Genomic DNA, 71,917 nt, shown 5'->3' with positions numbered 1-71,917 from the left:
AGTCTCATGCTCTTTATAATGCCTGCTCTCATCTCCACTAAATTCTGACCACTGAACATCTACACCTGGAAATCCATCAGTTTAGTCAGCAGCAAATAGACTTGCTTTGGCCTTTACCAAACCGTTTACAGACAAAGGTACCAGAATAGCTGTCTGCTCCACCTTCTGCTGTTTGAACAGTAAATAATACAGGTGTACAGCTATCCCCTAGGTACACGGGTGTTCTCTATGCATAAAAGTATAAAGCCTGGTTTTCTGCCTGCCTGGGCAGACTTCTAAGACAAGAGTGAGCCAATGAAGAATTATTTCATTGCCAAAGGAAACTTCTACCCTTCTGTGCTCACATTACATTCAGAGAGACAGTTCTCTACAGAAGGTTTATTAGAAGAACAGGAAAGCAATTTCTTTCTGAGTGCCCAAACACTTGGGTAAGCTAAACACATTAAGATGGGCTTCCGATTAAAACAGCTATTATGTAGCAATAAAAAACATATATATGGAAATAAATGTGTGGCTTGCAAGTCTCACTTCTTTTCCTTTTTAAACTGAAAGTGCACCAGGAGCAAGAGGCAAGTCACCATTTTTGTAAATGGCCACAATCCCCCATGCTCAAACTATATAGTCTTTTCATGGGATGGCTCTCTGCCAAGGTTATGGTCTACTCAGCTCATGGCAAGCATTAAAGCAGAAAGAGCAGAGCCCCTTAGATCAATTCGCTAGCCCTTGAAGTGCTGTTTAAAATAAGTGTCCTCAATCCTCAAGTATACAGCCAGCTAAGTCAAATCTGTGTCGTGAGCCAAAATTTTGTCCTGAAACCACTACTGTGACTAAGCTGAGGGTGGTATTAGAAGGTATTAAATATTTATTTGGGGATTCTGATGATGCTGAACGTTTTTTCCTGTTGAAGCTCCTATCCCAGTGACCGTAAATGAAGAACGGGACTTGGATGAAGCAGATGGTTCAGCAGATGGTGACTTGCTCCTTTTTTAACCAGGCTTTTGTGTAAATGGAGTGTGGCATGGATCTCTGTATGCTTTTTGACTTTGAGAGTGTGTATGTGTGCTTTTAGGTTTTGATAAGTGCTTAATTATGAAACCATGTGCCATGATGATAATATAGGTTTTACTGGCTTTTTAAAGATTTCAAAAGTTCTCAAAAATTTGGTTTGTCCACTGACTTCTGAAACCAACACTGTCTTTGTAAAAGGGGTGTTTTGACATTAATTTTTAATTAAATGGGAGCAGCTGCAATCCCTGAGTGTGGAACTGGAAAAAGCAAGATTTTATTACAGTCTTCAATTTTTTTGCTCTTTTCTGGATTTTTCTTTACACCTTCAGGCTTAACTTTCCTGACTGCCCAGGGCTTTAAGATTTCAATGAAATGGAGAGACAAAAGAGCCAAGAGGTGACTGCAGAAGGGTGAGATGTCAGGTTTACTTTGCAAACAGTTCTGTCGAGCTGCCGCAAGTTCAACAGTCCCCAACACCTACTAACCATTCCTGTGCTGAAGGTATCAGCCCCCTCAAACCTGCCAGTAGGACTGCCTATGCATGTGGTCCCTAACCCATTTTATTCAACATCAGATGGATTAGTGAAAACTGAACTATTGAACCAGCTCAAATAATGTGCCTGATTTAGACCAATACAGGTTAAGGAAAACTCACACGAGCAGATCTTGTGGCAGATCCGAGGCAGCATAATTTCTACCACATGAAATCTGATGATTTTCAGCAAGGATTGGATTGGGGGTGGCAGCACAGTACACCCGACAGCTGAAACCGGCAAAGAATGTCCTTTTACTGTCTAAGAGCAGTTAAACCAATACAGTGTCTTCTGTCTCCTTTAAGTTCATATTTCTGTAACTTGCCTCTGAATTTGCTTCTAATTTCACATTATTTCATTATTTTAAACTTACAGCTTTGTAAGTTGGAGTGTAATCAAAGATGGTCTTGTATCTCCTTTTATGTAAATTCTCCTATTGCCTAGCATCCAAGTGCCTTGTAACCTTTCACTGGTAAAGAGGGTTTTTTCTCTTCTGAAGTTTGCTTTTTCGCTCATTATTTTCCCAGGTAGGAGATTGTGTAGGCAGAGCAGTGTTTTGCTGGCAGAGTTCACAGGTTTAGCAGACTGTTTTAAATTACACTAAAATATATTTTGGTTTCTAAGCCTAAAGACAAGCTGCTTGCAGAATTGTCCAGCTTAACTTTGTCTCTTTCTTGAAGTGTTTCTAAACTGAGTATAATGAAGATCTATTCTAAGAATTCCTAAGGGATCTCTTCACACAGAATCTGGAACCGATCCATGGGTTTCCACACTTTAATCAATGCACCATCTAATATTGATTTCCTTCAGAAGTCAAAGCGATTTGTTTCCCTTCCCTGGAGACTTCTGGTTTTAACCTTTGGCTACAGTCCTTGAATTAATATGGAAATTGAGAACATCACTTCAGACTAGTCTAACGTGCAAGGAAAACGTGCAGTTGCATGGGGCCAGGTATCTTATGCATGCTCAGATGTTCAGACAATTGCTCTGTCTCCTATCTGGCAGCTGGACGACTCACACAACTCTTTGCTCATCTCTCTCTAAGCTACTTTGTCTGAGGAGCAGAATAGTAAGTGACTTATTACTGGTATCTTTTTTTCACCTTTTTTAATACCTCTCTCTCATGTCAGTCTGGAGTAAAGGTCAGCATGGCTCTCTCTGGAAATTTGCTTAGGCTGGTAAGGTAATAAGGAGCTGATTACAAGCCAGAAAGCAGCTACATGGAAAGCAGCCATCTCTCCCATCATTAATCCATAGTGCCCTATAGGTGACTGTCTATCAAGCAAAAAGTTTCAGATTGGCAGCTAAAGCCTAATACCTTTCTTCTAATCAGCATTTCTAAGCTGCCAATAAGAATCATAACATTGCCTGTGTGAGGTTTCCTTTCATCATTTGGCAGTGTCAAGGCAGAGCAGCTCTCACTTGCTTTATGCTACGTAAAGCTGGAAATTAAATACTGGGGAATCAGAAGTCAGCGTCAGGGTGTTCCATATTAGAATTACTCATGTAAGCCTCAGTATCACAGAGGACTGATGATCTTGTGCTCTCCTCTTCCTCATCACCGTCTCTGTGTGCACGCTGTGTGCTGTACACATGTAGATACAATTGAGCATAAAGAAATAGATAACATCACAAGAGCTAGGGCACTTGCAGCAGTGTAGAGGTCATCAAAGTCTTTCTTTTAACTGACATATGTGATCTGGTGAATTTGTCACAATGCCAAAGGGGTCAAAACAATTCCTCCAGGACACAAAGACATGAGTGCAGGCAATGATGTAATCATTTAGGGTCATATCCAGCCTCATTTGAAGTGTAAGGTTCTTGGTGGTGTTAAATGACAATCTGTCCTGAATTTGTCATGCCCATATGTCATCAGTAACAACCTACAAAATACACCTCTCATTTTAGATCCAAGTTTGCATCTGTTCCAAGCAAAACATGTGCCATCTCCCTGTATAATCCTAGCAAGTCTATATTAGACAACACACGAGTAAGATGAAAGTGAAACGGGAAGAAGTCCTTTCTATATTATAGGGAAATTAATCACAAATCACTGTCATTTTACCTGGCTTTAAATGAATATAAAATCTCAGTGGAGAAAACATCTCAGAATAGTTCACCATGTTTTTCATATTTTCATATGTTTCCCAGAATGTGATCGTAAACAACATATAATTTGTCCTGGGGGGAAATCAATCAAAAAGGCATAGAAATTTAGTAACCAGTGGCATCACAACTCATGCTTAAGTTGTGATTTGCCCATCTGTGTTTCATTGCTTTGTCATACAGGTAAAGGACATCTTTTAAAAAAAGATCCAAGCTGTGAGCAATCCATACCCGGATACTGAGATGCCAGATAGCTGATATGATTTATGAGAGGTTGTAGCTTCAAAGGAATTGATTTATAAATGTTTTCTATTTTTAAATATGCAGGTGGACATCTAGAATGATATACAGAAGCATCTGACTGGCTTATATGCTGAATTTTCATTGACTACCAACCATGTTTAGGTGCTTCTATGAATCTCTTTAGCCATTCTCTTCATCTTTAGACACCTAAATGCATTTTAAAGTTGAAACAAAAAATTCAGCAACTAATTTTCAAAATCTCAGATCTTATATGGCATCAATGGCCAGATTCCAAAAATGGTCCTTTCTCAGCATCCTGAACTCTTGCAAATTCACTGTCATTGTTTGAGATATACTTAGAAAGTTTGAACTTCTAGTCAGAAAAAAATTGAGCCATATGGCAGAGAAATCTGTAATCCCAGAGTTTAGTATTAGCAAATCCTAGTATTTACAGTGAATTGGGGTTTTGGTAATAGTGATACAGAACTAAAAACCTTTGAAGTATAATTGTGCTCTAAATAAATACTGTTGGTGCTTTGTTTGCTCTGTCCTGCTGATTAGTGACTCGGCTACTGGACGAGGGAAAGGCTGTGGATGTGGTCTTCCTGGACTTCAGTAAAGCCTTTGACACAGTTTCTCACAGCATTCTGCTTGAGAAACTGTCAGCCTCTGGCCTGGACAGGCGCACACTCTCCTGGGTGGAAAACTGGTTGGATGGCCGGGCCCAGAGAGTGGTGGTAAATGGTGTGAAATCCAGCTGGAGGCCAGTGACAAGTGGGGTTCCCCAGGGCTCAGTGCTGGGTCCAGCCCTGCTCAATGTCTTTATCAATGACCTGGATGAAGGCATTGAGCGCTCCTTTAGCAAGTTTGCGGATGACACTAAGCTGGGTGGAAGTGTTGATCTGCTGGAGAGCCGGGAGGCTCTGCAAAGGGATCTGAACAGGCTGGACCGCTGGGCAGAGACCAATGGCATGAGGTTTAACAAGACCAAATGCCGGGTCCTGCACTTGGGGCACAACAACCCTATGCAGTGCTACAGACTGGGAGAAGTCTGTCTGGAAAGCTGCCTGGAGGAGAGGGACCTGGGTGTGTTGGTTGACAGCCGACTGAACATGAGCCAGCAGTGTGCCCAGGTGGCCAAGAAGGCCAATGGCATCTTGGCTTGTATCAGAAACGGCATGACCAGCAGGTCCAGGGAGGTTATTCTCCTTCTGTACTCAGCACTGGTGAGACCGCTCCTTGAATCCTGTGTTCAGTTCTGGGCCCCTCACCACAAGAAGGATGTTGAGGCTCTGGAGTGAGTCCAGAGAAGAGCAATGAAGCTGGTGAAGGGGCTGGAGAACAGGCCTTATGAGGAACAGCTGAGAGAGCTGGGGGTGTTTAGCCTGGAGAAGAGGAGGCTGAGGGGAGACCTCATTGCTCTCTACAACTACCTGAAAGGAGGTTGTGGAGAGGAGGGTGCTGGCCTCTTCTCCCAAGTGACAGGGGACAGGACAAGAGGGAATGGCCTCAAGCTCCACCAGGGGAGATTTAGGCTGGACATTAGGAAAAAATTTTCACAGAAAGTGTCATTGGGCACTGGAACAGGCTGCCCAGGGAGGTGGTTGAGTCACCTTCCCTGGAGGTGTTTAAGGCACGGGTGGATGAGGTGCTAAGGGGCATGGTTTAGTGTTTGATAGGAATGGTTGGACTCGATGATCCAGTGGGTCTCTTCCAACCTGGTTACTCCATGATTCTATGATTCTATGATATTTCAAATACACTCATTTTACATTTTAAAATATCTTTTATGAAGTAGCAGGTCAGGAAAAAGAAGTAAAATATGTTTTCATGTGTTATTGCCAAGAACAAAATTTCTGAAGGTTAGATCCTTTAGAATTCTAGACCTATGCAACCACAGTGCCTTCTGGGAGACCATAAATAGGGAGGTAATGAAAAGTAGCAGTCCTACTGTTATACAGATTAGTAATAGAAACAAATCTTCATCCCCTCCAATGCATCTATTCCATGGGAGAGCAGAAGTTTACTTTCAGAATTTAAGTGAGCACCCATGTTATAGAGCAGCCTGGTTGAACAAGAAGGTGCCATGATAGTTTATCAGAACAAGACTGCTTTAAAGGGTTTAAATAACTGTGCTTTATTCAATATTCAGAACAGATTTGACTTTCCAGATATTTTCTAAGGGAATTTTCTGCTAAGCTGGCACCAAAATTCCAGGTTGCAGAATTAAGGGAGTATTTAAGATTCAATTACAATGAAAAAAGAAAGCAAATGATATCCTACAAAAATGCTGACACTAGCATAAACATAGTGACATTCCCAAGTGCTGCCTTTGTTATTAATGTTCCTGGTTTTCCTTATATTTACACTTTGTTGGTACAAGGTCACGCCACATGCTAGCATGTCTTTTGAAATTTTTTGCTGGCATCAATATCAATATCTTTTAGAGTTCCTTCTCTTTTCCACATCATCTCTGCTTCCTGTCAACACGTCAATATGAATTAAAATTAGGCCAAATTAGGATTTGAGGCTATAAAACCCGAGATGAGTTATAATAAAGTGATAGAGCTGTATTGCTGATGTCTGCCTTGCTTTGAAATATTCTGCCAGCTTACTGAAAGTGGATGAAATGCATTGTGCCAAGTTATTCTAAACTGCAAGTCTTCCTAATAGAAGAGATGTTACAGGTTTCTAGTTGTTTTACAAGGCTATAGTTAGTGCTGTAAATGCCTATTTTTGGATACTTTAGTGACTACTGTGAGAGTTTGTGTGATAAGTAAGACTGGGATAGCAAATTCACATCTTCCCAAATTAGCACCCTCTATGCACCCACTTTTCTACTTTGTCCTATTTTGGGCAAGACCAGCTGCCCTTGCATGGATATAAAAGAAGGTGCTATCCGTACGTATGCAGCGTTATATATTGTAGAATCTCTAAGCATCTAAATGGATTTCCTCAGCAAGCACTTCAGAACACAATTACAATAAGGTCTGAAACTTATTTTGTTCGTTTCCTTTCTAGAAGCTTACTGGTTTCCTGCCGTTTCTTGAAAACTAGCATGAATACTTCAAAAACAGGCAATATAATCAGAAAGATTTTTGGCTGAACTTCACAATTCAAGGCAAAGTAAGAAAACACTCAAAAAGTAGAAATATGCTGTCTTCATATATTCAAACCACAAGTTTAGATTTTAAATTCACAGCAATTCAATTTCATTTTAATAAGATTCAAGGATTTTTAAAAAATTATTAAGGACCTAGAATTGGCTTCTTATTGAGATGCCAAGCATGTATAAATCTGACCTGATCCAATGCAAGCTTTCCTAATTCAGAATAAGTCAAATGCAAGTTAAGTTCAATTATACATGAAAATAACTCAAAGAATGTACAGTTGAAAAAAATTCAATAAATTATGTATGAAATTGAGTCATTCCACCACATTGTTGTCACAAATGCAACGTCAAGGACACCACATTAAACAAAACAAATTGTTGGTGAATATAGAAAACGCAACAATATAATTAACTCTGACTACTCTTAGACTGCCATTTTTTCTGCCTGATTAAAATTTAACTCAAATAAATTAAAAATAATTGAAAAAATCTCCCAGCAACCTGAAACCTCTTCCTAAGCTGTGTACACTTGCTGATGTTTGCTTCCTGTACTTGTGTTGACTCCAAACAGATAATAGCTGTGAAGGTTCCAGCATGTAAAGGTTTCAGTAGAGAAATGTGAAGAATATAGTCCTATGACAGTAGAGCACAAAACACTCTGAGGGATCCCCAGGCTGAGATAACGGTCGGATGAAAGGAGTATTCATGATCCCGGCTCTTCTCACTCTGCCCATGCTCCTTTAGGCAGACGAAGTGTTCTCTTCAGATCAGCTTATAGATTTAAGTCCTTCTTCCCACCCAATCCCGACTCTTGGACTAATATTTATCTCTAGTTAATACAAAAGCAACAAGAGTGATACCACTTGCACCTCTTATGGAAAAGCCCAGTCACCTCTCCCTTCTTTTGCTGTCAAATGGGTGCGGTTTCAGTGGTTTATCAGTGCTACTCACTGTTACATGTGTGAGGAGAAGAGGTTTGTGGCAGAAACAAAACCACCTGCAGCTAGGATGAGCTATAGCCTAATTAAACTTAACTGTCCCCAAGTGCTTTCTTGAAAATAGTTGCTCAAAATTACCTAAACTAATCCACTTCCTTAAACCCCCTGAGGCTTTATTTTTCACTCATTCATTAGGATTTTACCTTTCTAATATCCATGATTGTGATAACGTTGGTTTTGATTTACACTGAGGAATCTGCAAGCAGAATTTGGCCACTAGGCATTATGAGAGCAGTACTCCTCTTCAGAGAGCTTGAGAAATGTTTTCATCCCTTGCCCACTAACATTAGTCCCAGTGCTCTCCACTTCCCAGAAAGCAGGTTGCAAGATAAACTGTTTATTAAAAGTTTTCAAGAAAGCTGGATGCTGAAAACAGAAGTTCACACTGACCTGAAGAGCAGATTCAAGGCCTTAAAAAGAAAATGAAAAAACATTCTTGTTAATGAGAAAATATAATCTTGTATTTATATAACTCCTTTTTATTCTAGAGAACCTCATCAGTTCAGGCTTGACCTTATCTTTCTCCCCGTTCGTTCACCACTTCTGTTTTTTCTATGTGGCATCTCACAATTAAGGGGACTGTAAAAGCAAAGTTGGACCCTTTAGAAGTGAATAGCTATCTAACTATAAATGAGCAATAATCTACCATTTAACAAAATCCTTCTAGAGGGCAAAAGAGCACTGCAATGTTGTATAATGACTGTCACAGCTGAGTTCAGGAGAGGAAGAGGAGGAGATCCCAAATGAAAAAGGACAAATTTTGCTGCACAGATAAAACAAAATTAGCAAAATGCAGTTTGGCTGTGCTGGCATTTCAATATGGGCAGATAATAAGAGGCCAATGAAAATTTTCCGGAGGAATATGTTTCCTTTATAAAATTATGATCATGTCAAAACGTCTTTGGCCAGACTGTGTAACATGGCAGAGCCTTCCCCAGAGATCTGTCAGGGCGGGGAAAAAGTCTCCCTGGTCTCGGGTACCCTGCTCAAGTGCAGTTGTTGGATCCCACATCCTGCATTGCCCTAGTCAGAGGTTATCCTTTGCCCAGCTCTTTTTCCCCTGAGTTTTAGACATGGTACTAATAACTGTTCTGCATTTCAGCATACAGGATTATCCATGCCTCCCCTTTTCAACCCAATTTAGGTATCACAGCACAGTGGTAGGACTGTAGCCTACAACTACACATCATCACCACATCTCAATGCATTAAGCATGCATCTGTTATGTAGCCCTAAGCAGGTAGGACACATCCTATGCTACATGCTGTGATGCTGGGCCCATCACAGACAATTTCTCACCGTGACCCATGTCCTCAAAAGACTTCTGTTTTCTTGGGACTAAACTGAATTGGCCTGATGCTGAGTAACTCCTGAAGAACTGCTGGCCTGGAGAGTCTCAATAAGATAGGCTAGACAGCTGCTCCTCAGTCAATAAAATGTTGAGGGGAATTTTCCCCATTTTTCTAAAATTGGAAAAAAAACCCCAATCAGTCTTCATAGGAAATGCTGAAATTTCTATTTTCATTCTATAACTGGAATGATAATTTTTTCAAAGAAAAAAATATTTTCTGCAAGAATTATTGCTTTGATCTAATACTGTGAAATTGGACTTCTCTCTGGTTTTCTAGTAACAAATTCTTCAGGCTTTTAGTTTTTACAATGTCAGGGACCTTGAAAATGTGTTTGTTTTCTTTAACTTTAGGACTAGATTAAGATTTTTATAAAGTCTGATGGATGTAAATACTTTGCACTTGTCCGTGTGTTTCACTTAACTGCTCTTCTCGCTTAAAGTACAGGATATGCAAAAACTTTTGTGTTGATGTAATTACACTAGTAGAGGATCTGGTTTATCTTATATGAATGCTACTTTGTCGTATAATGCTATGTGAAACAAAAAATTTAAAGATATCTATAGATTTCTTTGCGTCTGTTGAAGGATCTGTTTGCAAACATTTGGCATTTGAAAGTAACATTGCCTGTAAAAGGCTATTTTATCAGCTTGGCAGTCGATTTTCTGTTTAGGTGAATCTGAGTAGTCACATAAAAGCTGTCTTTTTCCATTTTAAACATATGACAATGGCCTTCTGGACCCTTTCCTAAGCAACACAAGACACGTCTAAGCATCATATCCTGCCCTCAAAGTGTAGATTTATGCATAGAGGTAATATTTCTGTTTACAAAAGCAAGGCCTGGGGGCATCTACATTAACAATTACCCCTCAGTATTTGCTAAGGACCATTGATGCAACTCATCATTTGTGCTGTTGCAGCCCTGCTTCGGTGCCTACAAAGTCTGGCAATTGAGAACATAATGCAAAAAGCAAAGTGAAAGCAGCTGTGGCCCTAATCAGTTTATAGGCTAGATTTGACTCTTAAACACCCCTGAACCCATTCAGTTTGCACACACATAATGAATGCTTTGTAGGAAAATATGGAGATGAGAGACAGAGAGAAGATAAACACAGACTTATGTATCCAATAAACTAGAGATTGTTTTTCTATTTGTCAGCTGAATATAGTTGCATCCCACAAAATTTGGTCTCTGCTTAATGTAATTCTCTGCACACTTTGATCAAAACCGCAGAAATATACCAAAGAGAACACAATTCCTTCCCTGCACTCTTATTTTGATCAGCTTTGATCTCTGAGGCAGCTGATACATGAAAACTTTAAGAAATAGATCTGTAGTTAATAGCAAGGGAGCCAAAGAAGTGAAACTCTCAAGATGCAAGAAGGAACTTTCTATAACAAAAAGGACTATAACTTTATCTCTTCAAGGCAAACACGAATATTTAGTAATTTTATATAATATAGCACATTAGGTTGCTCTACCTAATTAAGGAGGAAAACTTTCAGTGGCAGCACCAGATGCTTGCTTTGAGTGTTTGGATATTTCAAGAACCTGAATCTGTTTTTCAGGTTATGAATGCACCTGTATATCTGTAAGTTCTCTTTCAAACTATGACACATCAAGCTGTTGGAATGTCTTTGAAATTTGCTCTTTTTCTCTGAGATTTCTGACCCACTGGAGTATTTTAGGCAAGTGATTTCACCTCTGTGTACCTTAATTTCCCCAAACTGAAATTGAAGATAATCGTATTTCTGTATATCACTTTGATACCTACTGATTGCAAGTGCTGTATGAGAACAGTACTATTTTTATAAGAATTTGTTTTGTCCAATGCCCCCACCTTGATAATCAGAACAGTCTGGTTTTAACTCAAAGTGATAAGAAAAGACTGAAATGAAACAGGGCAGTTTGTGGATATATGACACTAATTTTTTTTATATTTAATTATTTTCCATATAAATTTATAAATTTCTTTCAGGATTTATTGTATACAGAGTCTTCCTGAAAAGTTCAGAACTGTCACCTCCCTTAACAGTAAGATATTGCTCTGTGCAACAGGTCAGGCTGTGTGCTGCCCTGAGAAGCATCTAATAATATTCTTGGAAGCCTCTTCTTATCATTTCAGAACATTGATAATATTTTTAATATTTTTAAAGATGCAGACTACCAAAAAAAAAAAAATAGAAATCAAAGTACCTAAAGAAAAATTGTATTCTGTCTCCAGGAGTAAAAATGTTAGGCAAATTCTAGCTCTGAGTCAGGTAAGGTTTACTCTATCCCTTTTCAGTCAGTGGAGAGGGAATTTTTGACTATAGTTAGATCTGAGGAGTTTGGTTCCCATTAAGAATTTGCTCACGAGCAAGAGAGAGGTGAGATTGTGTCATTCACACGTTTGCCTGCTTTTCAAAGCTGGGAAGCCAGTATTAACAAGGCTGTTGTGGAGATAAATAGCGCCCTGGTGACACTAGACAGAACAAGAACAGCAGCAGTAGCATTGCAGGTAACCCTTCTCAGCCTTAGGTTTCGCTGATCAATCAGTAGAGCCTTGGAGAGCCAGCAGCCAGGAGACTGTCTGGCTCTTTATCCCTATATGATGATTTCTCAGCAGCAGCATCTTTGACATGTTTTAGTTAGACAGCATTATGCACTAGAGTCCAGGCACAGAAGCATGCACAATTAGTAGAGTTATAAATGTCACTGGCTGGTATATCATTGTTGAGGCACACAAAAGGTTGTTTTGAACTCTGGACTCCTTAAGGCACAAAATCAATGAGTAAAATTGTTTAAAAAATACACATCTGTAGAGCTTTAGGTCCTTGTACTTCTCTCTGGAGTAAAATCCATTAGTTCCCTGGGGAACTGTAGAAAATTACAACTGCTGCTCTAATTTTCTCAATAAAAGAAATTTAAAAGCCCTCAGCAAGCACTCAGGCAATGGCACTTCGCATTTGATAGTTGATCAAGATAAAAATATTTATTCAGTGGAAGAATAATTATAAGAGAACATTTTAAGAGCTTTTATAGAGATTTTTTTTCCACCCAAACTTATGTCAGACGTAGGCCTGTCAATCACCTCAAATGCACATTCCAAAAAGTACAATGAAACTACTCTGTGAGAAACATGAAACTTCTGAGTTGGTTTTTGTTGTTTTTTTTTTCTTTTAAATTGTAGCCATTTCCATTGTGACATTTGAAAGTTCAGATGTGACACTAATGGTTTGTGAAGACGAACTGGTCAGTGACTCACAAATGGCTCTTGAATTTGCTGTTCCAGGAAACAGCAGGCAAAGAAAAGCTGCAGAGTCTGTCAAGAGTTCAGCTGTTTGATCTGCTGCGTGGTAAAATCTGCAGGCGCTATGCCCTGCCCTAACCTGTCTCTTATTATTTGTCGTTGAAGCTATTTTTGAGTCAGTCAGCAATTATATATTGTGCTTTCTCTTTGCTACAAATCTAATTAAAATATACTAGTACAGGATCTATAGTTACTTATTTGTTTTTCTTGGAAAATTCTTTGCCTCAGCTGAAATAGAGGTGACATGGAGGCCACAGTGTGATAAATTTCAGTCCTACTTTGCCATCTGAAATTGCACTTCGGAGGTTATTTTTTCTCAAATGTTTCTTTTGCTGTAAGCCACAGGCCTCAAATTCAGAGATGAGCTGAAATAACTGCTGGCAGAAAAAGTTATAGATAGTACAGATATCCACTGGAACTGAATTTTAGAGAGAGCATTCAGGTTAAACAGAAAGGAACACCAAATTATATGTCATTAGGCATGGGTACAGTTTCCTCTACATATTTTGAAAAAATATAGCTGAGGACTAATGCATTTGGGCTAATTTCACTGCTGCCCTAAGTGTTGTGAGATCAGTAGTGTTTGCTACCATGACAGTCACACCTTCCTGCGTCAATATTATCAGAAAACTCATGGAGGGTGATGTAACTTTCAGAACTCTCAGAGATTTCAGCATGTTTTGAGGAGGTCCCTGTACACTGCAAATCCATTCAGCGGATGGTCACAGGAGAATTCAAATGCCATTCCTTAATACATCTCTGTTCAACATATCACTCAAACATATGCCTGGTCCAGAGGCTTACAGATTACGTTGCTAGATAGCCTGGTCTCTCCTGATTTCTTTTGTCTTGTATGTGATGAAGCCAGTAGGTTCTGTTATTAATTTGGCAAAAGAAGTACAAGAGCAGAAGAGGGTGTCAGGCAGGAAAGAACTTCCCATGCTCAGACGTTGTGAAGGGCACATCTACACCACACAATGAAATTGAGAGCTGTGTAACTTCTCTAATGCCGTGTTCCTGAACTAATGAGTCTGTGTGTGAAGCTGGTGCTATTACTTCAGCTTTGGCACCACCCCAAAGCAGCTGTGTTGCTGTCAAGGCCTCAGTGCTGTCTGCACTGTCTGAGTGTCCTCATGCTGGTCAGCAGTAGTGATGGGCTCCTGCCTTAGGAAGCTGCCTGCACATTTTTTCCTGTAAAGGGCATGACAAAGTTGAAAGATATATCATAGATCAGACTGTAAATTCATGTGTAGATCCTAAATTATGTCATAGTCCAGAGAGCTCATCAAACTTAAGTTTAATCCCCTATCAACCCATAAACAAAGGCAGATGTTCCCAAAGGGGTTGGGTGAGATGAACCAATCACAGGTACTGCCCAATGTGGTCAGATACTGGGAGCAGCTGCAGAGTTCACCAGCATCATTGCAGCTGCCTTCAGCTCTGTGTAAGCAATAAGGGCTGGGATTTCTGTGCTGCATCGGTTGGAGGCACAGCACATGAGATCACCGTTCATTTTCCTGCCCTGTGGTTTGGCACAAACAAATAATAGCTGGAACTAAAATGGTTAGCATAGGTTTATTATCTTTGAGGGAGACAAATCATGAAAGGATAAATTGAAATTAACTGGGTTGAACACAGGGTAAATCGATAGGATTATACAAGGGTCACAAAAAGAGAGGACTCACTTCTGTGACCTTTTGTGAGGACAAGCTTGAGAAAACACATGAGACAAAAAAAGAAAAGATTCTGAGCTGTAGCTAAATAGCAATAACCAGATGTTTTTAGCAGGTGCTGTAAGCCCTGAACAGTGGGATTTTGCTACATGATGTCTTATTTGTATAAATCCAAAAACGGACTCAGACTAAGGCCAGAAAGATGCAGGTGGCTACAGGCTCTGCTTCCAAAAGCTCAATGGCATCTCATTTGCTCTGGCTGGAATGCAGAAGGAAAATTTCTTCTCAACAGTCAACTGATCTAAGAATAACTCCCTCAAACAGATTTTCAGGCTTCTTTCATACATAGATATTAAAAAGAAGCATTTCTATGCCTACCGAGACACATTTTGTTATTAGAAATTCACAGAAAGTTCTTGACAATTCCAATTCACCATCCAGGGCTGTTTATGCTATAGTTGCATAGTGCATTGTAATAAAGTCTAAGGTTGCAAGCTTGTGTGAGCAATTGCTGCAGGCAGCAGAGGTTACAGTGCCTACTGTATTGCCAGAAACTGATGGAAATAACTCTGAGTATGAAATATAAAATTCTAATCTGTGCAGTGAATCATACTTATTTTCATAAATACATTTATCTGAGGATATATACACCAAAATTGCTATTGTCTCCATACCTAGAAAATTATTCAATTGATATGACACCTTTTAGCCTAAGCCAAACAGTTGTTTACTTCCTGAAGCTAATGGCGAGCCAAGAGTAACATCAAGATCTAGTTTGATAAATGGGTGAACGCTGGGTTAAAATGAGGTGGCTAATTGTACAGTGCAGATCACTAGTAGTTTCTGGGAAAATATAGTCCCTGGTAACATAAACAGAGAAGTAATTCACTAATCAAACCTCCTGACTATGCTTTGGGTGTGCTCTGGGTCAGTTATGAAAAACATGTTAGAAGGCAATTGGTAAATAACGTGTTTCTTGGAAGCCTTAAAAACTTGAAATGCTACAAAAATTGGATTCAGCCTGGAAAAATGCCAGCTAATCTATCTCAAGAAAAATAATTCAAGTTGTACATATTTATTGTGAGGGACAAATCTGGAAAGCGCTAATGTAGACTGAGGAATTGTTGGATGGCTGCACAACAACATGACTAAGGAGGTAATTGTTCATTTCCATACAACTCTGACAGAACACATGCTTTTCTAGGTAGCTCATTACAACAAGCAAATTGAAGGTCATTCAGTGTACAGCAGAAATAACTACTGAGGGATTTTTGAATAGACATAAGAGGGTAGACTGTAATGGATCAATGAAGATTGGTGAAAAGAAGGTTAAGTGGTTGAGAATCAAAGAACTTGCCAACAATTTACAAATGGGATAAGCAGCAAGAAGGAAGAATTATTTACGCTATTCAGAGGCAGAAGGAAAAAAGAAATTAAAATTTAGTCTGGATAATAAGATAAAAACTCTGATCAGTGTAAAATTCTCTCAAGGAACTATTTCAATCTCATTGCTTGAAGACTTGGACAAAGTCTTGACTAAATATATCTTAGCGAATAATTTATTTCTATTAGCATCAGGACATGACCTTCTCACAAACTCCCATTAACTTCAGTGCATTTTCTATCTGCCTTAGGAAGCAGCAGCTAGGACTGGGCTGTTTGTTAGTGCTCAGCTAGGGTACAGCAAACTCTGAACAAATGCAGTTCAGACCCATAACAGGACCTGGGACCAGTCTGACCTCCAAGATGGATCTGTACAGATCCACACTGAGGAAATGCTCCCAAAAGACTTTTAAACTTGTAAGATGGGTTTTATTAGAGTATAAAATACAGCAATTAACTGCTTTTTCTATAACCAGTGCCAAAGTGAACACAAATTTTAAAATTTATGTCTGTCTTTACTGCATGTGAGTTTACAGATTATGTCTTTCCTTCTAGATTTAAATTTTGATAACTCAGTGACTTTCTGCTCTGGTCCTCAGGTATTATCTTCATGGGATCAATAACTGTCTTACTGTCTTTGCTTGGGCTACAGGCAAAGCTCCTTATTGTGACTTTCTCATTCACTTTTTGCCATATTGTGCCACTGGGACCGTCTATATCAAACAGGCTTAGTTGCTTCCATGGAAAGGGGCAGTCTCCCCATGGGCTAGTCTCCCCATCAAACTCAGACACACTTTTAAGGAATATCCACAGACTGAGAACACACAAATCAAACACATTGTCCATTGCAAACTCCCATAGCACTCATATCCCACCAGTAGTTCAGACAAAATTAGAAGCCTCTGGATTGTTTGGCAGCATATGTGAAAGTAGTTGCAACCTCAAATCATGGATGACTCAAAAAATACTAAAACCTACTGCTGCACCCAGCACTGATAGCTCTGTTGGAAGTCACAGTGTGTCACCTGTAGGTGAATCAAAGACAGATTTCCCACAGGAACCTTTGCAACCCAATAAGATACTGGCATGGAATAAGTTTTTGCTGATGCTACCACAGTGTGTTCATAGAATCATAGAATCACTAGGTTGGAAAAGACCCACTGGATCATAGAGTCCAACCAAATATGATGGCCAAATACGTTCATATGATGCCAAGACTAAGTTATATCTTTACATTCATATTTTTATTAAATTTAGTAAATAAAAGTCTGTGCAATTATATCCCAAATCATCTGGGATAACTAGCATGAGCTAGCAAAAAAGTATACCACCTCTCTATTGGCTTTGTGTTCTAAGACAAATGAAGAGTCCTTTTTCACCAATAAGATCCTTTTAGTTTTCAAGTGCGTTTTGCCCTGTAGAAATGTCCTCTGGTGCGCTTGTTAGGGTTTTTTAATGTCAATATGGGAGTACAGTGTGTGCCTGGGAGTGAATAATGACTCTAAGATGATTAACATGTTATTATTAAACCACGGGATAATCGCTATCCTGTCAAAGTGTCAGTGCGTGCATTTCATCAGCCCCCATGTGACGGTGGCTCCTGCACCGAACTGCCAGTAGCTTTCTTTGATCTAAGGAGACTATTTTTCATGGTCAGCTGTTGAATGTGACCCCTTCAGAACTGCAAACAGCATAAAGGCAGCAAAGGTGGATAAACACTATTGAATCATCCCCTAGAAATTACTTGTTTGTACTATTAGACTAAGCTGACTTTTCAGATGGCAACATACTGGTGGGGCCAGTAATAGTGAACAAGGTGAGGGATAAGAAAGTGCAAACTTCTCAAAAATGCAGTTAATTCTGCTTTTCAGACTGGCTGATGAGTGACATAGAAAGCACTTGCATGATGAAATGGACCAGTACCATATGCCAGAACTGCTTTTATATTGGTCAAAGTGCAAAGCCTGAGTCGGTGCCGGGACCTTGAGCACTTGCCCTCCTGGAGTTTAGTTGGCTAAGTCAAGGCTTTTAGTGGGCTGAACTCAAGACTAGCTCCTTCACTGACAAGAACTACTGTGAAGAAAACCACAAGTGAAGGCCTGCCCCTGCTTTCCCCTGGGAGTTACTTTTAAGCTGTGGGTTTACTGTAGCTTTCCCCATGTTTCTTTGCAGCCACATTGCAACTGTGTCTGTGTCAGGCTCTGACCTCCAAACTTGGACCTGGAGCCAGACCCACTGCTTGGGCTTCCTGGCTTGAAGCTGCCTTATCACTGAGGACTCAGTGGGTAATCACTGGGCTGTGTCTGATCCTGATCACTGTTCCCAGCCCCAATCCTGACGCTAACTTGCTGCTTGACAACCCAGCTCCTTGGTGGGGTCACTGCTCCCCACCATCCTCCTTGTGCTCACAGCCCAGTTCAGCTTCCTTCCACATGCAGGTGGCCTTCACTGCACTCTGACAGCTTGTAACCTTACTGATATCATGTACCTGAGTAACTGAATTATCTCTGCTTGTTTTGGGGTTTCAAAATAAAATATGTTACATTTCCATAATCACTGCTTTCCAAGGTCCAGCATGTTGCATAGTCAACAACTGAAGTCTAATTTCTAAGTGATGATGTGTTTTGCCCAAATGGATAAGTAAAACTGAAGATAGATAGAGACACTCTGTGAAGAGGGATGTTCAAACTACAGTTCACCTGCTGATAGACTTTAATTTGTACCACCCTGCTGCTGTGTTTTTTCAGCTGTGAGAGCCACCATACAAGATAAGAGAACAGTGGTTTTCTCCACTAAAAATTCATTTGTTTTGGGTTTTGAGTTTTGCTGGGGAGCCAGCATTTAATCACTAAGATGTGTCATGCTGCTAAGCTGCATGACAGCTTGATGCACCAAAGGATGCTCCCCACTGAAAATGTAAACTATTTATGCTGTACATTTTTCTATCTGAGGAATCTACAGATTTTCACTAGTAATGGCTTTGCTTTTTTTTCCAGCTAAATTACAAAAAAGCGTCTGCATTTCCACTCTGCTATCAGTGAAACTAAATAGCTCTTGTACTCTTATCTTACTTCACAATACATTCTTCTTCTCTATGATAATTATTTTAAAGCATCAAGTCAATAATATGTTTTCTCTGTGAAAAAAAAAGATTTGTATATCACACTAGCCAAGCTGCTGTTTCTTCCTGCTCTTTCTGGCTTCTAACACAGCTCCTAAAGAGACCAAATGACTGTTTCATATCCCAGATGTACAAGTTGCAATTTCTAAAGTAGAATACAGAGGATTATGGACCATTTTAGGTACCAACAGGAACTTATTACTGCTAGGAGTCTGTAAATACAATATCTTATACTTCTCATTATAGCCCTTCTTATAGTTTGATACCTTCATTTGATGATACTAGAAACTGTTGTCTGCTGCCCACCCCTTACAAGAAGGCACTGTTAGCTCTGGTCAGAGATGACTTTTCCTTTTATCTTGGCACTCCATGTCAAAACCAACCTAGCAGTTTAGGGAGAAACACTTCTCACATTTTGAAATTTCCAGCCCTCTTCTGGATTGCAGACACTGTTTGGATGCTGATTTTAAAGAAAACCTTCTTTGTATTTTCCAGATGTACTTTGTGATCACTCCTACTACAAGGCAGATGTTTTTTCAGTTTTAGGAAAGCAAAGCACTAAATTTGCATTCTGAGATTGAAAACCAAGTTAGAGAAGTGAAAGATAAAAAATAAGGGAACACTGCATTACAATAATCTATTTTCTTAGCCGTCACTTGAATTTCTCAGAGGCGCTATCTGGCAGTGGGAACTGACGAGACAGTTCAACCACATCTGCCTGAAGTTTTACTTTTCAGGACCAAACTTCTCCTGAGCTGTTAACCTTTTGTTTAAACTTTTGATTGTATGTATGCTATCTAGCATTAACCAAGCCTTATAGCATTGTTATATTTTAGAATTTTTATATATTTTTAATAGCTTTGTATATTTTTCATGTATTTTTATATTTTATTATAGTGCTACATAATTTCCTTCCAACTTCTTAACTTAAGGAATCATTGCGAAGATACAGATTCAGACTTGACCAGACTGAATTGTGCTTATCAGGATTTTGTTGACAGCTTTTTATACAGTCTGTTGACATTTTGTATGGATGGACTTCTTTCTCCCACTTACTATTCTCCTACCCATGTACACACAGTCCCTCATGTACACATTTGCCAGTTTTAGGAGGATCAGAACACTGCAATTACAAGAGGAGGTTTCAAACACCAGTGTTTTAAATCTGTATGTTTATTCTTCCCTCACAATCAACGCAGCACTGTTTCATCTGTAATTAGTTACAACAGCAAACAATTCCATTTTCATATGCAAGAACTTCATTTAAGGTACTAATCATCATCCTTTCATAGGGCAGAATTTACAATGGTATTTACATGCCTAACCTACTTCTATGTTTTCTGAAACCTCTTTAAGCACCATTCTGTGACTTTATTGGCCAATACTTTTAAAAACAGAATTTGGTATCGCTGTCATAGAATATGCTACAAAAGAGAGATGGATGGAGTGAATTACTTTCGTTTCAGTTCATCTCCACATTTGATTTGGAGCACAGTATTAGAGGTTGTATTTTTTTTATATAAGAGAGAAATTTTGTCTCTTGCTATGCTTTTGACACGTGTTCCTTACATGCATATGCATCTTTTTTTCAGAGCTTTTTTCCACATTTCAAGCTACCTGCTATTTTCTGCTTTAGATTTTCATTATGTTTCAGATCTTCTGTTCCCTGTGATTATGTATTTAAGTTCAACTGCCTTAATAAGACAAGAATCTAGTGAAAATCAACAGACGCATGTTACTTACATTTCAGCAGCCCCAACCAAACAGTGCCTGGACTGTGACACTTGATTGTGGTGACGTGTTGTGATTAACGCTTTCCTAATTGTAGACAGCAGTGCAAGCACAGGAAGTTTAATGATTGATTTCTGACTTTCATGCTTGACCTGAAACCTGCTGAAGTCAATGGGAATCCTCAAAGTCTTCATCCAAAATCCACCAGAGGCACTGGATTTCGCATTATAAACAGTGGCAGTTCCTTCTCCCTCAGCCTTTATAACTTGTTCATTGAGCCAAAAGGCAAACTGGAACACCAGGGAACAGATTTTAGAAGTTTTACAATAGAAGTTAGAAAACTCTAATAATACTTTATTAACCTAAGAATAATTACGAAGTTCAGAGCAGGGTTTTTTTCATGGCTTGTAATTTACTTGCAAATCCACAAGCTTTGTGGATTTAACACTGTGAGGATTTCACCAAATGTTTAAATAAACAAGTATCATGTGTATATATACATATACATGTAATTATTCCATTAGGTCTCTGCTCTGGGTTGTTCATTGGAAAAACAAATCTGATCTGGTGAAAGACTAATGAATATCTACACATGAGGGTTGCTACTTATGGCTGTTAGTTACTAAGATGATACCATCAAGATAATACTGGAATTAAATACTCTTTCTATTTGCAGACAGTTCTTGTATTTCCAGACAATTCTTATTGAGATAAAAATTAATTGGAAATCATATCGTATGAATTCAGCTTACCAACTTTAATGAGAGCTCCACCTGCTTAGGACAAAACTCACTTTTTTATACATTTTTTTGTTTTAAATAAAGGTATGCTCATGCATTAAATGGGAGCCAATGTGGAGATAGTTAATCTGTATTGTGAAGTTGCCAACTGTTTAACTCTTCATGAGTTAATTAAAACAATTTAAACATTTTAATCTTAGTGTAGTTTCAATAGTAACAAATTTTAAAGAAGAGAGTTTTAAACAGTTTATGCCAATGGTTACATGCCTGATTCATTGTAAGCAATTAAGAAAACAACTTCTGATGTTTGTTAATTGCTCTTTAGCCAGGATTTATTACACATGTTGAACGACTGGAATGTTAGAACAACTGGCCATGAAATACAAAAAGAAAGAAATTGTTTTACTAGGAATAGAAGAACTTCAAAAGGTTTAGATCTTCAGAACACTTTAGAGGCTTCTTTGAATGTAATGATCTACTCTGCTAACTAGAAGGTTGACATTGCTGACTGGGGTTTGTAATGATTTACTCTAAAACTCAGAAACGATGACGACTCTCCCTTGCCATAAAGCAGTAGATGCTATCAGTCTACAGAGTGTGAGAAGCTGGAAAATTAATTTAAAAAACATAACAACCTGTCTGCTCGGCATACCTTCTGCTGAGTCCCTCATGTACCACAGGCATTTGCTCTGCAGGCAGTATTTCTAGATATCTTGCAAGCTGTACAGGTGGGTGTATACATATTGTCTGTGTCATGATCACCACTAAGTTGCCAGATTGGTGTTCCTGTCAAACAAGCAAAACTTTATTCATATTTTTTCATATGTGGGTAAAAAATGTCAATGATAGCATTCTTCTCAGTAACATTTTTAGTCTCACCTGAAACCTTCAAACACTTGCCACTAACCTGCAGGCACAAAATGCTGCACTCTGTGCACAAGCAGTAATCCTTACAACCTTACAAAGGCTCAGCAGTGCTACCGCCTGCAGTCTGACAGAAATCGCCAGAAGTCAGAGGGGTTTCTCATTTGACATTTCTCAACTATTATTTCTGTTGTATTCCAACAGGGTCTAATTGTTGATTCACCGCCCTGGCAGTTTCTGCAGTCTTGGCATATTTATTACATGCAACCAACTATTCTTTGCTGATGCATTTCCAGAAAACAGAGAAATACAAAGGTCCATGTCACCATAAGCAGATGCTCAGCGTATCTCCAGGTGAGTCTAAATATCACCAAAATTGAACTCTGCCAGAGACTATGACAAAGTTGAACTTAACAATGAACATGTTAAAAAAGGAAATGCTTGAATGGGCATGGCTTGGGTGGTTCCATCACTGAGCTTGGTGTTGATTTCACATCTCCTCCATCATATTTGGTGATTATGCCTGCAGAGATAATGTATTCCTCAAAGCAGAGCTACTGACTGACTAGCTATTATTTTGTGCCAAACTCCCTTTCATCACTCTCGAGCTAAAATAATATCTTGGATATTTTTTCATCTTAGAACAATCCCTTTGTTGCTTCATAAATTAACAGAAAGTCTGGGCAGCAGGACTGCTTTTGGCAGAAATCTGATAACACAGCTGGAAGTATAGCTCTATGTGTTAATTTTCATTAGTACTATTAGTTTAATCTTACTTTGCCCAAAGAACACATTTAGTTGAACATTTCACTTCCATTAGCAATAGGCTAAAATTTACCTCAAACCTGCCCAAACTTAGCAGAAAATAATACTTTGGCAAGTGTGATCCTGGAGGATCTAATATTTTTTTCAGTAATAAAATGTGGCTCTTGACACAAAATCCTTTCCTCTGTGTAATTTTCTTGTAAGCTTTACCACTGATATTGGATACTTGGAACATTTGAAAAGCAGCTTGACCTCGTTGCATTCAAACTGTGCTTACTGGAGTTTGATGAAAATCTGCTTAGTATTTCATACATCCACTTTGAAATTCTATCACACTTATCAGATTTGGGGTTGTTCAGGGGCTCTGAATAACTCTCTGAGTTTGACCCTGGGTTCAAAGCTAGCTTGGTGTAAATTCCTAAGCTTTGTATTGTGGGAGCTACAGACTACATGATGGATTTTGGTAGCTGCCTTTTACCATGCATTGACCTAAACTGTCAGAAAATGTACATCAAACTCATTCATACATGTCTGTTTTCAAAATATCTAGAATGCTCCTCTTCCAGTAGGACAATGTGTTGATTTGTATTGCTTTCTCCTGCAGAATCAGGACACTTCCTGCCCGCCCTCTTTGTTTACTTAGCATATGGGATGAAGAACTATTCATCCAGGCAATTCCTAAGTCCATAGAACAGAGAATTAATGACATCACAGCATATGGACCATGCCCCCTCCTTCAGCCTGGGTCTCTTAAACTGTATATAAGCCCTCTGGTTTATTCCATACTGTTCCAATTAGCATTATCCCTGCCTGAACTGTGGTGGCTGTTATATCCCTTTATCGGAAGTATTTTCTATTGGGTAACTGGGGTAAATCAAGCAAAAACTGAAAAGAAAAAAAATCCAACTCTGAAAACTTAAGGATATTTTTAAAAGCACAGTGGATATCCAGGCAGTATCCCATGAAAAAAAAAAGCTTGTTTCTGCCCTGAGTGAGGTGGAATAATGCACAATAAATTGCAGTCCTGCTTTGCTTCTGAGTTAATTACTGTAACATCAAAAACTGGGAAAAAAATTACAAGTTTACGCTCTCACACCCTGCTCTTACAAAACTATTCCTGAAAATGGAATTATTTGGAGTATTTTAGTTTGTTTGATTAAAATAATGTCAGAATCTTTTGGGCCAAGTTAAAGAAAGGATCACTTTTAATGTGAAGTTAATCTTCATGTTCAGGAGTAATCTATTGGCTTCCTGTGTGTTAATATGATATAAATTACTGAGTTTCTTAAAATGCAACTGGTTTCTATTCAGAGAAGAAAATGCCTGTAAGAAGAGCCCATAATTATTGGTGGTTCAGCTTTCACCGTGACTTTTTGCTGGTATGTTAACTTCAGAAGCCATAACACATTTAAAGTATTTATTCATGATGTCTTACTTCTTGTACAATGTGTGTGTGTGTATATATGTATATTAGAGTGGATAAATGCTTACACAAACAGAGTTTGTGCTTCAAATAACTTTTTTTATTGCTCTCTTTGTGTTTGCTAAGCAACACAAACTAACACTTCCCCAAAATACCATTCCTTCAACTACAACAGACATTATCTGCAATTGTGCAACACAGTTCAGGACACTGCATTTATAGCATCATTCATTCAGGAAAGGCTCCCCTTCAGCACTGGATCTTTGCAGGTGCATTAACCTTTCCATGTCAATCTATCTCTAATCAGTCTTACTGTCTAGAAATTTCCACCTAGCATTTGAGGTTTTTTTTCTAGCATGGTAACCAGAAATCTAAACACACACCTGGTCCTATACAGATGAGGAATTTAAAACAAAATCGAGACATCTGTTCAGTACATAATAAGTGTGATGCCTCCTTCATCTTTCATTATATTGAAAAATGGGGACATGAAATGAAAATAAAATATAAGATTGCCCTTCTAGTGTCTTCCTCAAGCCTGCTATACCAGTGATATCCTAGCTAGCTTTGAACTGAGCTTCTGAGACCAGCGTCTTTGATATGATCCTTGCCCTCTCAAGTCATGCTGCTTCCTGGAGGAGTTTGTGTCACCGATCTGCTGACAGTCAGATTGCTAATTTTTCTTCCACACTGTACGGAGAGTAGTAGTGATATTATGCCATTTGCAGTGGGGTTTTCTTTCCCTCCTCCATCCCTCCACTCCCTTTTAAAATTAATTATTAAATGTGATGCCAGGGACAAATTATTCCTGGGGACTGAAGAACTGTGATCTTTCTAATAGGCATGGATTAATTCCAGCTGGTTTTAAGCACCTTTCTCCATTAGCTGGAAGAGGTGATTAGCATGAAAAGCCTCCCGAGTTAAGTGTCTTCTCAGCATCCAAAGAAGCGCTGCTAACCCGACCCTCTAAATCCTGCATCGAGCCAGTTTTAAGGGCTCAGCGATCATCCCGGCGCGTTATCTTTCCCCGAGACAGGTGCCCGTTTTCCCCCTGTGCCTCACAACCACCCCACAACTTCGTCCCTTCGCTTCGGGGCGAGGGCGCAGCGCCCTCTCCCGGCTCCGCGGGCGCCCCCCTCACTTTACCTTTTCGGTTTTATCTTTTATCGTCGCAGTTCTTTTTATCCGCGGCACACGAAGGACTGGAGGGCTACGGAGGTGATCCGAGGGCTGGAGCACCTCCCATACGAGGACAGGCTGAGAGAGTTGGGGTTGTTCAGCCTGGAGAAGAAAATGCTCTGAGGGGACCTTCTAGCGACCTTCCAGTACCTGAAGGGGCTGCAGGAAAGCTGAGGAGGGACTTTCTACAAGGGCACATAGTGACAGTCATACAAGAAGTGGTTACTATTACAGAAAGTGGACGATTTTTTATTTAAGCTAAAGTAGAGTTAATTTTCATCTAAGTAATTGTGTTCTTTGAAAGTTGGACATAATGTCCCTCTAACAGCATGTTTTCTTTAAAATGGTGGTTTTGCAGACACTGTTCATTCTTTGATGATGATGAAGTCTTCTGTTGTGTAGCCTGTGCTGAACAGATGTGTTTTCTCCTGTAATCACCTCTGTTTGCAGCCTTTCCCTATCTCAAATGCAAGGCCATTCAGCTCCAAATGACCAGGAGTTTTAAATGTTGCAAAGTTCATAATAACAGTAAAATTAGACTTTGGGAAGTCATACAATATGCATAAGATTTCTGGGAAGATTTATCCACACGCATCTAAGTGGGAAATACATTCTGTCCCAGCTCTTGTCTCATTGCACACAATTGATGGGAGATGACCCCTTCCCGTTGCCCAGGCTGATGAAGGGTGCTCACTTTGTAAAAGTCAAACAAGACCTAGAGAGTTTTATCTGCCAGCTCTTTGGGAATCAATATGAGAGGGAGAATGGCTTTAAAGGGTGAAGATTTAGACTAGACATGAGGAAGAAATTCTTCATGCTGAGGGTGGTGAGGCACTGGCACAAGTTGCCCGGGGAAGCTGTGGATGCTCCATCCCTGGAGGTGTTTAAGGCTGGCTAGAGCCAGAGTCCTTGCCTGTGGAAGGGGGCTAGAATTAGATGATTTTTAAGGTCCCTTCCACCCCAAACCAATCTGATATTGAGGCTCTGGAGCGAGTCCAGAGAAGAGCAATGAAGCTGGTGAAGGGGCTGGAGAACAGGCCTTATGAGGAACGGCTGAGAGAGCTGGGGTTGTTTAGCCTGGAGGAGGCTGAGGGGAGACCTCATTGCTCTCTACAACTACCTGAAAGGAGGTTGTGGAGAGGAGGGAGCTGGCCTCTTCTCCCAGGTGACAGGGGACAGGACAAGAGGGAATGGCCTCAAGCTCCACCAGGGGAGGTTCAGGCTGGACATTAGGGAAAAAAATTTTCACAGAAAGGGTCATTGGGCACTGGCGGATGCTGCCCAGGGAGGTGGTTGATTCACCGTCCCTGGAGGTGTTTAAGGGACGGGTGGACGAGGTGCTGAGGGGCATGGTTTAGTGATTGATGGGAATGGTTGGACTCGATGATCCGATGGGTCTTTTCCAACCCGGTGATTCTATAACTCCGTCATTCTCTTCAAAGACAGGCACTGGGGAGCCCGCGGTCCGCCCGTCCCCCAGGGGGCGCCTGGCCCCGCCCCGCCCCTGGCCCCGCCCCTCGGCCCGGGCGCTGCTTCCGGTTCCGGTCTGGGCGGTGGCGGCGGAGAGATGGATCGGGAGCTGCTGCGTCAGGCGCTGAGCTACCACGGCCCTGAGCTGTTGTCGCTGCTCCGCGCCGAGCAGCACGATAACCCCGACTTCCGCGGGCTGCTGCCGCCGCCGGGGACGAGCTTCGAGCCGCCCCGCGGGGCCCCGGCGGCCGCCGGGTGAGGGACAGGGGCTGTGAGGGGAGCGGGGCGAGAGGCAGGGGCCGTGAGGGGCCGCGGGGCGTTCCTCACCGGGTTCTCCTTCTCTCAGGAAAGAGACGGCGAGCATTGACACCGAAATAAAGCGCTTCATTGCCAAAAAAGCAGACCTCCTGTTTGCTCACTCGTGGAAACCCAATGGGCCCTTCTCGGACACGATTGAAGAAAATGAAGGTGAGTGCGCTGACTCGCCACGGCGTCTTGGGAGAGGACTCGGCCTGTAGTGCCCGTGGGTCCTGTGAGGACACTGCACTTCAGTTAACAGTGTTTTTAAAAACAGGCTGAAGACCTTCGCTTTGGCTGCGTGTAAGCTTGCTGTCAGTACAAATAAATCAGATCCTAACGTGTTTTGCTGTCGTGGAGTATTTTGTGTTTTCAGGCTGTAGCTTGGTCATTTCATGAATGTCTCGTCTGTTTCAGAGTATTATGCTGTTATGCCTCCCCTGGAGCGGTTCATGGAGGTTTCTGTGGAAGAGAGGAGAGAATTGTTTTTTCGGGACATTGAACGTGGTGATATCGTGATTGGCAGGATTACTTCTATTCGTGAATTTGGCTTTTTCATGGTGTTAATATGTCTGGGAAGTGGCGTGATACGGGAGATTTCAGATATAGAAATTAATGTAAGATAAAGTTTTGATCAATATTCTCTTAATTCTCTTTAATTGTAGAATCATAGATTGGTTTGGGGTTGAATGGACTTAAAAGATCATCTAGGGCCAACTCTCAAAGAGCATGAGGTCCCACGAAGGTGTATTAGTTGCCTCTTGCATCTCCTAATGGAGTAGTATGTTAAAGATGAAACTGAACTTTGAGATGGTGGGTGGTGTCTGAATTTGTGGGCAATTTATGATACTTTGGTGAGCCTGTAAATGCTTCATTTTGTGACCCGTACTCTTATTACTTTGGGGTTGAAAAGTTCAGCTTTTGTGGCTGTATAAATTTTTGTTTGAATTAAGCCATGCTTTAAATATTGTGGCTATGATACACTTTCATACTAAACTAATCTTCTGGCTTAATCTTGGGGAGAAAAAAAAAACCAAACCACTTTTAGCTTTGTTCACGGTGTTCCTACTTTCTTCTGTTCCAGGCTCTTTGTCCTTTGAGAGATGTCCCTTCTCAAAGCAACCATGGAGATCCTTTATCTTATTACCAAACTGGAGACCTTATTCGAGGCAAGTAGCTACAAAGGTTGTCAGGAATAGTTTGTTTGTTTTGGTTGTGGGATACTTCTGTAATTTTATCTTGACTTTTATTGTTTCTGTAGCTGCGATCAAGGACATTGATCGTTACCATGAGAAGCTCACGGTGTCGCTTTACAGCTCAGCTCTTCCACCCAGTCTTTCCAGTACAAAACTAGGCGTAATTACTTCTGATGACTTCCCATTACATTATAAGTAAGAATGTGCTACTCAACTGTACTTGCTAAGTGTATGCAGTATAACTGAAAAGCGGCTTTGACAGACTGTTTTTTAAACTTGTCTGTGGTGTTTCTGATTTGATTGGATGACTACATACTTCTTGCTGTTCACCTCTTCAGTAGATTTGTTCGTGGGTCTGTCAGGTGTGGTTGGTCTTTTATTATCTTTCACAAAATGTAAGGAAAGGAAAAATTAGAGTCACTGTGGGACTGTGTTAAAAAAAAAACAACAAACAATCAAAAAACAAACACAAACCTAAAGTCAAAGAAAACAAAAAGCCCAAGGAACAAACAAAAACCTTGGGAGACTGAAATGTGAAATGCTTAAAATTTTTAATTACCCTTTGAGGACAGAAGGACACAGCTATCTGCAATTTTTGTAATTTTTTAATGTCTGGGATGGGTGCCGAAATAGATTTCAAAAACTTACTTAGGCTAAAGGATATTAGAGCTGCCCAATAGTAGGAAAATAAATACCTGTAAAAGAGAACACCTTGTCAGTAGTAATCAATATCAATATAGGCATTTTTGTCTTAAACATCATAAAATTTGGTATAGTGTTCGTGGGGTAGTGTTTAATACGCTTTGGTCCTTTTGTTTTTTAAGGCGAAGCATGGAAGTTGCTAATACAGGAGAGACATTTGAAGAGTTTTTGCATCGTTCCCCGGGATTTGCTAATCCATCGTTAGTTGAATATCTAGCAGAAAAATTAGGAATAAGTGAATCAAATCCACCGTCTTTGATGAGAAGTCTTCAAATGTAAGTGATTTTTACGTTGTCCCTATCCTATGGCTTTGTGGAGATTATACTAATCCACTGAAATAGACTCATGAATGGAAGTCCTAGACCACTTAAACGTTTTTCATTTTGATTTGCATGACTGCAGCTTATGTGTCCTTAAATATTTAAAAGCAAACTTCTCTAGAGTAATAAATTTACATCTGAAATTTTGTTGCTCTGGACAGGCAAGGACACCTTAACATACACAATGTTTGATGCCAAATTCTTTAGGAATTTATTGCTTAGATGTTCCAAACATCTTTTGATTGAAGTGCAGGATTTTTAAATCTTAATGTTTTCTGTCAGAGATGTCACAATCATTGTTTTGGTAATAGATCTGAGCTCTTTATTAAATTAAGGTTAAACCTATGTCCTGGTTTATCTTGTGAGCTATTGTTGAAATTGGAAGTGAGCGAACGGAGGGAGCTTTAGACCACACTAAGGATGAGTGATCAAAAGTTCAGTTTATTGATTTACGGTTGCTTCTTTTATACAGTGTTTAATTAGCTTATACATATTGCAAAAGCGTAGCTCATAATTGGTTACATTTAATTAGTTCATACATATTGCAAAAGCTTAGCTCGTGATTGGTTACATCCACCTGTAAAAGTTGCAGTTTACTACGCTAGCACAGCTAGGCTCTAGTTTGATTTCCTCCCCAAAATGTTCTTGCTTTTGATACTAATGTTTCTGTTTAACCAGCATGGCCCATATTTTACAAGGACGACACGTCCTTGATACCTCTTTCTAAAAGCCATTGTTGTAAATATATCTCTACATCTCCCCCGTTTTCTTTAGGTATTGCTAGTGCAATTTGGTTAATACGCTTTGTTACACACTCAATAGCAACTTGCATGCCTATCAATATTAAAATAATGATGCCTAACCAACGTAAACCTTCTTTCAACAACTCTTGGAGCCAAGGTCCTTCAAAGACAGTGTCCATTTGTTTGTGTCCTTCAACCTGCAAGAATTTCTCTACAAGCTATATATATATATGAGGCCCCAAAGCAGGTGTGAATGTGGTATATTTTTGTTAAGTGTACTGCAGCTGTACTGGTTCATTTCAGCACTTTTAGACTGGATTGGGGAATACTGATTTCAAAAATATGAATGAACATTACAGACTGAGGAAGAGCAGCAGAGCATTGTATAAATGATACTTCAGCTTATTTCACCTGTGTTACATACTGTAAGTTTAATTCTGTATGCTCAGAAGGCCAGCTTGATGGCTTTGTTTGTTTCTGACTTAAAGGAAAAACTTCAATGAAGAAGATTTTGCCCCTGCATTGAGGAAAAAGCAGTCTGAATCTTGGGCCTTGAAATGGTATGCAAAACTTTCTTGTTAGTTCATTGTTAGGTTAAATTAGGTTACAAGTGATATGTTTTGAAAGCAAGTACACCTTAAACCAATTTTTCAACTGTAGTGTTGTAACCAGGATGATCTTGAAAGTAACCTTAACTGCCAAGTGTGTATATGATAGATAAGGTCTCAAGATTCGGTTCCGAAACAGGTCAGAATTAAGGGAGAACTTCTTAGAATATTTATAACATGCTGGCCTGTTAAGGAGATAAGAGCAAGATTTGTGGCAATGCTAAGTACAGTTTTCTATTTTATAATTGAGTATTGAATGACCTAATACAGCTTGTCATGCCACTTGATAATCAAATGATAGATTTAACAAGCGCACTTGCTGTCTTTGAAAGGTTAAATGTGTCTCCCTCACTGCATTTGGAACAGTAGCTATGGATAGATGCTGTTGTGTTTACACAACGCAGTGTATTTGGGTGTGCAGCAAAGTGGAGGAGGCAGAAGAAAGAACTTTCTCCTAAAAATGCAAATTTTCTGTGGAAAAGCTTAAAGAAAAAAAATCTGAGTGAAGCACGACAATTTAGGGTTTCTGTGCTAACGAAGTAGTGTTTTTCTTAAAACAACAGTGTTTTGTAACTTTGATTAATTGCAGAAAGTGTTGCTTATAACATTAAATATAAATTTAATTTTTTTAAAAAGTCTGTAATGTACAGTTCTGAAATTCAACTCGTATCAGTTCTGCTCCAATAAGCTAATCTCTTGGAAAATGTAGAAGAAATGTCCAGGTAATATGAAATATAAAACTTCAAAATATTCAAGTTTGAGATGAATTGGTTTCAGTCTTTACCATCCACCCATGTCACCTCTTGTTGGTCTAATGGTGATTATTAGCTTTGGAAATAATTAGGCATATTCCACTTTAACGGTGGTAGGTCACACATAGTTTTGTGCAGAAAAGTGCTCAAATATTCACTCCATAAATTAAGAGCAGTGTAATGTAGCAGTGCCATCTGCTCTGTGGTGCCCTAAGATTTTGGATTAAAGACAATTTATTGTTGTGGAATTACATCAATATCACATTAGTTTGAAATTCCATTGTTAAGTACGTGATAACAAGATCGAGTTTTATTACCTGTCACTTTTTGGAACCATAATATACGAGTAATGTAAGATCTTCTAAATATTCTTTTCCAGTGTGAAGGCTGGTGTTGATTATTTTAAGGTTGGGCGCCATGTAGAAGCCATGAATGAGTACAACAAGGCTTTGGAAATTGATCCACAAAATGTTGAAGCTTTGGTAGCACGTGGAGCTCTGTAAGTCTGCTTGTTTCATTGTTTTGTCTACGTTGTGAAGGTAGACACTAAAAATGTAGTGATACTAAAAATGTGACTACTTTGTGAAAGTAGTCACTAAAATCCATGAAACTTTTCTGTTGTTCTAGGTATGCAACAAAAGGAAGTCTGAACAAAGCCATAGGTGATTTTGAAATTGCTTTAGAAAACTGTCCTACCCATAGAAATGCAAGAAAATACCTCTGTCAGACGCTTGTGGAAAGAGGCGGGCAGTAAGTCTTTGGGTTGTGGTTTTGGCTGGTTAATTTTTCTCATACTATTTCTGATGCCATTCTGGCTAGGACATAGAATGGCATCTTTTCCTCCTGGCTATGTGTTGTTTGTTTGTTTGTTTGTTTTTTAAAAAAAAAGTCTTTGTTGGAAGTATACCTGCTTGTGCAGTTGGTTTATATGTTTTCTGTCCCGGTTAAAATCCGCTTGAATATTCAGGTAATGTATTTCTTTTAAACCCTCTGTTAGAAAGAGAGAGGTAGTATTTTTGAAATAGAAATGTCAAGGAATAGTGTTACTGATGATGATTAGGAGATAACATGTCAGAAATACTATTTTACCTCTTTACTGAGGTGGGCTAAGATGATAGGAAGGATCTTGGACGGGTGCAGTGGTAGTGTCATAGCACAGGTAACAAAGGTAGACCTAAAAGTAAGGAAAAATTGTCAAAATCTGCGGCTTAACTGTATATGATTTATCACTTGAATTTTAGGTTGGAAGAGGAAGAAAAACTACTAAATGCTGAGAGTTACTATAAAAAAGCTTTACATTTGGATGAGAGTTTTCAGGAAGCAGAAGAGGCCTTAACAAAACTCCGTAAGCATATGCAGGTGATTCTTTACTTTCTCTTCATATAGTGCTGTCGATGACAATAACCAGACATCAAAAATCATACTTAAAGCTTTTGAACAGGGAGAGTTCAAGTTGATAGTTTGTCTTATTCTCTGCTTCCCTTCTCCCCAGTAAATCTTCTATAGTGAGCATTATGGCTGTACCTACCAGAAGAAAGGTACCTCTTGATGACTGCATTGTTTGGAACAGGATAGGAAAGAAATGCTAAAGAGTGGAGACGGGGAAAGAGCAAAGCCTGTTAACCGTGCCTGCTAATACAAGGATAAGAGTATTCTACCACACAAGCATGATTACTAACATGAAACTAAAACATTCTGTGAATACAGGCATGTAAGGGTAAAACACTTAGGCAAGCCATGTAAGCGTTGCACACCATTGTACCAGCCAGACTCTGGAGCAGTTATGAAAAGAGAGAATAACACCAGGAAGATCACATGAGAGAGGATATTAAGAGGTGATTTAAAGGAAAACAGCAGGAAGTGAAGGGTGAGTGGGCAGGCAGTTTTGAATATGTTAGCTTTCTTTTCTGCTGTCTCTTTTTTTCCTCTTCTCTTGCATGCAGCATGTTTCTCTGGTGAGCCCTGGTGGGTCTCTGAGCTCATCTGAGTTGCCATCTTTTTTCTTTTATTTACCTCCTTTACTTGTATTGTCTTCCAGAAAAATCAAAGTAAAACAGACCACTGAGGAACAGGCTTGTCTTGTTGTATGCTTCTTCATGTAAGGAAATACATAGTTTGGGGTAGATGGCTGTAATTGACACTTCTTCAGTTGGTGGAGCCATAATGCTGACAGGTTGTGTTGAAAGAAGGGGGAAGATGAGATATGACAATCTTAATAAAGCTGACTATGTAGTAGATAAACTGACGTATCGTATTTGAGCACTAGCCACATTTGGCTGCTTTAGAAATAGGTGTCCAGTCTCAGTTTAAAATGATGAAGAATATTCTCAGCAAGTAGTAGATAATTTTTGCTCTCCTTTAGCATTTTCTTGATTGTTTGATGCAGGGGGTAAAAACCACGATGCTACCTATTGTTTGTTGGTGTGCGTAGCCTTAGCTGCAGTTAAGGGTTTCCTTCATTGTATCTGTTAAGGTAGTTGCTAAGTTTTGAAAACCATAATCAGACTTCCTGCTCACTTTGAATATGAATAGAGCTACTCGTCAGGGCTGTAGATGGCAGAGGTCTGATCTCTGATAGAGTGGAGTAGTTTAAGGGTTATTTGTCTGATGAGATGCTTTTCTGCATTTGCGTGTATTTCAATGTGTAAGTCTGATACTATCCATCACTGTTGTGCTAGAATGGCTGAAATAACACCAAAGTTTATTTTCCTGTAATACTGATTATGTGTTTTTCTCCAATGCATTTTCTTCTGAATTGGACCGTTGTTGCTGTATCTGACATCTGGTGCTGCTCATCACCAACAAACCCTTGGAAAATGATTTCTTACGTAAACTATGCATCAAACTGGTCTGTGAAATTGTTACGAAACGGTTTGTATTCAAATGTGGCCAACTTGAAAACATTTTAAAATGGGTTTTGCCATGTTTTACTTGTAAACTACAATAATGGTACCTTCACTCAAATCTTTTTCCACCCCCCCTTCTACATATTGCTAATACTGGTTTTCCTTGCATATTCTATCTATACCTTCTGGGCTCCATGCTTCATGGTGTGCTGGATCATGGGTACTACTGCAATGACTGTCAAATATCTTTTTTAATTGAATAAAAACTGCAATATGGTCCTTAATGTAAACCTGATTATTGTAATGGCCAATGTCAAACTCCTGAACAATATTAATTCTTGATCTGGGAATCCTGGTAAAACATCCCTGGTGTAATTACACATTTGAATGGGGTGGGGACGTGGAAAAATACTCATGTTAATGCTTACTTTTAATGTAATTTTTTTATGATGCTTGGGTTCAAAAAAGAAATCTTTGGAAATGAGGGAGAAACAAGCTGCCGAAGAAGAGAGACAGAAAGAAAAGAAAGTAGAAACAAGTGCAGAAAAATTGCGTAAGCTCTTAAAAGAAGAAAAAAGGTAACTGTAATATTCAGTATTCTGATTATGGGGCAATAAGTGCAGATAAGACTATGAACAATCAATTTCCAAACAGATTGTCCAACAGTAAGCTAAGTAGAACTCCTACCTAGGTAAGCTGCTCTTCTTCTGGAATTTTTTTGTGAGTAGTGTTCTTTAATGATTATAGCCTTTAAAAGAGATAAATGTGGAAGCGAAGTTGTTTTAAGTATGCTTTGCAAAGTGAAGTATTTGCAAAATGTAATGCCCTATTAAACTGGGAAAGATGCCTTTTATAACAAACCGTTTAGTAGATTTAATCTTAATTTTCTGGTTAAGTAATGACATTTGAAATTGCCTTGCCAGGTCATGCTGTGTTTCCATTCGTGCCTTACAGTCTAATCTTAGCAGAACTCTGGGGAATACAGATTTGCTTTCTACATACCATTTTTGCCTGATAGTCAAGATTTATCTCACATGTTGATTACGTTTTTTAGGTTGAAGAAGAAAAGGAAAATATCAACTTCCTCCTCTTCCTCCTCCTCCTCCTCCTCCTCATCAAGTGATTCTTCATCAGATGCATCAATTTCTTCTTCTTCTTCTTCTTCCACTGACCACAAGAAACGTAGGAAAAAGCGTCGGAATAGATCTGAGTCTACCCGCAGCTCAAAAAAAAGCTCATCTAGAGCTTCTTCCCATTATAAAGATCAGATTAGGAAAGAGGAGTGGTATACGCCTCCTGCTGATACCACTGCTTCCTTTCTTAACCAAAGCTTTGAAGTAGCAAATCTGCTGGAAAAGCGGGAGAGTTTAGTGCGTCCAAAAACAGAGGTAAAAGAGAAAGAAAGACACAATTCTTTTTCAAGGACTTCAGGTGATGATGAAGACACTTTTGGAGGTAGGTCTGAAGATTCAAGAGATTCTTACAGTAGCTCCAGAACTCTGCCGAGTAGTAGCAAAATTGAAAAATATGGTAAAACTGATAGATTTTTCTCCAGTTGGAGAGGTTCTTCAAGTTCGTATCATAAGTCAGATGAAAAAAACAGGCTGCATTATTATAGGAAATTAGAAAGGGACGTGGAGGGGAGAAGAGAGCAGTACAGAAAACATGGCTCAGGTCAAGACAGGTATTATCCATCTCCAGCAGGGTCTGACTATTCTGGCAAGTCAGTGGGAAAGTACAGATTGTATTCTAGCAGCTGCTTACGTGAAGGTGATAGAAGTTACGATAGTGATAGGCATGTGTTAAGTCGGCATAAAAATGAAAGCGAGTATAAGAACAGGAAAAGAAATTATGAAGAGACTGATAAAAAAAAGGAACCAGATGAGGAAGTGTCTTCAAATGATACAGCACAAACTGAAAATGGCAATAAAAAAAACCTGCCCCAGAACTTAGTTAACATATTTAAACAGATAGCTGAATTTGAGAGGGAAAAAGCAAGTAAGAAAAAACAATCAAGTACCTAAAAAATGGTATTCTGATGAGTGTAGTTAAATTAACTTTTATATGAGTATCTCTTGAGGAAATGCAGCTGAAGAGTGATAGAAAGGCAAAATTTTTTCTGTCTTGCAGAGTCTCAGAGAATTCTTAAGGTGAAGGTTGTATGGTGGAAAGAGATGGAGGGATATCTTGCATAAAATAAGTTATTTAAAATCTGAGTTTACTGTGCTCTTAACTTGGGGTGTTCCTGTACAGTGATCTCTGTCTGAAAGGCTGAACTCCCTTGATACCCCTGGACTATAGTTAACTGTAAATTGCATCAATATGCACTTTAACAACAATTAGTTTTTGTTTGGTTTTTTTCCTTCCCCTGGGGTAGTATTGACTGTTGATAGTTTCAAATTTAACTTCCAGCTATAGAAACAGGATACCTGAATGAAAGTCATGTGCCATCAATGTATAGAGGTCATTTGATCATTAAATTTTCTTAGTTTTTCTTAATTTTGTGTCTTGACTTTTGTTAACTTCACTGGAATATTTCATGCTGGTGTGCTGGTTGTATTTGCTGCTTACATGAATGGAGCCCTCCAGTGTTTGTGAGAAGGCAAGTGTATTATGTTCATTAAATACATCAAACATTCTCCAAATAATGTAAAAACCAAAACAAACAACCCCCTTCAACCAAACAAAAAACCATTAAACCACATCTGAAGTAGAGGAGGAGGAGAGTTATGAAACAGTGTTCATCATCTAGGTAAGTTTAAGTGTGGACCTTTTGGGTTTTGTTTGGGGTTTCTGTTGTTAGATATTTGCTTTACAAGTATCTGGAAGACAGTGGTTGCACTGCTGTGGAATAAGTTATGCTCTATTTACAGTAAGTTGTCCAAGTATGGTTGGTAGAACACAGTAAGGAGCTAATATCTGGTACCATAGCACTTTGACTGCAAGTTTTCCAAGTACGTCCGTAGATGTAGGTCAGCTGCAAAAAAAGGTACTGTGTCTTTTTTAATAGAAGTAATACAGTTTTACTGACTTTAATCATAAACTGTCATCTTTCAGTTAGGATAGGATCTGAGATGACTGATTGATAGTCAAGGTAGATCTTGAAATGAAGCATACTTTTTCTTGCCTGGGTTGTTGCAATGTAATCTGAAACTTTTGACAGCAGTGAGATATCAGTTTATTAAAATAATGACTTCAAGATAACTCTCCTTTTTATTATAAGAAAAGTGAATTAATGGCTTAGTTCTCCAGCAGTAAAATGAGGAAGTATTTAAAAGGTAATTTATTTTATTATGTAAAACATATGCTCTAACATTCCTCCTAGATAATGTATTGCATGCTTTAGAAGAAAGTTAAAACATACATTGCTGATAGAAATTAATGCTAAGATTGCCTCTAGACCGATAAATAAGGCGTTTTAATTGATTAGTCTAACTACTGTGAAGCCTTTACTGTGGCCTTCAAAAGATTACTTAAGACTTTTTTTGTGTTTATAAATATCAGAGTTGCTAGCTTTGCTGCATGGTGGTGAACCAGTGGCAGCTCCTTCTGCAGGACTGTTGATAGGCAAGCTCAGATCTATGACTTTGAGTGATAACGACTGACTGGAGCCAGAACTTCTGGAGGACCTGAAAGACAGAAGTTTACTCATCAGTGTACAGAAATCCCTGTATACAAAACAGAGCTCCTAATGGTGACTTGCAATACAGCCACCCACCAGCAGTGTTTAATCTTGGTAAGCTCCCCTACATAGGTCTTTGTAGATGTTGGCACTAATCCCTTAAGTAACCCATGGGAATGTTAGATCAGAACAGATTCGAAGTGTTACGTACACTATTAGTTGAATATATGTTGAACAGGGGGAAAAAAGTATTAAAAGCATACATGTCCATCTGCCCAATTTAATTAGGAAAGGGAGCTCACAATACCAAGAGCAGAATGTAGCTGGAGCTCAAACCTGTGCTTCTAGAATGTGAAAGCACCTTAATTATAGCACAGTTAGCAAAAATGAACAATTATTTTGTGATTACAGTTTTAAACTGTGATGGATGCTGAAATAAACTTAATTGTGTGGTAGAAAAATCTAGTGAACTTTAAAGGTGGAACTGTGTAAGGAGCAAGTTTTTATAGAGCGTTCAGCAAATAGAGACAAGATTGAGAAGACCTTCAGGAGTGAGGAGCTGGGTCATTTAGGGACTAATTTTGCTGGTTTAAGCTTTAACATTTTTTAAACCCACAAACACTAAACCCCAAAAAACACTGGTAATGCTTACCTGCTAGAAGCTAGTGAGCTTTGTGAGGATGGTGATCGAGAACTTTGACTACCAGCAGCAGAAGCAGTTGTAGGAAGCTTTAAATTGGACTAGAAAATTTGGAGAGGAAAAAAAAAAAGTTGACCAAATGATTGCATGCTAGGACTGAGACTATCAGAGGATTTATAATCCTTTGTATTTGAAGTGTTAAAAGCAGATGAATGCTTTTTCTGGTTTTACCATAAATGTTTTTTAATTTAGGAGTTGCCCTTGAAAGACTGCCTGTAGTCTAGAGCTATCCATCAAGGCTGTGATAGCAGTTAACTGGAAAGCTCACCTGGTGAAAGTACATTTGAAAGGGTGTATTTAAATCAGGATTTGCTTCTAGAACATCAGCCAACAATTTGTCGATGGTCCTGTTGATGCTTCTCAAATCATGAAGATCAATGTCTCTTTCTTCCTGTGTTTCTGTATTATTTTTCTTCAGAGACTGAATTCCTCTGGATAGTCTGGAACACTTTGAACACAAATATTTTTAAAGCATTGCTATAATGAAAATGCAGTACTTTCAGAAACCTGCTAAGTTTAAATCCAGTGGTTTTAACCACACAGTCTATCACTTCAAAGTTAGAAGTTGTCATTAAGGAACATACAAACCTGGCTTATAACCCTTTGTAGTTTGGGCTTCTGTTCTTCTATGTCTTTGTTCAGCTGCACATTAAGAGCTTGTTTTTCCTTCTTTTGGTCTTGGAAGAGGGCTTCCTGCTTCAAGACTGTATCAAAATTATTTTCCATGCTCTGCAAATTCATTTGAACAGAAGTTTGTATTTATAATATCCTCTCACTTGCTACACTTGTGGAAGGGCGTGTTATTGCCACTACTAGTTTCTAAATGTAGCTTAAGCAATTAGCACTAATGATAACAACTCAAAGCTTGTTGCCTGTCAGATAGTTTAGTGGATAAATACCTGGATAAAGAAAGAGACAACTAGGTGATTTACGTATCTTAAAGATTACTGTAGAGGTACTACTTAAAAGTATGTAGATTTAGATCTGCCGGTGAGCAGTGTCTACCAAGGATTTACTTGGCAGTGTACCAAGTGTTGCAGTGCCTCTTACCAGGGCAAGCTATGCTAAGAAAAATAACATTGTTTCCCATGAGGAAGAGATGGGTAACTTTGGAATGACTGAAATGCATAAGGGGGGCTTTGCGTTTGTGTTTTTTTTTTTTTTAAAACAAGCACAAAAACTAAAACCCAAACCAAAATGAACCACACGGGAAAGGGAATGCCTTAACAATTATATCCTAGGACTTACTCCCTGGTGAAGATTTGTGTCCCTCTTCTTTAATTTCAGAGGTGTTATTTCTTAAGTAAGGTGTATGTCCTGTGGTATTAGAATAAGCAATTGGCATGTTTGATCTATATCCAGTAGCTCAGGGCTTAGAACAATCATGTGGGATGTAACAAGGTGCCTTTTATTTCTTCTGCCTAAGAAAATTTTAACTAAAATGTCAAACATCAGACTTAAGTGTTGTTTTTAAGGGCCAGTGGGGCTTTTTATAACAAGTAGAACCAAGTCCTTGCTGTGATGCCTGAACACAAGCTATCCTTTACCAGCATTTAGTGCTCACCCTACCAAGTTAAGAGTCAGCTGGCTTTCTTGAGCTTAATTAATACTGTTCAAACAGAAGCATCCTTCATGTGAATAAAACAGAATATATTCTCCTAGAAGAATCCTGGAACCTAGGACACAAGATGTGTGGAGTTTAATCGCTGCAGTACTGGACAGGATGAAATAATATTACAGTGTATGCTACACAAAAATACAATTGCTTTCTTGGATGCCAGAACATAGCATCTCTCAATGTGTAGCTGGGATGTTGCAGCTTCTAGTTGCGTGTGATTAGAAAGCCTGGTTTCACTGTGATTCGAGAAAATTCATAAGCATTCAAGGTTTGGAAGGAGAGGCACAGCATTCTAGAAAATCCTACCAATTCACACAAAACAAAGGATATAAAAGAGAATATTTGTCTAGAATATCCTATTCTTACAATAAGATGGTTTGCTTGCATTTAGCTACATGCTGCAGCCTTGCATGTTTGACCGGAACATTTGCTTGTATTTTACCTGGAGATTTTCCTCAAGTTCCTTGATCTGTCTTCGTTTGTATCTGTATTGTTGATCAGCAGCCCTTTTCTCTTCCTCTAGTTTCAATTTTTCCTCATACTCCTCACCTGTGATCCCAAACAATGATGGAGCATTAATGCTGGACAAGCAGCTTATACAACTAAATTTTCACTTCAAATTAAGTTGCACTTTAGTGTCATGGAGTATTACTATATTAGCGTTGGCAGTATTACAGAGACTTCAAGGTTTAAGGGCTTTATTAGATACTCTACTACTAATTCTAAATCACTGTGAAAAAGTAACTGGCTTCATAAGACTGTTTTAAGAGCTACTGTTTCCAGAGCCAGCAGAGGGCACTAACATTAAATAATAAAATATTTTCTCATATTTAGTTTGTTTAATTTCTCATGGTGATGCTTTTTACACACTAAACAAAATTCCACTGAAGGAGAGCAAATTTATGCAGTTGAAGTGGCAACAGAAATGACAATATTTTGCAGAATTCTGAGAAATTTCCAATATCCAAAAATATGTATTTAGGTAGTCCATATTTTAAAATCTGCTGGCACTACACTCAAGTAGTGCAGTTGAAGTTTTACTCTTCCTAATCATTTTCCCAGATGACAGGTTACTATTTCCTGCCCCCCTTCCATGTAAAAATCAGATAATGATGTAGCTAAGCAATTGATTGGCCTGTGTAGTTGCTCTGGGTTCAGTGTTGTACCCAACCTGGCTCAGTCTACCTCAAGAAGGCCAGGACTGGCACAGCCTGTTCTGCTTCTGTAATTTGAATTAATAGCTGTGATGCAGCACTATGGAGAAAGTAGTGCTTTTTGTACTCTGCAAAGTTTTATCCAATAGACCAATGTACCTTCCCCCAATGATAACATTTTTTTCCCAGTAATCATCTTTATGCTTTGTCTCTTCTGACTGCTCCTACTTAAGACTATTCGCAAAATTTCTAGTCTTAAGAGATTTTCACATAAATTGGGTAACAGAATGTAAATACTAATTAATTGCACCTTCTTGGACTTCCTTCTGTGCTTATTCTGCTAAATTCATGGCAGTATGTGAATTACACTACCTTTTGCTACTACCAGGTTAGTCTCTCTCTGTGATTTGTTCTTTTATGCTATGGAATTTCCTTACTACATTACTGAGTTAAACCGTCATCCGTAACTCTCACAGCAAATAGCAATTTCTATTTTACATACTTGTCTCCGTGACTTCTTTGAAGGAGTTTTGGTAATTGTTGTTGCAGTTATTAAGTATACACACAGTATTTTCCAGAGCTACAATTTCTTTTTCAGCTTTGCAGATCTTTGCATCTAAATTATCACTTTCATGATGAAGTTCTTCCTTTTCCTGTGCAGCCTGGGAGTAAAGCCAATATGAAGGCACACATACTGAAAATATTACACAGAAAAAAATAACTTGCAATATTTATGGGTTAAAATCTTCGGTAGATATGGGGCTTATCTGTGGTGTGAAGCTTGAACTGAGGTTTGAGTTACTAGATAATGGAAAGGGGTGGTTTATTTACAGTATTGGATGTTCTTTGAGGCATTTCATCCACGTGCATTTCACTATAGGTATTTCCCTCTCCGTCTAAGCTCATGGTCCTGATGAGCAGTATCCACATGGTATAAAGCAGTTTCCATGCTTTGCACTGCTGACATTAACTGTAACACATGCTGCACATCTGTTTCCTTTACCCACAAAATCCAAGTATGAGTTAAGATTGTATGCTATATAAAAACACTGAGAGAGTGTTAAAAGTCACCCAGCTTGTCTGGGAACTACTGGCTTCAAAATTTTCATCCGATCAGTGAGACTTAAGAAACAGCCAGCTGATGAAAGAAAGTATTTTGTATAGCCTCAGAAAATCTGATCTGTTGAAAAATCTCCATAGTTGTAGAGGATATAGACCCAACAGCAACCATAAGAGTTTTACTGAGGGTCTTCTGCTGCGCTAGACCTCGCAGGAGCAGAAATACCATCATTAAGAAATTTAACCCTTAAGAATGAGAAGAAGATGGACTTCAGAGCCAGGATCACAGAATCAGGGTATTGCACTACAGTTAAAGACTCATTTATTTCCCACCCCCTGCCAAATGAAAAGCTGTAGTATGCATAGGTGCTTGCTAAGTAAAAGGGGAAAGATGACATTCTTCAAGGTTTAAACACCATATAGTGAAGTAAATACCTAAAAATAACTGAAAGATAGAAGAATTTAAGATCATGTGAGACTACGATAAATAGTTTTCAGTTTGTAATGGATTACCATGACTCCTAGTGTCTTTGTAAATTAATGAGCACTGAAGTGAAAACTTTCAAACTGCAGAATTAAAGCCCCACTGACATTAGGACTGACCACAGAGATTCATTTGAAATTGCTGTATCATTTAAATAACCAATGGTGGCTTATCATGTAAAACAGATTGAAAGCAAGCAGTGGGCAAGAAGGTTGTCTTAAGTTGCTTCAATAGAGACCAGGGGAATCTGTAGTTTAAATACTTGAATTATAATGAATTATGTTACCTTAATTACATAGTAGGTAAGAGTTTTCTCCTCTTCTCCTTCAGGTGGCATCATGGCAATGGTAAGAATTTCATATCTGCATGTCAGTTTATCAATCTTACTTAGGCGTTCTTGAATTTCGATACTTATTTATTTGGAAAGAAAAGAAATGGGTTGAGAAAGTGTTTGTCTGGTAGTGCTTTGTGGACAGTTCCTGTTATAACAGATTAAATAACTGGTGTTATTCCAGCAGCCTGTCTTAAGTAGCAGGAGGCAGGCAGGGCAGCAGTTGTGCTCCTACTGGTTTTTGTTGCTTTCTGTGTTCTCCCAGCCACAGTTGTCCCTTTTTCTGGTTACCTATACTTCTCTTGCAGTTATAAATTGAATTGAATTCATATTCCAGACTGCTGCATGCTGGGAGGCTGTGCCACAGTCCTCCTCAAAAATTTCTAAAGGTTTGGCATTTAAATGCTACAGCTGCACAAGCTGCCCCCTGCTGATATTATCTTAATATTGCCACTGCTAGAGGAGTGTAAGCAACAGTAGGCAACAACCCCAAATCAAATTACACGGAAGTATCAATTAGCTGTGTAATTATCAAAGGAAAAATGCTACACAGTCTGCACTCTTGGTGAGCGGTTAAGCTTTAGTCACACTAAATCACTCTAATTTCCTATTGTGTGGGGTGTGGTTAGCAGAGGAGTGAATAAAAAGCCTGCCAGATTTCAGCAGTTAGCTGCTGAAGTGTTGAGTTTTGGCTGGATATGGATACTGGGATTAGCAACCTAAAACTGTCCCAGAAACTCTCCTCTTCTGTAATAATCAGTGTAAAGTAATTTCATATGTGGTTGCTTTATGAGAGGTTACATTCATAATTCAGATTTGATTTTGTTACTTAGGACACATAATGGAAACCTCATTTTTTAAGAAGGAAAAAAAAACATCCCAGACAAAATACAAAACAGACAGACTTACTGTATGAATCCAAGAAATCAGTTTTATCAAACAGTTGGGAGTAAACCCACTTTAAAAGTAAGTCTTCTCTTTTAAATACTTTGTTATAGCTCCAGACACACTGATCTCCCATTTCCTGATTATTTTGAAAATTGCAGGCTCACACACATAACATCTCCTTAAAAAGATGCCTACAGCTGAGGCTTCCTCTTAGTACTATAAAGGATCTTCACTAACAGAATAAACAGTAATCTCTTGTTCACCAAGTGGTTAGAGCTGTAGGCTGGATTTTAGAGACGGGACCTCAAGCCTCAACTGTCTTCAGTATGTGACTTGAAGCAAGGTGTATTTCATCTTCTGTTTCTCTAACTGGTGACATTGGATGAAATGCTTCTCTTTCTAAGTCAGTCCCCATATAAAATATTCTCAGTAACAATTACAAGTTCAATTCATATAAGATTAGTTACCTTAAGTGTTGCTGTTCCTGATCCACAAGTCTTATCTGGGAATCCAGCATGGCCTTATGAATCTTAATTTCCTCAGTTCTTTCTGCTATGGCTTTCTCTAACTCCAGTTTTTGTTTCTCCAGTGTTAAAACTTTCACTGTGTTAGTACACAGAGTATCTTGAAGACGGTTCAATTCTAGTTTTAAAAGATTATCTTCAACCATCATATCCTAATAAATGCCAAAAAGATCTTAAAATAAGAAAGCATCATTTTTAATTATCAACAGCTAATAAGTTAACATTTTTTAATAAAGCATCTATTATTTCATCTTTTGTATATGTGTATAAAACTGTAAGACTCATTTTGTTCTGCATTTAAAGATGTTCTCAATTTCTCTTTTGCTAACAGCTTACATGGTGAATGTGACAGGGGTATATTGCTTCCTGAATACCTTTATGCAAGTTTATCCAAATTTCTAATTCAGATCATGTTATGGCTTGACATAGTTTTCCATCTACATGTATGTAATGTTATAGTACTGGGGGGAGGAGACAACAGCTTTCGGATCAAGTAGCAAATGTATGTGTTTTAAAAACCAAACAACCTCTTTTAGAAAAGTTGCAAAATAATACTGTACCTGCTTAATGCCTTTAGCTTTTTTTAACTCCTGATCCGAACTCTCATTGAAAATATTTATTTCATTTATCTTGATCATCACACCACTTTTTTCTTCTCCCGTCTTATCCACTGCTCTCTTGATGAAATGGATATCACTCTGTTTCCAAACAAGTTATATTTATTTCAGTGAATGTAGCTTGCATCAAAAGCAACCAGTTAATTTAAAATGGGATATTGGAGTCCTGGAACCAGGAATCATCACCATCTTGTGTACTTACCCTTTTGTGCACATTGTGCCTTAAGCATCGCAGTCCTGGTGCAGAGTGCTGTTGCAATATTAATGTCATTGCTTGTTTTATTTGGAGCATAGTAACTGTTATTTATACAATATACATCTTTCGGCCAATAAGGCTACTCTAATACTGTATTTCAGTCTAGATTAAAAAAATCTCCTGGCATATCTGACCATGGCTTTTATACTCATAGTTCATCTTCATAAAACCATCTGTCTTTAATAATACTCCAGACTATGAATAAATTCCTGGAGATGTTTTGATATTTGATTATATTCACTGCTCAAATTTTGCATCTTCTCAAAACTGTAGTGTGAACGTTAAACCCTGTTGTTTCATGGCTGTCTAGTTCAAGGGCTCTCCTGTAAGAGTTTCCTCCCCTTACTGAACTGATCACATTTTTTCTTTATTATCACTTGAGAACCAATTGTATTTTATCAAAACCCTGACTTGTGTTTTTGTATGGCTTCTCCTTGAAAGAGGTTTCAAAATGTGCTAACATGTAGCTGATTTCTAAGCAAATATATTTCTTACAAAAAGAAATTATAAATTGGCTACAGAGTAAGTAACTGACTCATATCTATGAGAAAGGTAAGTGCAGTTTTTGAGAATTAATGATGGTCACTGAATAGTGGAAAATGAGACAACAAGCACATAAAAGCAAAATTCTTACATGGGAATAAAGACAGAACAACAGTATTTCTGAATGATATATCAGTATGGGTCAAGTAACTCAAATACTGTGCTTTCAATTTAGTAATGTTACTTTGTACAATTTCAAATGCATGTAGTAGCATCACAGAGTAACATTCTCCTATTTATACATGGTCCTAAAGATGAATCCAGACATTTGCAATAAGTCAGTCACATCTTAAAATGAAAGCTAACCTTGCCGTTCCAACATTTCAATGCTAGTCTTCATGCTAAAGTGCCTCAGTTGTGCAGTAATGACTTATTTTTCTGGAAGGTATAGGGACCATATGAAATTTTCTACGAGTTATCCAAAGTTCGCATATCTTTTAATCTAATACCAAGTTATTCATTTATAAGACCCAGTCAATTTACTGAGGTTCCTAAATGTTGCATAATCAACTTGATGTTCGAAGGAAGTTACCTGAAGTTTCTTGTACTGTGCATGTAAAACATCATAAGCGGTTTTCTTTTCTTCTAAGGTTCTCTTAAGGTCAGCAACTTTTGCTTCCAAAACTTGTTTTTCATCTGCATTAACCTCTCCTTCTAACCGTGACAGCCTTCTCTGTACTTGCTGAATATAAAAATCCTGTTAAAATAATTTTTAAGAGAATTAATAGTCTGAGATAAGCAATTATAGCCTTCCTATAAAGCTAAACCACTGGATATAAACTTGGATCTAGATGTTGGCTTTAGGACAGTCACCCAATTAAGCTATTGTTTTATAATAATTTATGGCTTATAGACCCCATTAACAAAATATTCTTAGATGACTGATGTGCAGTGATGGTTCGGCAGTAATCTTCTGGAAGAGTAACAAAGCATACTCAGCACAGTCTGCTGTAGGGAGGCTTACAGTGGAGTTGCCATCTTGCTGTTACCAGTGGATGCTGATATAAAAGAGAAAATTTTCAAAGTGGTGCATAGGAAATATGCACAAAATCCAATTAGTAAATAACAGGGTTTTGGCATGTACCTCTTGTATTGCTTTACAAGTTTACCCTGAGGTGTCTGTGGATCAGGGGGATCAAAGTAAAGAACTGATTTGAGAAATTAGTGGGAAAGCAGCAGATCCAAAAAAAAAAAAAAAAAAAAAAAAGTAAGTGCATAATGGAGGTATTACTATAGCAAGTTTAGCTATTTCAATTTTATCTGTACATCTGGAGACAGATACTTATTATACTGCATGGCATTTCCAAAATGGTAAGAAGTTGACAAAGATTACAGAACTCAAGCAATTTACTCTCACTAGACCCAGGAAATAATCATACTATTAAAGTACTTTAATATTATACCTGATTATACATTAAATCTAGTTGTTTTAATGCATCCGTATCAAGTCTGTGCAGTCGACTCTTGAGATTTTTAAGTGACAATCGACTTCCTTCAATTTCCACTAGAGCACACTTCTCCTTGTCCTTCTGTGTCGTTAACTCTTGAGTTTTCTTGAAAAGTAGTTCTTTTAACCGGTTTGTTTCTGTTTCTTTTTCCTGATGGCAAATTAATAATTAAATAGTAAGAAATAATTAATCACATAAGTAGTGATTTTTAAAGAATTTTTGGCTTTATTAAACAGATGTAGGAAGATTAAAAAATTTTACTACTCTCCATTAATAGGAATGCAGAATTTCATAGGTCTTAAATGGCTGACAAGAGAAGTCTTTGACCTAAAGGGAAAAAAATAGGTTTTTTTTCTTTTAACTTGGATCCATTATGAGAACGCTATTTTTTCCAGCCTTTCAGAAAACTAAATTTCTGTCAACCCTCCTTACTGCTTCTAGTATATGTGAGTATTTGGAGAAATACAATACAAAGCTTTTCAATGGTTTATTAAAACTTGTGCTTATGTGTATATGCACACGTATGTTTACATAAGTTGGAATAATTTTGTTTGAAAAAGTAATTACACACTTAAAAAATCACTTCCTTATTTGCAGAGATAGGTTGCCATTAACACCTAAATCAGTGCAGGAAATGAGATTTTAGTAGTACAAAGAAGATAACTTTATTCTTTACCTTCCTTCCACCTCCTTTCCCCCCAGATAACCAAAACCCTTCCAAAGCTCAGGCTGTTCAGCATGCTAGTTCCCTGTAAGTCACATCTCTAACATGAGTAATGGAGCATCACAATCCTGTTCTGAAAGACGCATTTACGTTTAGATCAAGATTGGTACAGAGTTTGAAGATGCAAGTTCTAATTAATATAGCAAAACACCTTAGAATTCTCTTTTCAATATTGATTAAAAATGTCTGTATTCTTGATTTTCTATGTATACATTGTGAAATTTGGCTGTGAACAATCTTGCTGGCTTTAGTAACAGCAAAAGATAACTCTTTTCTGAAAAGTCCATAATCACGTTCTGTCAAACAAAATTTTTTTTGTAGTTGAACTTGTTATAAGGCAATTCTGGGAAGGGAAAACCAGATGTAAATTTAATACAAACCCGATATGGCCTGTAGCATTTTATACTGATGTCAGAGGGCTTTGGATCACGCCTGAACAGAGGAATTAAAAACAGTTTACTGCTGAAATTAATGCCTGTGCTCATTTCTGAGCTGTGTCAGCTGACATCGATGAATTTGGCTACTGAAACTGGATCATGATTTGACCTTCATTTCGTAGTCTTTCTTGCATATCTAAATTCGTTTATTCAGTAGAAATTGTTTCTCTCCCATTAAGTGAGGTTGTTAGTAGAGATAAGATAGTAAATAAGCTTTACTGTGCAACAGCGTTTTGCTGCAGATTTAAGAGGCAGAAGCATTACAGAACTAAAGTGCAAAATGGTGACATTTCAGTCACATTGTTCCTGTAAATATCACTTCACAGTAAATTAATAGATACAGGAAATAGGCATGTGTATCTAATGGTAACGGAAGGCATGCTTCTGACTAATACATTACAAACATTGTTCAAAACCAGTTCATCCTAGTTAAAATATTACCCTGAAGCTGCGGAGCTGCCAAGCTCAATGTCATCTTAGGTTATCCGCCACAGATCAAGTAGAGAAACCCTGCTAATGGTTTAGCCACCCTGGTAACAGTCTTAAAGGCAAGCAAATAAGGCTTTAATCTTAATAAAATATTATATCAATCCAACTTGTTTTCAAATTATCTAAAAAAACCAGAACAGTAAGGCAGGCCTGTAATTTAGGAAACTATAAAGGAAAGACATCCTCTCTCTAGTTTCTGTAAGTACAGTTAATGCCTGTGGAGTTAAAAAGTTTGAAAAATAATGCTCAGTCTACTGCAAGGGATTATTTCACATCCATGCTACAAGCAACACAAAAAAGGAGGAAAAATAAAAAAAGAGTATTCAGTGGTATGCACAGATAAAACTTTGTTGTCACTTGTGTGGAAACACCTGCTGTCATGTTCATTTAACCAAACCAAAGCAAAGAAAGCTTCAGCATATCCAACACTCAATTGTCCAGCAAAATATAAACAACTGATTGCACCAAGTTCAGTCCGAAGCAAGGAGTAAAACAACAAAACAGTAGAAAAATTTTCTGAAATGCAGGAAAGTTGAGATTATTGCATTAAAACATCACATTTATTCAAAAGCCCTTTCGGTTCACCAGATGATAATGCATTAGAATACTTTTATTCCTATACTTAAATTGCAACATAAGAAGTGGGGTTTTAATTGAAAATAAAAAGTATTATTAGACTTATTAAAAAAATAGTTATCATATCACAGCTCCTGCATGCCTCTCCCCAGATAAAATATTTTATTTATCATGAAAATGAAATCTAAAGTAAGCTAGTCATTATTTAATAGTCCACAACAAGCTAGATGTTACAGAGTATCATGTAGTAATGACCTATCGTTGTGCACATAATTTCACTGTTTGATGAAGTATACGTCATATTAATACTTGCATAGCATTCTAATCCATAAATGTTTGTTCTAATTAGAGCTTGCAGCTTGCAAATTCAAATGAATCTTCATTTGTAGAAACCATGGAAGACATTTTACCTGGACAATTTTTTCTTCTTCCTTTAGTATTTCTTCCATCCTCAAAGCTTTGCCATCTGAACTGAGTGTCTCCTCAGTCACAAGCTTCACCTTATTAGAAAGACTTGCATTTTTTTCATTAAGAAAGCTTGATCTAAAAGAAAATTACATGATTTAACAAGTTAAATATAAGTTGCATATACAACACTTCCAAAACCAAGCAGTATATCTTACTGAACAGTTGCCTAATAAAGCAGGCTAAACTCCAACCTATGATAAACAACTTGATTTTAACTTGACTCTAACTTGATTTTTTCATGCCTTTGAAATGCAAGGGTTACAATAAATGTCCAGTGCCAGAAACTATGTAGGACATGAAGGAACGAGAAAGTTGAAGGCTTTAATCATCAACATAATTTAAAGTTCTTTGCTAGCTTAAGGATTTGTTTATATTAGTATTCCTTACAAATTATATTTTTAAAGGTCTGTTTCTTACCTGGCTTGTTTTTTCTGAATTTCTTTCTTCAGATTGGTTACTTGCGATCTCAGAGACTCTAGATCAGTAGCAGTTTTGTCCACAATTGATTTCAAAGTATCCAGCTAATAATTTACAAAATGGGAGAATTGAGCTCTTACTTACTTCGGTACATGTTAGAATATTTAAAATTGTAAGGGACCTACTCATTGGAAAGTATTCAATTTTTCTTTTAACAGCATTTTCCAAATGAGAAATGCTGCAAATTCTGAGGTGCTGTACATCAGCTCAGCTAGTAAAGTCAATAGACTACTTTACATAATCTGAATACTCAGACAAAGTACTTAAATACTAAAGAATACAGAATGAACTATGGAGGTGCTGTGGGCTGCAATTCTTGTCTGACAGTATGTGTGTAAGTGTAACCATGGTTTTATAGAGCACAGCTGACTGAGGTTCTTTGTGAACATGGATACCCTTCTATTTCTAATAAATATTTCTAATTCAAACTTTATTGGGTATATAAAATTATTTTGAGTAAGGAAACACTGACAAAAGCATATAGACTTTTAATTCAGTAAAAAAATACACTACAACATATACTCATATACACAGGATGGTAATACTTCATAAGCCGTAGTTCATTAGTCTTAACAGTACCACTTAACTTCTTCACTTTCACAGATGGAGAAACCTGATCAAAGGTATATATAGCAGGTCTCTCTCTGTACCAGAATAAGAAACTAGGAGGCCACAAGTTGTCAGCTGAAGTTTTGTTTCTTTCCTTGTTTCTCACTTGCATGCCACAGATGTTCTAACACCTAATAATGAGAGACTGTTCTTGTTATCACATTATGTGAAAAATGTCTGGCAAGAATCTTGTAGCTTAGAGATGAAAACCTACCAATTCCGTGAAACCTTACGTTCATATGAATTATAGGGTAATCTAATAACCTACGCCTTGTTTGAGCTACCTATAGTTTAATTACAATATCAGCTTATGAACCGCCTGATACAGAAAAGCAATCCAAAGTTAAGGCAACAGCAGATGCAGGGGTTTTTTTAAATCGCCAAGTTTACTGAGCAGCCCAGTATTACCATTTTCTTCTTGAGAGAAAATTTACTCAGGCAATACAAGTGTATCCCTTCTCAACAGAGCCATAAGACTTAAAATTACCTCAGAAATACTTCTACAGCCATTTAAGTAATTAAGTAGTGCAGCTCGTTCCTAGCTTTAAGTGCAGGTTAAATAACAGTAATAGAGTAAGTACGGACAGCATCAAGCATGGCTTGGTCAGAAAGCCATGTGAAAGTGTGTGGGGTTTTTTGAAGAATTTTAACATGACTGCAAGGACTATCAACATTCAATTCTGAGAGAAGAGGACAGGAATTGTTTGAAATCTGCAAGAGATTTCTCTCATCCTCACACAATACTGCAGTCTACGTATGCTAAAGGCAAGACGCCTCATTCTGAAGCGTGTCTTAGTGTTACACTATTTAAGAGGAAATTTGTCCATTTTATACCCACACAACATCAAATGCAAGCTGATCTACTCACCACTGTCAATTAAACAATTATGTTGAGGGTTTAGATCCCAATAAACATGAGTAGACTCAGAAGGGCAGACATTTTGTTGAATTATTAGGAGAGTCTACTATAAAAACAAAACCAATTGCTATTTCTGTATCTCCCCCATCTAGTCAGGTGTTAGAGTTAAAAGCTATAGTTTCAGTCTGTTTTCCTGAGTTGTTTGGTCATCCTTACCTCATCCTGCAGCTGAACTCTGTAAGTATCCTGACTTCGATGTTCATTTCGGAGGCTGGTAGCTTCTCGTTCAGCAAAAGAAATTTTCTTTTCGTATTCCATATTATTAAGAGTTTCATTTACCAAAAAGGAAGTCTTCTCTTCCAGCACCATTTCATTCTTTCTCATCTCCTGTTTTATCTCTGTTATTAGCTATCAGGATAAAAATGTTTTAGATTTGCCTTCATTAGTTCAGATGTGTTAGATTAATAAAAGGTACAACCAGAAGATAGATCACTGTTAAGTCTACTCTTTGTGTGAGACAGCCCAGTTATCACATCATTTGTAAATTAGCTTATTCCACTAATACATCACAACACTAAATACCACAATTGTTTTGGATTGGAAACCTCTAAAATATTCCAATAATTTAAAAAAACCATGACACTATAAAATTGTATGACAAAAATAATTTTTGATTTATTTAAGAGGGGGAAAACAATTGTGAACAAAACTTCAGAGACTAGAAATGGAGGAAGTGCAGGAGAAAAATTACCAGCAGTAGCGATGCTTACTTTAGCTAACAGATTTATGGCTATTCATTGAAAACTCTGTATTGTGAAAGGTCAAGTAAAAGATTAGCTACTGGGAAAATTATGCTGCAGTTCTAATGTTAAAAAAAAAATCTGTTTACAAAAGCATCAGTGGGACAATTCTATGGACTAATGAAACATGGAAAATTGGCCAGAGCTGGAGGTTGTTATTGGTTGGTTGGTTTTTAATCTGTTTGTTGTTTCTTCTTTGCAGGAATTTTCTGACCTGAAATACTAGGAAATCCAAAATATTTCAGCTAAATTAGACCATTATATTTTCTGTGTGGCAGTATTTCTTCTGGCTTGACATTTTTAATTGCTACACTTTTTTAGTATTGTATCTTAAACCTGTTCAAACCATGTTTTGTTCAGGGTATACCTAATACTCACATGGGCAACAAAACAAAGCTGATATATTTTAGCAAGAAAATATCATACTAGCAGAGGTAAAGATTTAAGTAGAACCTTCCTGTACTAATTACGCTTTTTGTCCTCCTCCTCAAAAAAAAGGTCACTGTTACTTTGGAATCCCCATTTTTTTTTTTTTCTACCACTGATAATTCAGACTTTTTCTGATGTTCTGTTTCTGGTCTACTGCTTTGCAGAACTTTCTGAGAAGTTCACCCTTCTTCTGCCTAAATCAGGATATAATACACTTTCATTCGTACCTCTTGCCATTGCACCATCTGTGCGTAAGACACTGACAAAAGCAACGCAGACTATATCTTTTAGAAATTAATACTAACTCATAATGCCCAACAGGATCTTTTTGGATTAGAAGAGTGCTGTTGCTTCTCTCCATTTGCAGAATGTACTTAAGGACCAATTTTCAACCTTAATATGATTATTTATCATAATTCTGACATAAATGTTAGCCATGCATTTGTTCATGGAGGTGGCAATACTAATTCCTTCAATAAAAATATTTTGTTTTTTTCTTTATATTGTATCCCAGACAATATAAAGCTCATTGAAGCTGACTGTCCTTACACTCTAAGAAATAACACTCCATCTTGTTGCTTAAGATTCTTGGATCACAGAAAGTTTGCATTTTCCAATGACCTTGGGATTGAAAATTAAACCTTGCATAGTATCAAGCAGAGCAACGTTACTTATACCAAGAAATGCTGCTTTCAAAGTAATTTCTGAATATATTTCAGTAATATCTGACATTTCAAACACTGTAATAAAATACAGAAGTAAACACAAAGAGAAAACCAAAGATCTAGAAGAGCCAATCATTCTACGTGCAACTGGCAAAATTCTTATCAATTTCACAGATACAAAAGTAGACCGATACACTGATAAGGATCAGTTACAGCAGTTTTACCAAAGCACAATGATCAATCTGTTGATCTCTTTTCTGCATCTGTTGTATTGTGTTCTCCCACTGCCTGGTGACTTCTTGCCTCTCCTGATGAACTCTGCGAAAATCTTCAGCTGTCTTGTCAAGCTCTATCTGTTTAAAAGAAAGCACCTCCATGGTATCTTATTTTAAAAAATTCACATATAACAAGATATCTTCAAGAAACTTAAGCACAAACCTGAGCAGTGGTAGTTTCTGTAAGCTCGTTATCGAGATCTCTGCGCTTCTGATTTGCATGCATGGTCAACTTTTCTACTTGAAGGGTTAATGTCTAAAATGAAAAGATGTGAAAATATAAGGTATTTGAAAACAAATATGTAATGTCTTATAAATTATTGAAGTTTTGCTGTAATTAGAGGTGAAGTACTGAGGCATCAATTTGATTGTGTTTCAGGAAACAAAAGAAAATTATAATATAGCTTCCCAAATTTTTGGACATACAAGAGGCCGTAATTTCTTGTCAGCCTTTGGGACTAAACTGCAGCTAGGCCAAAGTAACCCTCCACCATGTATAAATGTGTACGTGGTGTCCTCCATGCATCAGCTATTTCATTTTACTCTTCCTACTATGCTGTGTGACTTGCTAACATAAATGATATCAGTGAGGCTGGTTTTGTAAGCTAAAGTTTTATGGGTTAAGTTTTTAATGAGTAAAAATCAATTTTATCCTCCCTGTATTTAAAAGCTTAAAAGAATACTAACCAGGGATACTTGTTTCTAAATTAATATTATACTCGAGAACTAACCCCCAGAGTCAGATCTTATGACTGGAGTGTCTGTTTATACCGTCTTTCATTATTCAAGCCAGCTTTACTGAAAAAGCCATACTTTGTCCTCAGTAATATTAACAAATTGAGCTTTAATGGGAAAATCTGCACTATTTGTCCACATTAAGCATGCATTTTTGAACAACATCTCTTAATTCAATAGTACTACTTTCAAGACTTTGTTATCCACATGTGCATTTTCTCAGAAAAACCTCACTCAGATTTCACCCAGATGAACAAATAGATTAAGGTCTTCAATTATGCCTTTCACCTTTTGTGAAACCTGTTCTCTCCAGCCTTTAAAATGAACCTCATATGGAATTGCACTGTTGTGCTAAGTGGAAACTACTTTAAAAGTGCTGTGGTACAAAATCTTGACACCATCCTGCCTGACTTGATAACATAACAAACTCTTCAAATGCTAAAATATTTCTCTGTTTTCTTTCTGAATATTGCTGACATTTCTACTTACTCCTATTTTCCCCTCATCTTGTAGTGCATACTTCTGGATTGCGATAGTATCATCATCTTTACTATTTGATTCCTTTATCCAGCTCTCCAGAACTTCCTTATCACAGTTCATCTGCTGTTTTAAGTTTTCCAGCTTCTTAGTGGTTTTATTTATAGTATGCTAATAAAATTAGAGAGAAATGAAAGGGTTAATATTAAATGTATGATGTTTTCTTTGAACGGTAGTTGTATAATAATAGTACAAGCTACTGTAACAAGTTTTTATACATCTTGTTGCAAACAGAATTGCTAGTTTTCTTTTTTTGTTAATTGTGTATTATACTTGAGGAATGCTGATATACATCCTGGTCTTAAAGAAGAAACAAGACAGTAAGTTACCACAAACTTAACAAGCAAATAATTTTGAACAGAAAAGTCAACCTTTGGCAAGATACCGATACGTAGGATATTTATGCCACATGATAAACTGATCTGAGGCATCATAGGGTAAAGTTTCTCCCTCACATACTGAGGCCCAGTTCCTGGATCCTTATCCTACATATCATTTTGCATACGCAGGGAAAACCACATCCGGATCATTTATTATAGTTTATAAGACTTAATTATAATTACCTATTCTTGACTTATACTATTATTTCTGTAAGTGCAAGTGAGGACAGGTCATAAAATCTAAATGCAATATGGGTCTTCTCTTACAAAATTTTTAAACCTTACTTCTTGACTGTTTTTCTTTTCTCTTAAGGAAACTATCTCATCTTCCAGTCGCTTAATGTCATGTTTGAGATGTCCATGTTCTCTCTCAGCAAGGGATTTAAAGTGGTGTTCAGTTTCAGTTTCATTCTTTCTGGCTCTGTAAAGAGACTAGAAAATTATACGGTCCAGCATTTTACAATAAACAAGAGACATTTATCAGCAAAACCACTTTTTTTTGGTTTTACATACAATCAAATGCCAAGTCAGTGATAGGACGATTTTGTCATGTTAATACAGGAATTTTCAGAGCAATTTCATTGTTTGGATTTTAGTATCTCAAATATATGTATTAACATATATATACACATATATACACACATACACATTGTAATGTATTGGGTATCCACAGATCAACCATTAATAGCCCTGGAGACTCAATTCAAAGATATTTCACCCAAGATTCAGAATCTTGATTTTTCAAAATCAAAGTCTCAGTCTCTTGAACACCAGCATCTTTAAGTAAGATTCAGGAGGCACAGCAAAAGAAATTATTTCATTGTTCTGTGCAGAGACAGAATACCACCAGCCTGGCCTGTAACAGTATCTCTACACTGTCTTATCTATCTGACAAAAGTAATTTAACAAGGGTTTTCTTCCTTGTATAATAACAAATCTAGTCATTACTAGAAGCTTCTTCTAAATATAAATTAGTATCTACTGTCTCTCTCTTTTTGTGCAGATTAACACTTGATTATAGCACCAAAGATAACCCTTAAAAAGTCGTTCAGCTGCTGCGAAGTTTCTTAAGATTTTTTTCACCAGGATATTTTTTTACCTGAGAGGCATGCAGCTTTAACTTGGGACTCTTTAGAAATCTAAACCGCCCATTTTGGCCAATTAATTCAGATTGTAAATGAAGACTTGTGCCATAGCCACCTCACTTCATTTTTCATGTCCATGAATTAACCCTTCACTAGCATTTCACAATTAACTCGAAATTTGGGTTTCTGTTGATGTTTTATTTTCCTTAACCAAACTTCTCTTATCTACAAAAGTCTCCATTAATAAAGAATTCTAAAACACATCCTTCTTGGCTTTCTTCTAGGTACAGTCCTTTGATTTTGGATGGAGTTTTTAACAACCATCACGTGATATCACTGAGATATATAGAGCTTAACTGTTGTTTCCTGTGAGAGTCCTGATGAATCTCTAGCAAAGCTGGCAAAATACAGAGGGATTCCAAGTCTATGTGATAAAACGGATCTGCCAGTGGCAGCGATTTACCTGCGTGAAGCTGATCTCTTGCCTGACATTTTTCAAGTGAGATGTCATTGCTTCTACGCGCTCTTCAAAGTTGGCCAACTCATCCTGCAGGTGTGCTTTTTCTTTGTACATCTTCTGCAGCTGTTGAAGAGTTAGAACGGTCAATTAACTGTTTTAATTGTATGCTTATTATCTGCAATCACTTAAAAACAGAACCATTGCAATTAGTAACTACAACACGAGAAGGATGCCCTGTGTTTCTGCCAAGCAGCTCGAGAAGAGGTGTGAAAGCCCCGAGCTTCGCTAAGGGAACACGCATCTGGGGAGGATGCGGGGGGGATCCTGGAGGTGAGGGGAGGTGGCTGTGTTTCCAGAGAAGGTGTTTTAACTTAACACATGGCAAGTATTTTAAACACTATGGAGTTGTTTAAAAGACGGGTGGATGAGGCGCCGAGGGGCATGGTTTAGTGGTTGATGGGAATGGTTGGACTCAATGATCCAGTGGGTCCTTTCCAACCCGGTGATTCTATGGTAAGTTTTGGCTAGCCATTCCACAGCTCCCGTGGAGCAGGATATTAGACAGTCTGGATCACTCCTGTGCGTAAAGCTCCTCAAAAAAGGCCCTTACAGCTTTCCAAAACCCCAAGTTTCTCTTGCATTTGCAGGGTTGTTGCCAAGAGAACCATACAACGGTTTGGGTTGGAAGGGACCAGAAAGGTCACCTAACCCACCCCCCAGCAGTGAGCAGGGACATCTCCAACACCGAATCGTAGAGTGAGTGTTTCAGAGAACGTTTCCGAGGTCCATCCCTTGGGGTTCCCGCCCCTCGGAGCCTCCAGCAGCCGTTTTCAGCCCCCACCCCCACCCCCCGGCAGCCTCTCCCGTATCTCGGTTCTTTGGCCACGAAAGGCAGCGCTGCTCCCGCCCCTCCGCGGCCCCGCGCTCACTCCGTCCTCCAGCGCCTTGTTCTTCGCGTCGGCCACGGGAACCGCGTAGCCACCGCTCCAGCGGAGCTCGGCCAGCACCGAGGCGGCGGCGCTGCCGGCCATGGCCGCGGCGGGGCCCGCGTCCCCGGGAGCCTCGGCAACGCGGGGGTGGAGCTAGGCCCGGGGGAGGCGGGGGTTGTTCAGCCTGGAGAGAAGAAGGCTCCGAGGAGACGTTAGAGTCACTTCCCAGCGCCTGAAGGGGCTGCGGGAGAGCTGGGGAGGGACCGGTCACAAAGGCTTGTGGTGATAGGATGAGGTGGAATGGCTTTAGATTGAGTAGGGGAAGATTTAGATTAGACGTTAGGAAGAAGTTATTCACGGTGAGAGACTGGCCCGTGTTGCCCGCAGCAGTGGTGGCTGCCCCGTCCCTGCAGGTGTTCAAGGCCGGGTCGGAGGGGGCTCAGAGCACCGTGACCCAGGGGAAGGCGTCCGGCCCATGGCAGGGGGCTCAGAACAGAATGGGCTGAAAGGCCCTTTCCACCCCAAACCGTTCTATGATTCTATGAAATTTCTGGTCTAAGTGCTTGCATCAGGTCACAAGTAGGGCTGCTGTCAGCAGTGTCCCCAGAGCTGCCTGGAGGAGACGGCCCTGCCCGCGGTCCGTGCTGGTGTGGAAGGCGACAGGCCCAGGGCCTGTTCCTGCACCCCACATCCTGCCAGCCGGAGCACTGACCGGCGTGGCCACTGCATCCCCCGGGGTGATGACAACACCCAACAGCAGCAGATCTCTACGAGGGTGCCTCGTAGTGACCTGTTCCTGACAAGCCTCCAGTGTTATCTCCCAGCAATGAACAGGTGCGTTTCCCGAGCCAGAGACTGTGTTTGGGTGACAATAAACACGAATGCCACATCCCTCAAAAACTTGGCTGTTACCTTGTTGAACCCATCTGTATTTCTGGTATGCAGATTGTCCTGTGCTATTCAATTCCATCATTCATAGACAGAGAAGGGCATGCCACTCTTGGCAGGAAGCGTAGTCTTGCTGTAGAAACCTTCTGCTGGTGACTGTTCGCCCCATTGTCTGCCTGGAACCGCTGAGCAGCCAAGTTTCTGCATCAGCACAAAGTCTACGCTCAAAAATGAGAAACAAAGAGGTGAGGAAGAAGTATCTGCCAAGAATCCAGCATGAAGAGGGATATAGCTTCACACTCTCAGGAAGTGGCATCCTGAAAAGGCTGGATGAATATTGCCTTCAAAGGGATCACAGGTGAAAAGTTGTTAAAGGAATTAATCAAAGCATGATTGAAAAGTGCTTGAGCAAAACTGCAAGAAGCACTGGCAAATGGCTGGGGGGTGGTTTGGAGGAATAAGGAGTTTGCTGTGAGGTTTTTTGCACAGCAGCAATGGTGACCGTAGCAGCAGACATTGGTTTTGCTAGATATCTGCATATGTTATGAAATAATATTTTTTGTAGAAGAAAAGACGCTGAGAGTAGAAGTTGTGCACCAGAATGGCAGCCTGCAGTATTGTGCAGATTATTGCTGGCCTTCAATTGTTGGTCGCATTATTGATCATCCCCCAGAGAAAAGTCTTTGAGTTATTCTTAAAAGTATTGTAAAAAAATAAAGAACAATATTAGAGGCAACCTTATTTCTTAAAAGTAGAGGTATGGTGCAAGTGAAACAAAAACAGAAGTCGGGAGGACGATTTTTTTTTTTTTCTGCATTGTCTTGCATGGCAGGGTGGAAACATATAATCCAGGGATGTACTGAATAGTTCTTTTAAAGAAGCAAGCTTGGCAGTTCTGGTAAACAGGAGGAAGATGCAGTAGCTCAAGGCAGTAACTGGCAGCAAGCAGCCTCCCGTTACCTTCCTGTTTGTCCTTTGGGATGTGTGAAGTTGTGATGGTTGAACTCCTCTCATTTCATCTCATTGTTGTATACTCACAGTCTGCAGTGGTGATGCCTGTTGGATGTTGAGCATGATGTGCAGGGTATGGTTAGTGTCTTCGAGGGGAGTATGGAATGATTTGACCTACGTTACCCGTGTGGGCAAGACAAAGGTGGATAAAAGACAACTGACATATATCCCCAGTAAGAAGAAGGGAAGTTTCTATAAGCAGAAAAATCAGGCTTAAGATAGATATATTCTTGATTCTAGAGTATGTGGAGGAGGTTTCTAGAAGACTGGCATGTAAAGACAGCTGGCTTTTCAAAGTGAATTCCTAGGACCAGCAGCTCTCAGCAGTGTATCAAAATGGGGATAAGCACTAAAGGGATCAGTGCAGAGGTGATGCACAGTGTGATAACAAGGCGGAAGCTCCAGCTGTTTGGAAGGTGTCGGGTGACCCGGCTGTCTGCTAAGTACTGTGCTTTTTGACCCGCTGGAGGGTAGCATGCCAAGAGCCAGGGATTGCAGAGTGCAGTTAGGTGGCCTGGCTGAATGGAAAGGTTGAATTCCAAAGACACTACAAGCTACTAGAAAGACAGTGGAGAATACAATTGTGCATCACTGTGTACATACTAGGGGCTCTTTCCTCCCCTACTTGGAGAACCTCCTTTTGCTTACTGTGAAAAATAAATGCAACTCACCTTGTAGGGATTTTAAATTAACATTTGTAATGCAGTTTGCTTTGCAATGATGAGCACCTGATTATCCTGTATTATCCAGGCACAGCTTATGTGTTAAATAACACATGGGACCACGCATTCAAGAAATAAAATTAAATCAATCTTGATGCAGTTATTTGAAACACATACTGAACTTCTGAATCTTTGTAATTAGAAGTGTTCTGCATGTGTTTTTGTGAGTAAAGCGTTAATACAGTGTATCTGAAAACTAGGAAGTGTTATATGAGTAGTGAGTAGTATTTCACAATTTTCAGGGAAATTGCACACCCCTTGTTTTCTTTTGCCTGATCCTGACTAAATAAATCTCTATGATATGCTTTTGTTTGTGTGGCTTTTCCCTTCTGCCTGTAGCAGTACGTGCCGAAAGTGTGGAACTGTTGACAGATGTGCTAATCCAGCAGATGGTGCTGCATGTCTGTGCATTTCAGGGGGGCTTTGATGTTTTTTTTTTTAACAGTTATCGACTGGTCATTTAAAACGTAAAATATAATTCCTATTCTTAAGAATATATGTAGAAGGATTTTTTAAAAAAACATTATGTGTGTTATTTTTAAAGCTGTTAGAGAAACAAAAGTAATTGTAATATGACAAACTATTTTCCTCTGTTAGCTTTCCTTTTGGATTGAATTTTCAATTATGTAGACCACCGTGCCCATTTGTTCAAATTAATACATGTAAACCCAATGTTTCTGGTCTTTAAAAGACTTATCACTCCTCTTGGGCCTGTTTAAAAAATAAAAACAGGCAACTTTTTTTTGTTTGTTTCTGTATGCCCAAGCTCCTTAAATGGTTATCTGTGTGAAAATAAAAAAAAATCAGTTATGATTTGCTTTTTAACAAGTCCTACTTTTGTTATCTAAAATATAAAACGTTTTTTCCCTGACCATACACCTAAGCCATCTACAGAAAAAAGACTTATTTAAAGTGCTCTTGGATTATTTATAACTAAACTAATGTAGGCTGTTCATGTCATTTAATCTCTGTTTTTAATAAATTTCACATGTGAACCCTATCATCTATAAGTCACAGGTTGTTTGATGAAGGGATGTAATGGGACACATTACATCTTTTCTTTCAGACGGGTGCACTAAGACTGCTAATACGATGCAAGAAGAAAAATGGGAAGAGAGATTGAGGGGACCATGCAGGTGAGAGTGAGATCAGAACATGCAGGAAGTTTGAAGGATGGGGAAACTGTCAAAACAATGACATATATTGACTAAAAATCTGATGTCCTTATTGAAACCTGCATCTTCTGACTTAGATACAAGAAACACAGTTGCATAACTAATAACTGTGTTATCAGTTGCTTATAGTCTGTGGCTAAACAGTGAATTATACAAATTGACAGTAATTTTAATACATTGGTCTCAGGAAAAAAAGATTTGAGGAAGTTTAAATTCATCACCAATAGGTTCTCTTTGGCCTGTTCTGTACTTTTTGCATAGTTGTGCTGGTGAAGGCTGTGAGTTGGTGGTACCATACTGTGGACGTGGGCTTTTGTGTGGTGGATACAGGTGCAGAAGAGGAAAAACCATCCTTTTTTCTGCAATATTCATATGGAAAATTACTATAAGCCATACGAACATAGGGTAATTTTCACAACGTGAGTTTTCGCTAAGAGACCGTGAGGGTAGCTGTAACAACAAACCTCTGTAAGTATAGACAAAAGCTTATTTTCTGCCAGTAGCAAAGGGTCTGTGCCACCCCTTTGAGCATCAGCCCACAGAGGGCACTGCAGCCAGCAGTCTGGCTGGTGCCCAGTGGGCTAGGATGTACGTTTGCAAAACACTCTTCAGAAAATGTTCATGTAAAACCATTACTAGGTTTTATTTAATAACCTCCTAACCTCCTCTCTCTCTCCTCCTCCTCCCCTGTGTTCCTCTAATGCCTTTTACAGCTCTTGCTGCACAGCGTGACGCCTTAGAGCTGTATTCATCAATGACTCACACCCTTGCTTAGGGGCCAATTTTCATGGAAGCTGTACAGGAAAATCTTGAAATGCACCTATCTCATGCAGGGCAGAAGATGATTTCTCTATTCATTACTATTCCAAAAGGACTTGTTGCCCTTTGGAAATGTTCAGATATTACTTACGTTTGTGTGTGCGTGCATAAGTGTGCAGAGCTAACTTGCTTTTAGATTTGAGTGTTATAAAAATAAAAATGTAATGTTATTATCATTGATGCTAGTCATCCAAAAAGTAACTAAGGACCTGCTTACAGTGAATGGAAGCAGGCAAATGCAAAAGAAGAACCAGCACTGTGCTTTAGATTAGCAACACCTACAGACTCAAGCACAAAACTTGTTAAAAATCACGCTTTTGTTTGATGCTATGATTGGAAGCCTTCTGATGAATTTGGGAGGAAAGACAAGGGGCTTACTCTGAGAAGCCGGACTGCACTTTTTCCTCGAGAAGTTATTCATGTATGTCAAGGTTATAGTACATTTCTAACATCCTAGATGAAAATATTTTCCTTTCCTTTAAGACACTACTTGTTAACTCAAAGTCTTAACTTTAGGAGGGAGAGGGAGATAAAGTAATGGAAATTATTAGCCAAAATGACCTTACTAAAACCCATTTGACAGGAAGGGAGTCTTTACTGCAAAATTGTCAGTCATAGAATACTTATGTTCTGAGGGATTGCTAACTATAAACAAAGTTACTTCACATAGTTTTGGGGAAGAGACTAAGACTACTTAGCATGGAGCAGTTTTATTTACATGTGTCCAAAGTAGTTTACATCCCTACAGGATTAAACTAGTTGCAACATTTCACTGTAAATTGTAAAAATCGTGTCATGCAATGGTGAATCAAAGCTGGTAGAAAAAAGAGGGTAAAATATACTTTTGGTTTTCATAATTTTTGTAACTTGGGTATTTCATATTGTAATTCTAAAAATAGCATTTTCCTTCTCTTTGTTTCTTAAACAGAATGGAAAAATCTCTTTCTGCAGATCAAGCCTTTCCAGTGACATTGATTTTTACCTTCGGTCTGCTCAGGTGAATTCCTCAAGCAAATGTTAAAGATCAGATTTGGTTTTTTCCCTGTTCATGGATATTGTTTTGGCCAAATCAGTTTTACTTGGTAAATCAGCTTCTCCCTGTTAAGATGGCCTAACGAAATGGTACAAGCATACATAGGTTACCAAGCTCCACATGTATGTTTCACATAACAGGAAAATTCATGACCATATCAGATCCAAAAAATAGGCAGTGAGTCCCATAAGGGCAGCAGTATAATTCTTCTTTCAAAGATGATGAAACAGAGGCATGAAGAGGTTAAGCAACTTGCCTCACATTGCCCAGGAAGCAAAGTAGGAGATGAGAATTTTTTACTTGCGTTTTTTTTTTTTTTTTTAGACACAACTTTAACACTTATATGGAAGTAATTTCTGTAGTATTTTATTTGTGTGGGGTAGCATGTGTCCAGTTCTTCCTTTCTGAAGTCTATTTGTGCTGTAGAGATTGTGAATGTACCCATAAGTAGCATTCCACAGTTGAATTAATTGCCAGGCCAAGCGAGGGACCACAGTAAATGGGTGAATAATTTGATCCAAGATGGATTTGTACTCTACCAACACAGCCTGAAATCTTCTAATGCTTTTGGATTTGACTGTGAGCTGTTCATTGTTGTTTGAGCCTGTTCTTTTCTATTACCATATTTTCTCTTTATATCATTTCTGTGTACCTTATCTTTGTATAAAAGGCCACATCTTTACCGTATTTCCAGGGAGTAGTCAGTAGGAGCATATAAAATTTACTGCTGTAGACCAAAATATGGCAGATAAAGGTAGTGTATTACAAAGTTCTTGCCCTCAATCATGCAGAAGGCTCTCTATGCTTCTGTGAGCTGTGGTTCATACGTGGCTACACTGTAATGGGAGGAGGGTTAACAGCAAACCAAGATATTTTCTGCAGCAAAAGCAGAGGGAATCGTCTCTAAGCAATTACCTTTTATGTAATAAACAATGTCACTCGTCAATAGAAGGAGTCTTCTTACACTAACCCCCTTCCATTTAGCTTAAAATAGAAATGCTATTAGTTTGACTAGCAGGTGTGTGTATCATGAAGCCTGGCCTTACGTAGTTTCATGTTAAATGTAAGTGCTGGCAGAAGCGTTACTACGATAGCCTTTGTATGTCCTTTTCTTGAAAAAATACAATAAACAAATAAAATGCATGCTAGAGCTTCAGTGGTGTTAGGTGCTTTTGGCAGATATGTCTATTGACATACTGCAGTCTCTTTGGAATACAGAGTACATTGCTTTTTATTATAGATTCTGTTGGCGTCATGAAATTGTGAGTAGATTCTCCTGGATTTCTAGCTTCTACTGACTCTGAAAATCCTGTTCTAATTACTAATGGATACTTTCTAAAATAATATCATTTTGGTGAAGGAGACAAACAACCTGTTACCACAGATATCTACTGGTGATACAAACAGCTTATGCTTAGGCTAACCATTACAGGAGGGGAAGGTTTGATAAGAGAGAAATACCAAAAGTCACAGAATCACAGAATGATTTGGACTGGAAGGGACCTTAAGGATCATCCAGTTCCAAGCACCTGGCCATGGGCAGGGACACCTTCCACTAGATCAGATTGCTCACAGCCTCATCTAACCTGGTCTTGAAGATCTCCAGGGACAGGGCATCCACTGCTTCTCTCGGCAGCTAGTGCCAGTGCCTCACCAACCTTAGTGTAAAAAAAATTCTTCCTAATGTCTAATCTGAATCTCCCCTCCTTCAGCTTAAAAACATTACCTGTCCCCCTATCACTGCACTCCCTGATACAGAGCCCCTCCTTACCTTTCTTGTAGCACACCCTTTAAGTACTGGAAGGCTGCTCTATGGTCTCCCCAGAGCCTTAACATCTCTTGGCTTCTGTTTCTTGTGATAGTAAAGTTATGAGAAATTTAAAGATTACAACAGCATATGTGTGTTTCTGTGCACAAGCATTGTTGTTCAATGAATATGATTTTTTCCTCATGCACCTGGTGAGACTTTTGGTACAGAACAACTGCACAGCTGAGTATTCTATAGCTGAATAGGCCCCAGCTCAGTTACAGGATACAGAAAGACCAGAGCCTGAAGGCAGGATGCTTATAGTTTTTTCTGTGTTACATATAAGAAGCATTTATCTACTGTTCTTTCTAGTGAAGTGCAGTTACTGTGATCTTTTTCATGACCATTGGTTTTCCTGTAGCCTCTTCAGAAATACACTTGCTTGAAGAAGATCAGCACTCAAAACCAAAAATTTGAAACAAAGAAAGTTAATCCTACCTAATATTATCAAAGGGTATGTGCCAAAGTAGTGGAAACTGTGAATCAATCTTTTGAATATTTTTATATTGTTTTATTTCTTATTTTTTATGACTTTATATATGAACAGTGTAACGGTAAAGCAAGGGCAATGCCATGGAAGGACAGTGGCCTTAACAGTTATAGGAAGCTGATCCAAGAGAGGAATGTTAGCCTGACCTTAGCCATAGCCATTCCAAGGGTTTTGCTGAAGTCTTGAGTGACTGCGGCTTCTTCTGTTCCCTGCTTGTTCTTATTAATCCTGAGTGCTTAAATCCTTCTGAATCTGGCTTATAAAATCCTGTGTCTGTAACAAGATTCTTTGTTTTCTCCCTCATTTTGGCAGTACTGAGGGAATCAGAACAGTTGTTGGTTGTTTATTTCTTAGCAGTTCTGGGTTTTGTAGAAGGAAATTGGCCTTCCTCCTACTGGAATACATGTAGCCAGAGAATGTCCCAGAGTTGTCAAGGCAACACCTTTTGCTTGAGGAGCTGCAGAAGAGAAAGGGACAGAAACATCCTCCACAGAACCAAGGTCTTTTGTTGTACGTCATATAAACCTCTATGCGATCCCTTTACTGCAAACAGTAGCTATTTACAGGTTAGTGAGAGCAGAAGTTACACATGGTGCAACACATTGAGATGGAGCTTATGCTTCTGACAAAAACATTCTAATGTGTACGCAGGTATATAATTGCAGGGCCAAACTGGGCTTCTCTTCAATGGATTTGCTCCATTGTGCAAGGTCATTACATGGCCACAGTAAAAAACCAGCATAAATCAAATGTTTTTACCCTTTTGGAAGGGAATGAGAGCTTGGTTTGCTACCTAGAACTTTTAGCAAGCACAGCTTTCTCCTTAAGATTTCTATAACCATTTGGTGCTTCAGAAGAAGGGTGTCTGTTGGTCTGAACTGCCAGCTGGATTCTTATGGTGTTATTACTTGCCTTCACTGGGAGATCTGTTTCTCACACTGGACAAACTTTAAGTACAGTGAACCAGATCCTTTAGCAACTATAAAGCACATAGCTGATCTGAACCAACAGAGTTACGCTAAATTTTTTCTGGTGCGGAATGTGGACTGCGTGAGTTCAGCATGGAAAACACTATTGCAAGAGTGCTAGAAATGCATATAACCTGGCAAAACTACCTTCATTCTGTCACAAGGAAAGAATCCAGGGATTCTTTCTGCATTGTATTATTCCTGAAATTTATACTGCCTCAACAACGAATGGTTAGAAAATCTTACATCTGTGTATTATAGTTGGAATACTCAATGCATATTTCTACAGAGGCACAAAAAATGATCCATTCTCCATTAGACATACAATGAGACTATCAAGAATTTAATAACAGATTTTCTATGGGGACATCAGATGGTCCTAAGTCTTGTTCCTGGGCTTAATATTTGGTAGGCAGTGTCACCATCTTCCAGCAATAGTTACTTGATATCTCTAAGTGCATATTTGCTGTCATGTTACTGCTGTATGTACAGTAAATTACTACACAGGACATAGCATAATCTTGTTTGATATTATGATCCTGTAATTTTCTTTAAAAATATTTATCTTGTAAATACTGTAAAGTTATATTAGTAGTTGCAGTAAGCTGTTTAAGATTTATGTGCAGCAGCATTACTTATATTTATAGTCAGTGACCTTGATACTTCAGACTTACAGCCGAGATCTTTTTCTGTTACTTTTTTCTTTATTTTGTTGATCTTGTTTAAAACAAAACAAAAAACAACATAAAACAATTATGTTTTATTTTTGATTTAAGAAGAGCTTCCAGACTTTTACCAAATGTGTTATATGCAGATTTCAGAGCTATTTTAACACTTATTCCCATTTCATGTAGTCATATCACTGGGGAGTAAGGTACAGCTACAGATAGAAAACATTACCCATGAATTAGACTCTTTGAAGTGCATTGCATTGCTGTATCAGTCATTGCAGAATAAGGTTCTGAGCCTAGAAGTACAGATGAAAATAAATACAATCCCTTTTGTAGGTAGGATATTTGAATTTAGGTTGCAGCAGTCAGTTGCATGAAATTATCTCTCCTGACATGTCAGCTGAAATATCAGAAATCCTATTTCTAATCCCTTCCATGTAATATGGCATGGGAACATAGATACATATCAACCATAAACAGCACAGCCTTTCAGACAGATTCCTCAGGCTGCCTGTAATTCAGTCCCCCTTTTCCAGCCTCTCCACCCACTGGTTGAGTCTCTTGTTGCCCTTCCAACACCTAATGCACTCCTGACGCAATGAAGGGAGGGCAGGAGCAGTATGGTAAAAACTCAGATACTGCAGATGAAAACTTGACAGACTGTCTCCTAGTGTCACAATAGGAACTGGCCAAGTGAAAAATAATGGCCTTTATCCTTTCTCACTGAGTGACTTAAATGACTTGGAGCTACATGCAGAGAAAGTTCTTTGGACTATTTCCATGTTTTTTTAAAAAACTGAATTTGCATTATAAGATGCACAAGGTGGATTTTTGCAGCATCATTTTTCTGTGACCCCTGTGTAAAGTAAGGATAATTTCAGTGAACTTACTGGAGTAACTTCATTATCAAATAAGTGTTGCAAGAGCAGTTTCACAGTCCTTAGGCAGCTTCCCAGTTGCTGCTTCTCTGTGCTCATGATAATCTATTTACGTTTTCCCTAAGACAGGTCTCTAGGCATGCTGGGCATCCTACCAGCACTGTCCTTCTGACTGTCTCAGGAAAGATTGCTATGAAGAGGGTTACTGTTGTAAAGGTCGTAATTTGAGTCAACAACAAGGAGTCTTGTGCACCCAAGCAGCTTCCGTATTGGTAACAATATGGGAAATGTAGGTATTCTAATAAGTGCAATGTTATATTTACAATTTTGCAAATGCAGGTTCACTTGAACACTTGTCTTTTACATTTTAGGCAATTCTGAGAACAGTTTTTTTAAGCATTCCCAGCAAGTTCTCTACAAAGTCTGTGGCAAAACCAACTGTCATCTGTCCCCATGTCCCGTTAATCCTTCTCATTCAAGAGCGTAGCCATGGACTTCAGAAAAGAGGCTGTGAGAGCAGAAGCAGCCTGAGTCTAAATGTAAGAGGAGAGGGACAGAGAGCTGTGTAATACTGTAACTGTTACATCACATGGGAATTTGAGCCACAAAACCCAGCTATCCCTATTGTGTGTTGCAGCTTTTGCAACCGGATCTGACAGAAAAAAAATCATTTAATTAATTACAATTGGGGCCACACTTTTATACACTTAAAAAAGTCAGGAGAAGACTGCTTGTACCTATTCAACCAGTTGTTGTTAGTGTGTACAGCTCTTAAAAAACACACTCAGAGCAGTCATGAGTGTGATGTGCTTTCTGAGCTTTTCATCTCCCATCCATGATAACTGCTGTCTGGATGCCTATGGACAACGCACGTGTGTCAGCTTTGGAAGGCCTTCCAACATACTAAGGCAATGCATAGACTTGACCGTGAGGCTTCCTTTGGGTGTGCCTGAAGCCATGCTTACATGAATAGCATGGCTGGTCTTGAGAGCTGGTCAACAATGCTCTTTGTCGTTTGTTTATTACTTATTAGATTGGATACTGTAAATATCGGCAAGCCAAAAAATATTGCATTGTTAGAAGTGTAACATACCAGGAGCTGCTTTCTTCCCTTTTGCAGTGGAAATGCATGTAGCAGTCTCTCCCCATTTATTATTTCTCACGGAAGTAAAATCTTACCACAGAATTAGCAAATAAGTCATATAACTGAATCCATGTTCCTTCTGCCAGAAGCATTCTTTATTTTTTCTGCCTTCCTTCTCTTTTTTAGAATTATTGTTAGACAGAACAAGGTGTTTTCTCAAACTACATTAAAAAAGAAACAACTCTTATCTCTTCATTGTTGTTTTTCTTCAACAATGCATACTGTATTTTGTCTGCTGGTATGGAAGGGAAATAAAACAAAAAACCTGCTGCCATGAGTATAAAGCTATGAAACTTAAGGATTCAAAATCCAGTGAAGGAATTCTGATCCCATATTTAATATACATTAGAAACATGAACTTATTTTATAGCAGAATCACAGTATTTTTCTAATTTTTACTTGCAGAAAATCAAATAATAATTTCTGTGCCCTTTTTGCTTTGTTCTGATGTGCTAAAATCATTTTTGCAGTGCAGCACTGCTCTTGATGAAGCCTGAAGTGCACAATGATATGACTGAAATTCATTACCAACCAAATAGTGTAGTGAACTTTGCAGAAAATCATCACAAAGTAATCTTGCTTTTCTCTCTGGCCTTACACTGAATGTGATTTGCACTCTTCTGGAAAGAAGACTTTGTGCTTGTTTTGATGCTACAAACACATCGTTTTGCTTTGTAAAATTTCCACCATGCCCGTTTAAGTTGAGTAGCATTGTTATTGAGTCAAGCTGTACTGATCTGAAAGTAGAAGTTTTTAACACCAAGCCCCTTCAAAGTTTCTCATAAATTTGTGGCATTTTGCCAGCTTTGCTCACAAAACAGCATACAACTGTTGGAAGGAAATGCTCCAGCTGCAGGAATAAGTGGACCCAAAAAGTAACCTCCAAACAGAAATTATCCAATCAATGATTTTGCTCTGATCACCAGGTGTTTGTCATGTGATTTCAGCATAAGAGAATATGAGAGAGAAGAATCATAGAATCATAGAATAACCAGGTTGGAAGAGACCCACCGGATCATCGAGTCCAATACTCTGAGACGGAGCTCATAGCTCAGCAATAGGTAGACACAGTTACTGGTTTTATCCATTGTGGCTGAGAGATTCCTTTTTTTATCACAATGTGGGGTTACAACAAGCTATGTCTCCATGCAAAGTTTAGATTTGGGTTCTCCATTCTTTAAACTCTGAAAGACTATGGAAGCAGAGCCATGTATGCTCTAGATTAATAGTATGGATTACTTCATTTTGATTTGGTAATTTGTCTCCATCAAGAGCCTTATTGTTCTTTGTGTCCTGGTTTGTAGTGACTTTAGTAAACTATGGAGAGTACTGTTCTTACCTCATAAGGGTTGCAGAATTGGATTCATATCTATTTCTGGTTTTAGCATTGACATTCATTTGACTTAACTTCTTCCAATACAGTGTACTTGAAGGAGCTTTTTTTCAACTTCTCTTAGTTGAGCCATTTCAAAAGGCATAGAATTGAAAAGACATTTTTGAATTTTCAAGTTGTAAACCTTTATCATCTCTGTCAACCATCTCACATAGTGCAAAGCTCCATCTAAAATCTCCTTACTTTTTTCACCCATATTAACCTCACAGGATGAATGACGCAAACTTTTGGTGCTCTAGGGATTAAAAAGTCTCTTGAAATGTCCGTCCTAAACTAATTCAGGAT

The 71,917-nt window shown here is 38.5% G+C and overlaps 2 protein-coding genes across 4 annotated transcripts; one reads left to right on the top strand and one right to left on the bottom strand.

Moving 5' to 3' along the window:
• Positions 1 to 27,074: 27,074 nt before the first annotated feature.
• On the top strand, positions 27,075 to 36,954 carry TTC14 (tetratricopeptide repeat domain 14). 2 transcript variants are annotated; one of them, XM_069864486.1, is made up of 12 exons: positions 27,075 to 27,246; positions 27,338 to 27,459; positions 27,706 to 27,905; positions 28,373 to 28,457; positions 28,550 to 28,679; positions 29,309 to 29,461; positions 30,738 to 30,809; positions 31,989 to 32,108; positions 32,237 to 32,359; positions 32,851 to 32,968; positions 34,924 to 35,033; positions 35,510 to 36,954. In XM_069864486.1, exons 1-12 carry the CDS (start codon positions 27,089 to 27,091, stop codon positions 36,477 to 36,479), a joined length of 2,361 nt encoding a protein of 786 aa, XP_069720587.1. In that variant the 5' UTR covers positions 27,075 to 27,088; the 3' UTR covers positions 36,480 to 36,954. The 2 variants fall into 2 exon arrangements, with proteins under 2 accessions (XP_069720587.1, XP_069720588.1); XM_069864487.1 differs by lacking the exons at positions 27,075 to 27,246; positions 27,338 to 27,459 and adding an exon at positions 27,514 to 27,589 and having other exon boundaries at positions 27,708 to 27,905.
• Positions 36,955 to 37,332: 378 nt separating this feature from the next.
• Positions 37,333 to 57,887, bottom strand: CCDC39 (coiled-coil domain 39 molecular ruler complex subunit). 2 transcript variants are annotated; one of them, XM_069864699.1, is made up of 19 exons: positions 57,708 to 57,887; positions 56,445 to 56,591; positions 55,732 to 55,890; positions 54,671 to 54,763; positions 54,457 to 54,585; positions 52,555 to 52,746; positions 50,811 to 50,914; positions 50,336 to 50,468; positions 47,655 to 47,849; positions 46,784 to 46,948; positions 45,396 to 45,533; positions 44,779 to 44,987; positions 43,379 to 43,502; positions 42,052 to 42,211; positions 40,838 to 40,944; positions 39,366 to 39,506; positions 39,046 to 39,225; positions 38,730 to 38,818; positions 37,333 to 38,084 (listed from the first exon to the last, which is right to left on the bottom strand). In XM_069864699.1, the coding sequence occupies exons 1-19, from the start codon at positions 57,816 to 57,818 to the stop codon at positions 37,925 to 37,927; spliced, it is 2,736 nt and encodes a 911-aa protein (XP_069720800.1). In that variant the 5' UTR covers positions 57,819 to 57,887; the 3' UTR covers positions 37,333 to 37,924. The 2 variants fall into 2 exon arrangements, with proteins under 2 accessions (XP_069720800.1, XP_069720801.1); XM_069864700.1 differs by having other exon boundaries at positions 56,445 to 56,580; positions 57,708 to 57,823.
• Between the last annotated feature and the right edge of the window lie 14,030 nt (positions 57,888 to 71,917).

The sequence above is a fragment of the Phaenicophaeus curvirostris genome, chromosome 10, assembly GCF_032191515.1.
Source record: "Phaenicophaeus curvirostris isolate KB17595 chromosome 10, BPBGC_Pcur_1.0, whole genome shotgun sequence".
Lineage (NCBI taxonomy): Eukaryota > Metazoa > Chordata > Aves > Cuculiformes > Cuculidae > Phaenicophaeus > Phaenicophaeus curvirostris.
This window is presented reverse-complemented; position numbering and strand designations above follow the sequence as displayed.

Excerpts from the sequence above, each read along its gene's own strand:
- TTC14 (XM_069864486.1), top strand. The coding sequence starts at position 27,089 with ATGGATCGGGAGCTGCTGCGTCAGGCGCTGAGCTACCACGGCCCTGAG. Across the intron at positions 27,906-28,372 it reads TTTCAGATATAGAAATTAAT|GCTCTTTGTCCTTTGAGAGA; the intron begins GTAAGATAAAGT and ends CTTCTGTTCCAG. Across the intron at positions 30,810-31,988 it reads GAATCTTGGGCCTTGAAATG|TGTGAAGGCTGGTGTTGATT; the intron begins GTATGCAAAACT and ends ATTCTTTTCCAG.
- CCDC39 (XM_069864699.1), bottom strand. The coding sequence starts at position 57,818 with ATGTACAAAGAAAAAGCACACCTGCAGGATGAGTTGGCCAACTTTGAA. Across the intron at positions 42,212-43,378 it reads TTACCTACTATGTAATTAAG|GCTGCACAGGAAAAGGAAGA; the intron begins GTAACATAATTC and ends CTTTACTCCCAG. Across the intron at positions 38,819-39,045 it reads TTCAAATGTACTTTCACCAG|TCCAATTTAAAGCTTCCTAC; the intron begins GTGAGCTTTCCA and ends CAAATTTTCTAG.